At 53.5% G+C, this 69,210-nt stretch overlaps 3 protein-coding genes and 2 long non-coding RNA genes across 11 annotated transcripts in view; all 5 read right to left on the bottom strand.

Moving 5' to 3' along the window:
* Positions 1-1,033: 1,033 nt before the first annotated feature.
* Positions 1,034-2,332, bottom strand: LOC120388955. Its single transcript, XR_005590688.1, has 4 exons — positions 2,289-2,332; positions 1,815-2,109; positions 1,580-1,652; positions 1,034-1,190 (listed from the first exon to the last, which is right to left on the bottom strand). It is a non-coding gene; the product is annotated as an uncharacterized LOC120388955 (long non-coding RNA).
* Positions 2,333-10,653: 8,321 nt separating this feature from the next.
* Positions 10,654-18,309, bottom strand: LOC120388755. 3 transcript variants are annotated; one of them, XM_039510820.1, is made up of 9 exons: positions 18,256-18,309; positions 16,450-16,555; positions 15,858-15,953; positions 15,045-15,149; positions 14,560-14,695; positions 13,690-13,784; positions 13,077-13,229; positions 12,128-12,275; positions 10,654-11,174 (listed from the first exon to the last, which is right to left on the bottom strand). In XM_039510820.1, exons 2-8 carry the CDS (start codon positions 16,489-16,491, stop codon positions 12,174-12,176), a joined length of 729 nt encoding a protein of 242 aa, XP_039366754.1. In that variant the 5' UTR covers positions 16,492-16,555; positions 18,256-18,309; the 3' UTR covers positions 10,654-11,174; positions 12,128-12,173. The 3 variants fall into 3 exon arrangements, with proteins under 3 accessions (XP_039366754.1, XP_039366752.1, XP_039366753.1); XM_039510818.1 differs by lacking the exon at positions 18,256-18,309 and adding an exon at positions 16,828-16,894; XM_039510819.1 differs by lacking the exons at positions 12,128-12,275; positions 18,256-18,309 and adding an exon at positions 16,828-16,894.
* LOC120388839 lies at positions 17,190-24,255 on the bottom strand. Its single transcript, XM_039510932.1, has 3 exons — positions 24,133-24,255; positions 18,299-18,917; positions 17,190-17,396 (listed from the first exon to the last, which is right to left on the bottom strand). Exons 2-3 carry the CDS (start codon positions 18,908-18,910, stop codon positions 17,190-17,192), a joined length of 819 nt encoding a protein of 272 aa, XP_039366866.1. The 5' UTR covers positions 18,911-18,917; positions 24,133-24,255.
* A 17,353-nt stretch (positions 24,256-41,608) lies between these two features.
* LOC120388762 lies at positions 41,609-43,565 on the bottom strand. The gene is made up of 3 exons (XR_005590646.1): positions 43,507-43,565; positions 43,159-43,197; positions 41,609-41,835 (listed from the first exon to the last, which is right to left on the bottom strand). It is a non-coding gene; the product is annotated as an uncharacterized LOC120388762 (long non-coding RNA).
* A 21,904-nt stretch (positions 43,566-65,469) lies between these two features.
* Positions 65,470-69,210, bottom strand: part of LOC120388761 — an 11,935-nt gene continuing 8,194 nt past the window's right edge. For 3 of the 5 annotated variants that reach the window (XR_005590643.1, XM_039510833.1, XM_039510831.1), the window contains 4 exons: positions 69,180-69,210; positions 67,558-67,589; positions 66,648-66,743; positions 65,470-66,082 (listed from right to left, as the gene is read on the bottom strand). The exon at positions 69,180-69,210 is cut by the window's right edge and continues 19 nt beyond it. Coding sequence is in view for 3 of the 5 variants with exons in the window: in XM_039510833.1 (XP_039366767.1) it covers positions 66,654-66,743; positions 67,558-67,589; positions 69,180-69,210 (153 nt within the window). In the remaining 2 variants the exon portion in view is untranslated. The remainder of the gene's footprint in view (positions 66,083-66,647; positions 66,744-67,557; positions 67,590-69,179) is intronic. The other 2 variants (XR_005590644.1, XM_039510832.1) reach the window with 1 other exon arrangement.

Below are 69,210 nucleotides of genomic sequence, written 5' to 3' on the forward strand. Positions count from 1 at the left end.
CGGAAGGCTCCCCGTGAACATTTGTGTCTCTGTATCTCTGGAGAGCTCCTTCCTGCTTAGACAGAAAAGCTTCCTTTGCTTGCTTTCTTTTTCTAAATGCTGCCCCAGAGGGGAGTTTTCTTCTTTCACTCATGACTGCTGTTCTGTGCCAGCTAGAGTGGCTCTCAACACTCAGTTGAAGGGGACAAATCAGCAGGCTGGTAGCAGGGCCTGAGGGAGGGAAGATCTCAGCCTCTTAAGGGCCTAACTGGCTCCTACTACTTCAGTTGACTGTCTGTTCTCCTCAAGCGGGTTCAGGGAAGCAGCAGGAAACAGGAAGCTCCCTGACAAGCTGGTGTTAATCAGTCCAGGCTCCTGGAGGTGCTTGGGAGGTACATAAGAGGCTCCTCCTCTCTCTCTTGGACCATTCAGTAGCCCCATGAAAACATCCCAGCTGTGGACAGAGGCAGCAGAAACCGATTCCCCAAGTTCAAGACCCTTCTGCAATCCAAGGAAACAGCCCGGGTTGTCTGGAGCGCAGGATTTGGCCCATGGTGACTGCAGACCCAGACCCTGCCCCTGCTGCACAGCGACTCCTGGGACCCCTCTAACCCATCAGCACTCGGCTCTCCCGCATTCTGCTGAGCGGCTGAGATCTGGGGGAACAGAAACCCTTTGTTAGAGATGGAAAATCTCCTCCCAGGAACACTCTGTCAATGGCTGCCAGACGCCGTCCCTGTGAAACCCCAAATGTGCAGCCCCTCGGATTCCCACAGGGGAGATCTCAGCTCATTCACTTGTCACCCTTGGCCGCAGTCTCTGACAGGGGGAATGGAGAGGGTTTTTTTGCCAATGGTCCCTTTTACAGCGTGCAAAATGGGAGGAGGTTTGGCCTTGTGATGTGAGGCCTGGGTCTGGAATGGGGTGTGGTCTAGTGAGTGGAGCTGGATTTGTTGACAGTGAGCGAGAGGGGCTTGTGCCAAAGGACCCTGGGTCAATCCTCACCAATTCCTGTGATGTCTACACGTGGCCACAATTTTACTTACCTCTCAATGTAGCTTATTTAGCCCATTCCTGGACACACGTGTTACATCTGCTGCTGGCCACCCCTGAGATGTAGGTCCTTCATCCACACAAGGACATGGCACATCAAGATCAATCCAGCAGCTCCCATCCGGTCTTCACCTCCGCAATGGAGGGCGAGCTGTAACCTGACCAGAGAAAGACAGGGTGGTGTTCTTCAGGGGAATCTGCTGGAGCTCCTGCATCCCCTGCTCCACCTCACACCCCGACACACTAAGGGTTTTCCAAAGATAACACTACTCTTGGATAAACAAAGCAGCTGAGATGAGGTCAGTGTGGGTGGATTTACTGAGCAGACTGGTTCTAATGGAAAAACAGATTTCTCCCCTGCTGTAGGGAGATTCCCACAGGAAAGGTCTCGGATGGTGGGGTTCGAAGCAATGCAAACCCCCAGCCCCTTGAACGGCAGGAAATCAGGACTCAGGGAGTTAAGGGGTGTCTCTGTCCTGCTGGGGGGAGCAGACCTGGAGAGCAGAAAGAGCACTAGTGGCATTGTAGGAAAGCCAGTGACTTCTACCTGTGAATGTGGCTGAAGCTTCTGGCAGACATTAGAGTCCCAGATCCTTACACCTCCTTTGGGGATCCTTTTCCTAGGAATAAAATAAGGACACCACACAGAGAATGACAGCTGAATCCAGGGAAAAGGCATGATCTCAGCCAGGCTACATACTAGGAACCCAATTTTTTCCCCAAGAGCCACAATTACCCAGATGAGGGTTTCTTCCCCATTGGATTTCAGGTTATTTACTCACAGTATTCATTTGTTTGCTTTGCCGGGGCTCCACTATCTGCAACGGTTCATTGGTTTTAGTAACAATCTTTCAGTTTTTGCTTCTGTTTCCTCTTCTTACAGGGTAGCATCTGCTTAGCGCTTTTTTTTTTAAATCAATTCAAACCAAACTCCTGATCCTACATTGAAGCGGAAGGTTTCTGAGAATTTGGCTGCAGAACTTTAGTGTCTGCATATTTCAGTCACTATTATTTATTCAGGTGCAGGTCTGATGCAATCTGCACCCCCAAGAATGCCCATATGACGCACGGGGGGGCCTGTTAAAAGAGAAAAAGAGAGTAGATTAAAAGGTGGGGAAATCAACCAATGCATCAGCCCTTCTCTGCATCATTAAAGCACCAGACATGGGAGCGAAACAGGTTAAAAATCCCCATGGTTCTTTCCCACTAGACAGACGTCCAGAAAGAAAAAGGCCTTGAGCCAATTATTTCCTTACACTTGGAAGGGGTGAAATTCAGCCCTGTGCAGACAGCCAGGGCAAGGTCTGTGCATCACAGCGGGGTTAAGTGGCACTTCACTGCCCAGGTGCTGGGAGACATCAGTGGCAGTTTTCCTCCTGGATTGGAACAGCCGGCTGGAATCCTGTGAGATACAGAGCAGAGAGAGGTTAGGGCCAAAATGTTCACCTCAGAGGCTGAGCTTCTGCAGACTTTTGGCATGTTCCCATCTGAGGAGGAGGATTTTGGCCAGCCCCAGCTCAGAGCTTTCAGTCACTTCAACCAGTGATTCTCTGGCACAGTTGATCTAAAGCAGCTGAACTTTTCAGGCCTTGCCCCCATCTCCGACCCCCCTCGCACATGGCATTGCCCTCTAACAGCCCTGTCCCTTCTCTCGATCCCTGCCAAGCCCAAATACAGAGCCTAGCCCACGCCCCTCCTGTCTTAGACCCTCTCCTCACACGATCCTCCCCTACCTTTGACAGACTGATCCCGGTGCCCTTTACCCAGCTCCTGGAGAAATCATGGCTCCTCAGGACAGCCTGGGAGTGGGTGGTTCCAACCTCTGTGTGGGGTGCGTGGTTTTCCGTCTAAGCATCACTGAGAGCCAGCACGTCTCGATTTCACAGGACGAGTGAAGTCTAGGAAGCACTGCACTTCTTGAGGCCTTCCAACTTCGCCCCATTTATGAATGGCTTCCACCTTATTTGGATCAATCGTAACATTTTCTGGGAAGAGGATGTACCCCAAAACTCTGTGGAGAGTTGGCTGGAGGTTCCGCTTTTCCAATTCTGTGTTGAGACCATGCTGCCGAAACCTCTCCAGGTTCGGATGTGCTGCGTGTGCTGCTCTGGGTTCTCCAAAAAGAGACGTATGTCACCCGAATAGATGACACTGTCCCCAAATACATAACTGATGAAGTGTTGCAAGGTCAGGGGACCATTAGTTAGCTCAAATAGCATATCAGACTGTTAAAATGTCCATTGTGTGTTTTGAAATCTGTCTTCCATTTGTCTCTTGCCCAAACGAGCCTTAGAATCATAGAATCTCAGGGTTGGAAGGGACCTCAGGAGGTCATCTAGTCCAACCCCCTGCTCAAAGCAGGACCAAACCTAACTAAATCAAAAGCTTTGCTAAAGTCCAGAAATAGCACATCCACTGCTTTCCCCTCATCCACAGAGCTGGTTATCTCATCATAGAAGGCAATTAGGTTAGTCAGGCATGATTTGCCCTTGGTGAATCCATGCTGACTGTTCCTGATCACTTTCCCCTCCTTTAAGTGATTCAGAATTGATTCAGGATTCCCTTATGATGAGGTTCAACAAGGACAAGTGCAGAGTCCTGCACTTTGGACGGAAGAATCCCATGCACTGCTACAGACTAGGGACCGAATGGCTGGGCAGCAGTTCTGCGGAAAAGGACCTAGGGGTTACGGTGGATGAAAAGCTGAATATGAGTCAACAGTGTGCCCTTGTTGCCAAGAAGGCTAATGGCATTTTGGGTTGTATAAGTGAAATCCTTGCTTAGATTGGAAATCCTTGCAGATGAAGGTTGATGAAACCCTTTGCAGATTTCCTGTGAGCCAACAATTGTGGGATTCACAGCAGAGGGTAATGGTTTCAAATGATCACTTTGTTCAGGAGCTGATTGTCTAAAGAGAGGCGTAGCAGAGTCCCACATTTCTTCTTCTCCAAAAGAGCCTGCTCTTAGGACTGGTTTTCATGACTGTATGCAGGGTGATCCACTAATTCTGGTCCCAACAATGCATAAATACAGGGAAAAGCAACTTTCAACCAAGGTGGTAGGTCAATAGCACAGTCATAGACCCGGTCCAGAGGTAATGAGTCCACATTTCTTTCCACGTTATCCATGTAATCTTGGTATTTACCATTAATCAAACCCCTTGACCCTCCCAAGCCCTACCCGTTGACCCCTTAGTCCCTCCCACCTGTCACCGAAAGTCCCGCCCCATGGGGGTTTTTAACTCCAGGGTCAAGGTGGCCACATGACTGGAAGCAAGGTGTGTCATGTGACCCCTCTAAGAACTCCTCCCACCACTCTCTACCAATCAGGATGGGTTTCATCCCAGAAGGACCACCCTGAGAGGAGATTTGACCAATCAGGGTGAGTTCGGAGGTGGGGTGACCCATCCAGAAGTGGGTCGAGTGACCCCTCTAAGAACTCCTCCGACCGCCATCTACCAATTAGGATGGGTTTGACCCAATAGGACTGCCCTAAGAGGAGATTTTGACCAATCAGGGAGAATTCCGGGGCAGGGTGACCCGTCCGGAAGTGGGCCGTATGACCCCACTAAGAACTTCTCCCAAGGCCCTCTGCCAATCAGAGTGCAGCACCATTACCCCATAAGTCCCTGCACCGGACAGATGAGGCCATCTCTTACCAAGGACACATGGTTTAGAAATCATGGGAAGGCTGCTGAGAGGCAACCTGGACTCCTTTACCATCCCCGTGAGAACTTCAGACTGTCTTCATCCCGAGGGTGACCATCCGCGGAGAAAGCGCTACATCAGCGACAGTGCCGAGGAGGAGGAGGGAGCGACTGAGGGGAGCCCTTCGGCCCAGCCATTGATGGATAAACCGGAACCAGAACCCCAAACCCAACTGCTTGTGAGACACCCCAATGAGCATGGTGGCCTCTCTTTGTCCACCCCCTTAGAGGTGGAATGCGATTGAGGCTCAGGGGTGTCACCGGTGGAGAAGGTGAACAGAAAAGACATCACACAGGTAAATGAATGTTTAAGAAGCAATCGCTTCTTAACGGGTAAGGAACTGGGGGTTGTGTAAATCTAAAAACAAGCAGTGGGCTGCTTACACTGTTTCTGTTCTGAAAATCTCTCAACAGCTCGACAATGCCTTTCTAGACGGCCTGGAAGCCCTGGACAGCGTTGCATCAAGCAGGGAAGATGAACCGGGCCCACCTTGGTTTTGCTCAACGCCGATACAAATTGTTGAAGAGGACTCTGAGGATGATGGCCATGAGGTGTTTCGGAGGAGGCTTGGCATAGAACTAACTGGGCCAGTGCCACATTGTGAGCGTAAAAAAGTCACGCTGACTATTGTACACGTTGCTGTTTATGCTGCCCTTAAGCACTGCCTGAGGGAAAAGCTTTGTGAAGATTGCGAGGGCTGTGTCATAGATGCGCCAGGTCAACAGCCCCATGACTGAGTGTCTTGGACTTCAGTGGATATAAACCACAAGCTCTGGGGCCTATGTGCTGAGCTGGGTTTGGAAAGCTGATTAAACACCGTTATTGCCAGAGGTTCTGCTGTGCGATGTCTGTGCCTAAGCCAAGAACATTTAGCGCAAGGGGGGACCTTGATCAATGCTGTGCAATTGAGTGGAGCCCCTGACTGTGTTTTAAAGAAAATAACCTGCTGACAGCTCGAGTGGAAAAATTGCAGGCACCTTCTGGTTCATTTTCTTTAAAACACTGTCAGGGTCTCCACTCACTTGCACAGCATTTCTCCAGTTATGGCAATCGTGAACAAGGACGTGTGTATCATGAATTGTGGTTTTTTTGCTATAAAACCTGTGAAAAATCTCTATTCAGGGGTAAGCCAGTTCGCTGGTCCCTACCCCCCCCCCATGCTTGTAATAAAGGGGCCTCGTGTGATTCTGATCCAAACATAACGCGGGGTCATTTTTCCACGACATGGCGTGATATTGACCGTCTAGTCTGCACAAAAAGTTACAGATCCCTGCTTAAGGAAAAGACTATTTGTAAGGAATCTAAAAGGATTCAGCTAGAGAATGGTGAGGGGACAAACATGTGATAGAAAACTTGGCAGCTGTAAATTAAAAAAAAAAACCTATTGAAAAGGGCTTTGTGACTATCTCTGTTTCTGTTCGAAGGCATTTGGCCCTTAAGTGAGCTAAATGTGTTAATGAAGCATCTTGGTTTGGTTTCAAGGAGCTGTATGTCTTTTAAATAAAAAAAACTTCAGTTATTACACAGTTTGTATAGAGATTTGGCGATAATAGTCATTAACATTTTGGCTTGTTCTTTAACCTGAAGGCCCAAACACACATGGGGGGGAACGGGACAAGCATGTGCCTGCAACACATGATCCCTTAGTGAAATGGAACTCTTTTGCAACTAGCTTTTAAAAGCATCGGGGGGAGGGGTGTTATTGAAAAGTATATGGAGGCAAACTTGGTTTGGTGTGTTTCTAAAGCTGCTGACTTGTGTGTGAGAGGGGTCTGGGCAAGGCATAGGTGTAGGGTTTTAAAAGTACTTGGTTTGTTTCAAACCAACAGGGTTTTTTTTCCCGTGCAAAATATGGTTTAAAATGGATTTTAAAAGCAGTTTGGTTTTTATTCTGCAAAATGAGATGTATTTTAAAAAAATGTTTTTGAGGTTTTTGTTGTTGTTTGTTTGTTGTTTTTTGTTTTATGTTTTAAGTGGCAGAAATAAACTCAAAACCCGTGTTTGTCGTACAGCATGAACTGCATAATTTGGTTTAAAGCTGTGACTTTTTAAACAGAACCCCCCCCTAATGAATATTTAATTTTTAAGTTTACAAGATGATTTCCTGTGTTTTATAATAATGCTGTTTGCTCCACAGTACGGTGGAAACATGAGAGATCCTTAGAGCAGAGGGAAAACAAGCTCAGAAGAAAAGGGAACGAGACAGCTGAAAGGGAAAATTCACCAGCATCAGTGACTGATGGATGGATGAAGCCCAGTAAATATATTTTGCTTATTGGTTGGGTTGTTCTGTGAGGTTTTGTATTTGAAGTGAATACATGGGTGTGGGTGAGAAAGATGGTAAAGTTCAGTTTTGTGAAATGGTTCCCCCCACCCCCGATAGGCACGGGCAACTTTTCTGATAATGCTTAGTCAGCGCTACAAGGACACCTCCTCCAGAACCGCCAAAGAGCCAGGAATCTGCTTGGAGACCTTTAACAACGCAAAGCAGCACAAGAGCAGATGACGCATCCGGGCAGTCCAAACCTCATATCTGCCAAACCCAAGGGCAAAACAAGACTCTGGTAAACAACAACCACAACTCCAGTTCCTCAGCGGCCACTGCCACAGCAAACCCTGAATAAACACCCACATTCACAAACCCGGAGCATGCGCTCGAGGGGCTCTGAACATGCGCAGAACCACACACATTCACAAACCTGGAGCATGCGCTCGAGGGGCTCTGAACGTGCGCAGAACCACACACATTCACAACCCCAGAGCATGTGCTCTAGGGGTTGTGAATAAAACACCAAGGACTGACAAACCATTCTCCCCAAACCATAATCTCATCACCGCTCCCCTATATTATAGTATTTGGCAACAGTTTGATGGTTCATTCAGAAAACTGATGGACGCTGTGTCCCCGGAGGGCGGGGTGGGGGGTGGGCTAAAAGAACGGAATTCTAAAGAGAGTTGGGAAAAATCTGACGCTTCGCTCAGAACACTGGCGACCTCTGTATCCTCAGGGTGCCTAACGACTGACCGCAACTCGCTTACTGGATGCTGAAACGAGTCTGTTCTTCAAAGAACCGACTGAGCCGAATACGAAATGGCTAAACCTTACAGTGCCGAGCTTCAAAGGTGCCTAATGTACGTGAAGCCAAGCGATGCGGAGAAAGTGAAAATCAGTCTGTTTCTAGCAGAACAGGGACAGAATGTAACTGCAACCCCCCAGAAACACCAAAGAGCTCAGAGTCTGTTGCTCAGCAGGTGCTGGATAACACGAAGAAGTGTTCTAAGAAACATGCATTCGTATTGCTAAAGAAGCTGGGCCAGGCTACAATTCTCTCTTCATGGAACGATAAAGGGGCTTTTGTGTACAAAGGCTCTGTGGTTAATGGTTCTAACATGCTCGACTTAGTCCGGGCCGTGACCCAGATGCGCTCTGTTCCTAGCAGACATGGACCTTAAAGATGGGATGTCTATGAATGTCATGGCGGAACGGAACGTACCACCTTCCATCATGGGCACTGCGGCCAAGAGATCTCTGTGGAATGTCTCACAACCTCGACCGTCACTTAATCCAGAGGTGAAAGTAAGCCAGTACAGGCCAGTACGGAGTACCAGCCAGAGCCAGTACGCAGTGCCGGACCGCACCGGCTTCCTCGGCAGGGATTGAAAGGGCTCAGAGCTCCGGCAGCTGTAGGGAGCCCAGAGCCCTTTAAATTCCCCTCGCTGCTCCAGCAGCTGGGCTGGGGCCAGGATTTAAAGGGCTCACAGCAGGGGTGAAAGTAACTTCCAGGACTTACCGGTACTGCCGGAATCCTGAAGGGCGTGGCCTCAACAGGAAGAGGCAGGGCCTCAAGATTTAATGATCCTGGAGCATCGGCTGTGGCTGGGAGCCCCAGGGTCTTTAAATCAACCCTGGGCTCAGGGGCAAATTAAAGGGCCCAGGGCTCAGGCCACCACGGAGCCCCGAGCCCTTTAAATTCCCCCCGCAGGTCCTGCAGCCGAATTCGGGTGTGGATTTAAAGGGCCCGGAGCTCCCACGGCTGTGGGGAGCACCGAGCCCTTTAAATCTGGCCCCAGCCCGGCTGCCAGAGCTGCAGGGGAAAATTAAAGGGCTCTGGGCTCCCTGCAGCCACCAGAGCTCTGAGCCATTCAAATCCCTGCTGAGGAAGCCAGTGCGGTCCGGCACGGCATATTGGCTCTTCCTGGTACGCCATACTGGACCATAATGGCTTATTTTCATCTCTGCTTCAGAGATCCCACGGCTGCGGGGAGCCCAGAGCCCTTTAATTTCCCCCCGCAGATCTGGCAGCTGGGCTGGGGCCATCCCACGCCTGCGGGAATCCCAGAGACTTTTAAATACCCCCTGCAGCTCTGGAAGCCAGGCTGGGACTGCGAATTAAAGGGCTCAGAGCTCACGTGGCTACAGGGAGCCCAGAGCCCTTTAAATTCCCCCTCAGCTCTGGCAGCCGGGTTCGGGTGTGGATTTAAAGGGCCCGGAGCTGCCACGGCTGCGGGGAGCCAGAGGATTGCCGGGCTGGGGCCGGTCTTTGAAGGGACTGGAGCTCCTGCCGCTGCAGGGAGCACCGAGCTTTTTAATTCCCAGCCCCAGCCTGGCTGCCGGAGCTGCGGTGGGAGGAGTGGAGGGATTTAAAGGGCTCTGGGCTCCCCGCAGCTGCCGGAGCTCTGAGCCCGTTAAATCCCCGCTGAGGAAGCTGGTGCGGTCTGGCAAAGCGTACTGGCTCTTGCCGCTACGCCATACTGGCCCATACCGGCTTACTTTCATCTCTGGCTCAGAACTCCTACGGCTGCAGGGAGCCCAGAGCCCTTTAAATTACCCCCGCAGCTCCAGAAGCTGGGCTGGGGCCGGGAATTAAAGGACTTAGAGCTCCGGCGGTTGCTGGGATCCCAGAGCCCATTAAATCTCCCCCCTCCTCCCCACACAGCTCCAGCAGCTGGGCTGGGGCAGGGATTTAATGGGCTCAGCATTCCCCGTGGCTGCATAGATCCCAGAGCCCTTTAATTCCCCTCCACGCAGCTCCAGCACCCAGGCTGGGGCAGGGAATTAAAGGGCTGAGAGCTCTCTGCAGCGGCAAAAGCTCCGGGCCCTTTAAATCCTGGCTCCAGCCGGGTAAGGCTCAGGCTCCCCACACCCATGGAAGCTCCGGGCCCTTTAAATCCACACTCGAACCCGGCTGCCAGAGCTGTGGGGGGAATTCAAAGGCCCTGGGGCTCCCAGCCACAGCCGATGCTCCAGGACCTTTCAATCTTGAGAGGCCCGCCTCTTCCAGTTGAGGCCACACCCCCTCAGGACTCCGGCAGTAGCGGGAAGTCCTGGAAGTTACTTTCACCCCTGACTTAATCATTCCTTTACCTGTGTTCACCTTGTGCGGCGGTGACTCCCCCGACCCGCAGTCGCATTCCACCTCTAAGGGGGTGGACAAAGAGAGGCCACCATGCTTATTGGGGTGTCTCACAAGCAGTTGGGTTTTGGGTTCGGGTTCCGGTGTATCCATCAATGGCTGGGCCAAAGGGCTCCCCTCGGTCACTCCCTCCTCCTCCTCGGCACTGTCGTTGATGTAGCGCTTTCTCCGCGGATGGCCAAAGACCCTTTGGGTGAAGACAGAGTCCGAAGTTCTCACGGGGGTGGTGAAGGAGTCCAGGTTTCCTCTCAGCAGCTTTCCCACGATTTCTAAACCATGTGTCTTTGGTGAGAGATGGCCTCGTCCGTCCAACGCTGGGACTTATGAGGTGATGGTGCTGCACCCTGATTGGCAGAGGGCCCTGGAAGGAGTTCTTAGTGGGGTCATACGTCCCACTCCCGGACAGGTCACCCTGCCCCAGAACTCGCCCTGATTGGTCAGAATCCCCTCTGGGGGTGGTCCTGTCAGGACAAAACCGATCCTAATTGGTTGAGGGCAGTGAGAGGAGTTCTTAGAGGGGTCACAAGACGCACGTCGGGATGGGTCATCCTCCCACCCCAGAGCTCGCCCTGATTGGTCAAATCTCCTCTTGGGGTGGTCCTTCCGGGAGGAAACCCATCCTGATTGGTAGAGGGTGGTGGGAGGAGTTCTTAGAGGGGTCACATGACACACCTGGCTTCCAGTCATGTGGCCGCCTTGACCACGAAGTACTACCCCCAAGGGGTGGGACTACCGGTGAGAGGTGGGGGGGACTAAGGGGTCATGGGGCAGGATTAGGGTTTGATTAATGGTGGGGCCTGTCTACTGCTGCCGGGTGTTGAGTATGTGCAGGCAGAACCGGAGCCAGTGTCCATGTCCAGGCCGGAGGTCGAAGCCGGGTGGTCGGAAGTACAAGCCAAAGTCCATATTCACACAAAGGTCGAAGCCATGTAGTGGAAATCGGAGAGGTTGGGGAAGATCAGGAGGAGGAGGAAGAGGCGGCAATGCTGTGGAGCCAGCGGGTGGAGGGCCTGGAGCGAGGCTAGAGAAAGGCAAGGAGAATACTGAGCCGGGGTTCATAACCCAGATCTGGAGCCAAGAAGGGTCACACCAAAGTCAGAGCCAGAGCCCGGAGTCAAGAGCCCAGCCAGAGTCAACAGCGAAGAAACTTGAGGGAAGGACAGGGCAGGGCAGGGCAGGGCAGGTCATGGTGGTACATGCCGGAGGGAATGAGAATGACTTACTGGAGCCCTGGAGACCCCTCATCGGGGGACTCCCTTCCTAGCAATAACAGAAGGACAGCAGGGTGACAAAGATGTCTCTGAGCCTGGGGTCCAAGCCAAGGGGAGCTCCCATCCAGGTTGTGTGCCAGGACCCCGTCACCCTCCCTGTTCATTTCACACTCACAGAGCCCCTAGCCGGAGGGGAGAATAAAGGGCAGAAGCGAAGGTGGCCCTGGGGGAAAGGCTCTAGGCTGGGACCCAGTCCACTTCCCAGATCTATACCCAGGATTGTGTGACTAGGCCCAAAGCCCTTCCTCTGCGTCTCAGTTCCCACCTGCCAGATGGGGAGGATCCTCCCCTGCCTCAGGGTGTTCGGGGGGAGTTTCATTCCTGGCTGGGAAGGGTTCAGATACCAGGTGGGTGGATTGGGCCCCAGGTGGGGGATGGTCAGACATTCGCTGCATCAGGGGTGACAAGGGCCAGGGGAAGGTCTGAGCAGTGATGACGGGGGAGGGGCTCCATGTCAGGCCACCCCTCCCAGACTGCAATGGCTATTGAGCAAAACCCCTGCTTCTGCGGCTGCTCTCACTTCTGGGCCAGCCCCACAGCCTGATTCTTCCGAACCAGTATCTGGCCTGGCCCCAGTTCCAGGGGTCGGGGTGGGGCAGGGTGTCCAAAGCGAGGTGCTCGGCCTTGGTTTCTCTCAGTGCTGCGAGGTCTATGGCCGCTCCCCCCAGCCCTTCCCCCCAGGCAAAGTGAGACAGAGCAGTACCTGCGGCAGGGGGTGGGAGCTGGTCATGCAAAGAGGGGGGGGGTCTTCAAGGCTGCCCCACGGAGCACAGCCCCTGCAGTGCGTCGGGCACCTGGCAGAAGACCCTGATGTTAAATAGTTGCACTAGGATGTTGGCTGTAATCTCCCCCTGTTGATTAATCACAGACTCCGATGCCCATGAGAACGAAGGGTATTAACGGCACCGGGAGCCAGCAACATTTCCTCCCCACGTCTGAGGGACGGATTCCCCCGCCCAACCCCTGAGATGAAATCTTCCCTCTTCTCTAGTGACTTCCATCCCCTCTCCCACCATTGTGGAATGAACTCCTTCCCCCACTCCTCTCAGTCCCCCTGAGAGCTGTTCTACCTCCCAACCCATCTGGGGATTCAGCTCCGCTCCCCAGAGTCCCCTCAGCCACCCTTGCCCCCTCCAGCTGAGGGGCTGGGAGGCTTTGGGCAGTAGTGCCGTGGGGTGAGAGGAAGTGGACACCTTTCCCCAGGGATCCCCATGTCCTTAACGTGACGCCATGGGCAGTGGCTCTGGTGAATGAGGCACTTAAGCAGCCTCTGCTGACTGACTCCTCCAGTTCTCCCAGAGCAGGTGGGGGCTGCGATAACATGATACCAGAGCTCTAGGAACCAGCCTGAGGCCTGGAGGGGGATAAAAGGCTCACACAGGTGGCTAGGGGAGTTGGCAGGTCCTAGCATGAGCAATGGCAGTGTGTCAGGTTGATGTGACTCCTGTTAGGAAATAGCCTTGCTGGAGAGCTGGGTCTGCCCTGCTTTGAGCTGCTCAGGGGACAAGCTGGCACCGACCAATGGCACCTGCCTGGGTTCACCCTCTCCTTGCTCCCTGGTCAGCGCATGGGGATGGGATGGGAGTGATTTTCAATGGCCTGGAGGTGAAAGGCCCTGGGGGTCTCTCTCCAGGTGACCCCTCTTTGGTTACCTCATCGTCTAGAAGCCGGCCAGCTTCCCCCAAGATGGAATAGGTCAGCACCAGGCCAGCCTGGCTGACATGGAGGAGGGGGTGGTGGATGGCCACCAGGCCCGCCTGGAAGAAACTGCTCTTCTGGTCTTCGGTGAATATTTCTCCGAAGACCTAAAACCAAAAGAACCAGAGCACTTGCAATGGCCCAGAACCAGGCTCCAAATCCCTCTAATGTCTCACAAGGTGGAGAAGAGTCCTTGGGCAGCCAACCTTTGGGGTCCCATGGACCAGGAACCCCCTTCAGTAGGAGGCTGCAGGCACTGAGGCCTCAAATAGCTCTTTCTGGAGCAGGATTCACCGCAGGTGCCATGAGATGCTGGGAATGTGTCTGCGCGCTCTGGAACCCAGCTCACACAGACAACACAGGACCCCTGCTGCTCCCAGCAGTGATAGCTCCTGCAGCTCACCCGCTAGAGGTTCGGGGTCTTTTAGATCTGGTTCATTCCCACGCCTCACCCCATGGACGTTCCCAGGAGCCTCACATTCTCTGTGGAAATAAGGAGCAGGCTCACTGCAACGGGAAACAGTGCCACACCTGAGCTGCTGCAATGCACCGGCGGAGAGTCCTTACCTCTCCCACCCTGGCCAGGTTTCTATACCCCAGGCGCTCGGGGTCATGGAGCCCGTCCCGGCACCACAAGTCAGGTGCCTCTCTGGTGTTGAGCCCTGGGGGAGAAAGACACACCCATTGGGGAGGTTTGGCCTTCCGCTTTCAGTGCCTGTTTCCTTCTGGGTGCACACTGGCCAGGCTCCTCGTGGCATCCACAGCCCAATGGAATCGCAGGGTCCATGCCAGGCGGGTTAGTACCAAAAGGGGGATTTGTTTCGGCCATCACAGTAATCATGTGACCCTTACGGTCATTGTGCTCTGGGAGTGGGTGCCTGTTCATGGGGGTGTCTAATACTGAGAACCCCCCACACCCATTGAAGTCAGGATCTGGCCCTGGCTACCCAACTGGTGACACCCTACAAGCTTTGTATCCGTCCCCTGTGGTGCCTGCTCCTGCCCCTGCCCTCAGGATGGGCTCTTTCCCTCCATGTGTCTCAAGAGCTCCGTTCCTGTCCCCTCACGAGCTGGCTTCCCCATATGGGGGTGGGCTGATTTCCCTGGGCTGGGGGACAGAGCCGGGCTCTGAGATAAAGCAGCCAATTTCCCTGGAACTTTCACACTCATCTCCCTACTTCAGAGAGACGGGGAGAGAAAGAGTCACCATCTAAGCTGGGGTTGGCCTCAGAGGAGGGGGCTTCTTTTTGTAGGGTCCCACTGCCCAGCATAGGAAGTGTCCAAGGAGGGGCCTTGTTTCTATTGGGGTTCCTCTTCCCCACTACAGTGGGTCTAAGCAGAGAGGCTTTAGTTCTACATGCATCCCATTGGCCAGCTGGAGCTAGTCTCCCAGAGGCTCGTTTCCATGGGGTCCCATTGCCCAGCTGGGTTTCTTACCCCTCTTCTGAAGCAGGAGCCAGTAAAGCCAATAGATCCCACCCCTGGCTTGCCGACTGATGTCACTGGCTGGGTGGGATATCCAGAGACCCAGCTGTAGCACAAATTCGCCTGCCTTGGAGAAGGTGGAGGAGCTCTGGTGGAAGGAGGAGGAGAGGGGAATCCATCACCATTCTCCCTTCAGCTCCCCAGCGCCCCTGGACCTGAGCTCTGCTCCCACCCCTTGTAGGAGGCGCTGGGGGAGAGGAGCGAGAGCCCTCTTCCTCTCTGCCCCCAAGGGAGCTCGGAGCAAAGGGAGCAGGGCAAGGGCCCTCGCTGAGCACTCGCTGCCTCGCTGCTCCAGAATAACAAGGGCCCTGAGGCCAGGCACGACCCTGCCAGCCAGCGGCCTATGGAACGCAGTCCCTTACGGACTCAGGGCGGATCAATTAGCCAGGGGATGATTCACTTGACTCTGCAGGACACTGGGGTCAGAGGTCACTTACGTCAAATCCAGGCAGGGAGGTGGCGAATTCGAGCAGGGCCGCGCTGGTCTGTACGGCCCTGGCTCTCTCCTGGGTGTTATTTGACAGGAGAGAGCGATGGATGTGCTGCGGGAGAAGGAGGCAGGGGAGGGTCAGCGGGCAGGCGTACATGCTCTACAAACCAGCCTCTCCCCCTCCCCAAGGGGCTGAGACTTTGTGCTCAGGCTGGAGTAGCCGAGCCCTGGCCGCAGAGCTTGAAAAGGGGGTTCGTGACACTGCCCACGTCTTGCTGGGCACAAGCTCCTTGTCTCTCCAGGCTGGGACAATGGTCAGTCGTGGGGCTGGTCTATTTGCACTGAACCCCTGATCCATGAACAGCACGTCAGGATCAAGGCACATGCCATGGGCCCCAGACCCCAGCTGCAAAGGCCTTGGTAGGATGGATGGAACGGCCATGAGGACAGCCCCTCCGGGAACTGCAGTGTCCCTAGGACACAAGAGCTGATTCCCTGACACTCCTCCTGTATCTCAGGGTCTCCCTAGAGAGGAGCCAGTGACTTTTCTCTGAGGTCCATGTCCTGCATCTCACAGAGGTTTCAGTCTCTCAGGCCCCAGCCAGGCCTGGTGCTCACTGTTAGTGCTTAATGCATCCGTGCAGAGCTGTGGCTGACAGTCCCAGCTCCTTCCCCCTGCACTGGCAGCTCTGGGAAAGTGTGACCGGCTGAGTCCAAGCTGGGAGGACACAATGGAAACGTGGCTTTTCTAGTCTCTCCTTTGCTGCCCTTCCACGGGGTTCAGGGGCAATTCCACCCCAGACCGTCCCATTCTACTCACCTCCAGGAGGTGCTGCAGCTTCTCCATGGTGGGGGTCTCCGTCAGCAGGCCCCTGAGCAGGATGTCCAGGCTCTGAGAATAGTTGTTGTACAGAGCCTGCAAGAAAAGGGAGCATCCGTCAGTCATGGGACATGGGGCTACACCAATCAGAGGACAATTAGGAGGATTCTCTGGGAGCCCTGGCAAGACTCAAAAGGCACATCCTGGTTTCTCCCATTCACATCACTCCAGGGACACTTAGCAAGAGTTCATGGCCGGATGCCTGCTGCTTCATCAACCCTTGCTCTTAGCAGTTCTCTGTGCAGGGCCTGGTACCCAGCAGACTATGGACCAGACAAACTGCAATGGGTGGGAGGTAGGATCTCTGGGAGAGTCCAGGCAGGAGATGAGAGAATGAGGAGAGGAGGGAAGGCTGGGATCAGCCATGGAGGGGTAACGCAATCCCCTCTGGAGGGAAGGGCCCCCCTGCCAGTTTGTCCCGGGCCTGTTTCCAGCTCTGCTCACCCCTCCCCTATTCTCAGCAGCTCCATCGAAGTGAGAGAGCAGGGACCAGAGCCTGCTCCTGGGCCAGAGAAATAGGATCAGGACCTACCCGGAAGTGTGTGGTGTCCTGCCCAGTGCCCAGGGTGTACATCCTGTTCAGAAGAGCCCGCAGGAGGCGAGATTCTAGCTCCAGGGCAAGCGGTGGCTTCAGTTTGCTGGCAGGAGAGAGGAGTCCATGTTACGCTTTGCAGCACCAGCGTGGCGCTGGCACTGCCATGGCCATGACCCCCTCCCCCACAGTGATCCCTTCCCTACGGCCGCTGTAATGTTCCTGGAGTGAAATCAACCTCCCAGCTCCCGCCTGCTCTGCTGGGGGATGGGAACAGCCACAGCCCAGGGGAACCTAGACGGGGGAGGAGCTGTGACTCCCGGCTCTGGGCCCGGTCAGCACCAGGGTTAGGGCAGCTGGACGGGAGCGTCCTGGTACCTGAGGCTGTAAACTGCGGCCATGGAGCTGGGCATGATGGAGCTTGGCTCTGACAGACCAGGGAGATTTTCAATCAGCTCCTGGGAGACCCCAAGGAAACAAAACTGCATGTGAGACTCAGGCCCTGCAGACGCACTGGCACTTCCCCGGGAGGAGCCCCAAGTGCTCTTCAGAAACAGCCAGTGTCACCCCACCCCCAACCAGCTGGGCCCCCCCATTCCTCCCATCCATCAAACTTCCTTCCCCCTCTCCCCCCACAACTCCACCCTCCCCTCCCCCACTGCCAGCTCCCCAGCAGTGTCACAATTCTCCCCTTCCCTGCTCCCCAGCGCTCCGCCCCAGGACCCCCCGTCTTCTGCTTCCTACTCCGGCCCCACTAATGCTTCCTCCCATGTCTGGCTCCCTCGCCCCAGGGCCGAGCACGGGGTCCCACTCACCGCAATGCTCTCCACTAAGGCCGCTTTGGAGACCGGGGGCTCCAGGGTGTCCCGCCCCTGCTTCTGTGCCGAGAAGCAGAGACGCGGCACAGCGTGGAGGAAGCGGAGCTGTTCAGCCCTGTCCGCCACCAGCTAGGAGTGGGGTGGGGGGAGAGAGAGAGAAAGCCTGTTACATAGGGACCTCCCCGCCCAACCCACACCAGCTCCAGGGCTCAGGAGCTCCATGGGTTGGACAGGGAAAGCCGCCCCCTTCCCCAAACCAGTGTCGCCCTGCATAGACATGGGGTTGGAACTGGGACAGTGTGTGCGGGGACCTTGGCCTGTGTGGGACAAATGTCCCCACTTTGGGGTGCCAGATAACAGAGGAGATGTGTCCCCCCATTGGGGGTGAGGGATTCTCTGGGACAAGGCCCCCCTGCCTGGGTGGGGATGGAACAAGGAGCAGGACAGACTGGGTGGCAGCGCAGCTGGGGGATTTTTGTACCTCAGCTCCGCCCTGGAGGTGCTGCTGGATCACCATGATGGGGGACAAATCCTCCTCCTCCTCTTCTTCCTCCTCTTCTTCTTCCTCCTCCTCCGCCCACGACACCTGGGCACTGGGGGTGTCTGCACCAGGGTGGGAAGGAGAAAGTTTAATCCCTTCTGCTGCTGGGGGGATGCAGTGGACAGAGAAGGCTCCATGTTTCCCCTTTTTCTGTAAGGAGGCCCATGGCGGCGAGGGCACCACCCTGCCCCTCCCAGAGACGCCCTCAGCCCCATCAGCCTCAGGGCCCCATGGCAGTCAACCCCCCCCCCAACATGATCAGGGGAGGCTGGAGCTCCCCAACTCCGCCCAGCATCCCCTGCCTTGGGGCGTGGCTGTGCCACCCCCACTGGTGTTAGTGGGGCTCACATGGGTCAGTCCCGGCGCCTTGGCGAGCCGATGGGCACAGGGTGTTACTACTCCCCCATCGCCCCAGTCCTCCTCCCTTTCCCCTGGGTCTCCCCTCACCTCCAAAGAGGGAGCCTAGAAGCTCAGGGCTGCCAGACCCCACGGAGGAGCTGCTGGCCCCGCAGGAGTACGCGGAGCTGCTGGTGTTTGTCGCGCCGCAGTCACTCAACTCCTGCTCTGGGCTGGCAGGAGGCTCCTCGATGGCCAGGGTGGGGCTGGCAGGAGGCTCCTTGGTGGCCAGGGTGGGGCTGGCCAGAGGCTCCTTGGTGGTCAGAGAGGCTCCTCGGGGGAGCCTGGCGGGAGGCTCCTCGGGGGCCAGGGTCGGGCTGGCGCAGGGCCCTTCAGTTACCATGGTGGTGGACGGCTCCTGCTGGGCCCTGGGGCGCAGCTCCTGGCTCCTTGGCTTCCTGCGAAGGAAGCCCCAGAGCTGCCTTCTCCGGCTCCTGCCCTCTCCTGGCTCTCTCCTCCATAGCTGAACACTGGGCCACCTCCATTTCGGCCCAGAAGGTGCCTCAGGGTCAGCTAGGGGAGCTGCTGTCTTCCTCCTCCTGCAGCAGGCGATGCAGCTCCTCTCTTCCCCCTGGCCACGAGCCTCTTCCCCACCCGCGGGGACAGAGGGGCCGCTCTCCTCCTGGGAAGGCTGGCTGATGGTTACTGCTGGCTTTGGAGCCACCTGCCTAGCCTTCCTCCTCAGGATCCTCCTTATTCTCTCCATCCTGGAACTGAGTGGGGAGCAGCCATGAGTCTGGCTTCAAAGCAGCCTCTCATTAAGGAGCCTGCCTGCTCCCCTGCCCACCTCCCCTCTGCTGAGGCAATTTCTCCTTCCGACACATCCCACCCCAGGGCACAGGATCCCTCAATCTGGGGAATAAACCCTGATAAGGGACGGGCTGGGAGCCCTAGTGGTGGCATATTCCTGGCTTCCTTCACCCTCCTCCTCCATCTCCTGCACCCAGGTGGCCTGCAAAAGGTGCCGCACAATGCCCTGCCAGCAGGGCAAGGGTTGAAAACAGGAGATCAAAAGTGGCTGTGAAAACAATACAATGCCACTAGCGGAAAACTCCCTTCCAGAGCTGGGAAGTGCCAGCAGGACTCTGTTCCCAGTCTCCCTGGCTCCCAGTGTAACCTGTTGTAGTGACTGACGGATTTGCTCCTTGTCCCCCATCCAAAGCCAATAACACATCTCTGGGTTGGCAAGCATGAGTTAGACCTTCTCAGCACCCCTCTGTTTCCCGCAGCCCTCAGGTGTTCCTTGCATTACGGTGGCTTGGATGGTAACAGGACTGGAATTTGTTACTAGCTCACTGGGTGGTTCTAGCCAATGAGGGTCTCAGTCTAGCCTCAGAGGCCCACACCCCCAGACACTACAGGTCAGGGTGGATTGATTTCATTCCAAATGGTTTGTAGTTGTATTTTTGAGTTATTTTCCTAAGGAGAGATTGATTCTCATGAAATTCTTCGTGGTGGCCGATGACAGAACACAGAGCAATGGTCTCAAGTTGCACTGTGAAAGGCTTAGCTTGGCTATTAGGAAAGACTAGTTCATTAGGAGGGTGGTGAAGCCCTGGAATGGGTTACCTAGGGAGGTGGTGGAATCTCCATCCTTACAAGTTTTTAAAGGTCAGCTTGACAAAGCCCTGGCTGGGATGATGAAGTTGGGGTTGGTTCTGCTTTGAACAGGCTGGTGGACTAGATACCTCCTGAGGTCTGTTTCAGCCCTAGTCTTCTATGATTCTAGGAATAGGGATCCATTCAAACATGTTGACTTGCTGGTTTTGCAAGATACATACAAACAAAAAGGTTGACTGAACCATTTGTTTGCATTTCAAACAAACTGAGGTAAAGAAGTATCTCTAGGTCGTGCACTGAACTGATTGTTCCTGCTCAAAATGTCCTTCCAGATTTTAGAAGTAGTAGCTCACATCTCCTCCTCTCTAGCGTTTATTCTTATATTACAAGGGGAAAAGAAGCCTTCATCCTTTTTCAACTCCCAATCAGTTTCTTACATTTGAATGAAGTAGCTGCCTCAACTGAAATGAAGAAAATATTCTTTCCGCACCTGCAGAAGAGGCTAGTGCTGCCAAAATCTGGCTGAGTGTTTCAATAACTTCTGGACCCCCAGGTGCTTAGGCAATGACTTCCAACAGGTCAGTGGTTTGACTTCCTCTGACACTTGGCAGCAAACATGGACTTCTTCATATATGTATTTATTTAAATTACTTTAATAGGCTGGAGCAACTATAGGCCTTAATATCGCTTGTCATAGTTTCACATTTTATACTTGATAGGTTTAAAAAAAACCCTCTCAATTTAAATTTAAAAAACTCAGATTAAATAAACAAAAATCTCTTTGGGGGGTTTTGGGTTGTGAAAAAGCCATTGATTGGTCTTGTCCTTGATTTTAGAAGAACTACTTCATCTGAGAGAATCAGAAGCTGCTTGTATTCTATTCAAGGAGAGGAGGCAGCAAAATTCATCCTATCAGTAATTTGTTGGGCCTTATTTCCTCAGTCTTGTGGCTCTTCTGTGAAGCCGCTCTGATTTATCAGCATCTGTCTCAAATTGTGGACACCAGAAATGGACACAATATTCCAGGCGTGGTTGCCCCAGTGCCCAGTACAGAGATATCGAACCTCTCTAGCTCTACCTGAGAATCTGCTAGGACAGAGTCCCCTATCTCATACATAGAGCCAGTGGTGAGCTGGAGCCGGTTCGCAGCGGTTCGCAGGAACCGGTTGTTAAATGTAGAAGGCCTTTTAGAACCGGTTGTTCTGGGACATCCAGTTCTATAAGGGCTTTATTTAACAAACGCTCCCGCACTCCGCCCCGGTCCCAGCTCACTTCCCCCTCCTTTCCTGAATGCTCCGCCCCCCTTCTCCTTCTCCTCCCTCTCCCCTGCTTCCCGCGAATCAGATGTTCACGTGAAGCCTGAAACAAGCAGCAGGCAGGAAGCTAAGCTGGGGCGCGGGGGGAGGGGAGGTGCGGCCAGCTCAGCGGCTCCCTCCAGCCCAACTCCTGGTGCGGCCGAGCAGCCCCAGCCTGGTCCGGCCAAGCACCCCTAGCCCTATCCTGTCCCAGCCCAAGCCGAGGGTCCCCAGCTTCGGCCCCATGGCTCCAGCCCGGCCCCCACGGCTCCGGTGCTGGGCCTGGCCCCCACGGCTCCGGCACTGGTCCTGCCCCCATGGCTCCGGCACCGGTCCCAGCCCCCGTGGCGCCGCAGCCAGTCCCTGCTCGGCCCCGCGGTGCCAGCTCTGGCCCCGCGGCACTGGTGCCGGTCCCGGCCCGGGTGTGCAGTTGTGGTTCCGGCTCCGGTGCTGTGGCTCCAGCTCCGGCATCATGGCGCTGGTGCCGGTCCTGGCCCATCCAGGTCCCGTGGCTGTGGCTCTGGCCCTGCAGCGCCGGTGCTGGTCCCCGCCCAGGCCCGCGGTTGCGCCTCCGGATCAGGCCTGCGGATCTGGGTCTGGCACCGGTCCAGGTCCCGGCTGGGGCCCCGTGGATCCAGCGCCAGTGCTGGTCCTGGCCCAGTCCCGCGGATACGGCGCCGGCCCAGCGGTTGCAGCTGCGGCCCCGCGACACCGCTGCCGGTCCCGGCCCAGGCCCGCAGTTGCGGCTCCAGTGACGGTCCGGCCCTGTGGTTGCGGCTCCGGCCCCGCGGCGCTGGTTCCGGTCCCGACCCGGGCCTTGGTTGCGCCTCCGTCTTGGGCCCCGCAGATCCAGATCCAGCACTGGTGCTGGTCCCGGCGGGGACCCCGCAGATCCGGCGCCGGTGCTGGTCCTGGCCCGGTCCCACGGCTGCGGCACTGGCACCAGTGCTGGTCAGAGCCCGGCCCTGTGGTTGTGGCTCCAACACCACGGTTGCAGCTCTGGTCCCGCGGCGCTGGCGCCGGTCCCGGTCCCGGTCCTGGCCTTGCCCAAACCCGCGGTTGTGGCTCCAGCCCCGTGGCACCGCTGCTGGTCCCAGCCCGGGCCTGCGGTTCTGGCTCCAGTTCCGGGCCCGCGGTTGCGGCTCTGGTGCTGGTCCCGGCCCGTGTCTGCGGTTGTGGCACTGGCACCAGTGCGATCACAGCCCGGCCCCACGGTTGCGGGTCCGGTCCCGTGGCGCTGGTGCCGGTCCCAGCTGGGGCCCCGTGGATCCGGCGCCGGTCCTGGTCCCGGCCCGGTCCCATGGTTGCAGCACTGGTGCCAGTGCCGATCACAGCCTGTCCCCACGATTGGGGCTCCGGCCCCGTGGATGCGGGTCCGGTCCCGTAGCGCTGGTGCCGGTCCCGGCCCCGGCCCGGCCCAACCCCGCGGTTGTGGCTCTGGCCCCGTGGCACCGCTGCCAGTCCCGGCCCGGGCCCGCGGTTGCGACTCTGGTGCCGGTCCCAGCCCAGCCCCACCCGGCCCTGCAGTTGCAGCTCCGGCCCCGCAGTGCTGGTCCCAGCCCGGCCTGACACCGCAGTTGTGGCTCTGGCCCCACGGCACCGGTTTCGGTCCCGGTTGCGGCCCGGCCTGACCCCCGCGGTTGTGGCTCCGGCCTCACCCCACACTGAGCTTTTCACAGAGGCATCGGTTGTGAAACAATTCAGTCTCCTAATGTGCCCTCTATTTCACCGGCTATGAAATTTCACACACTTTGCACCATATGAAGCCCAATTGCTTGTAAGTCCCTAAAAGGCACCTTCCAGAATGACAGGCAGTTGTGACGTGAGGACACCAGGAAACAGAGACTCCACCTCTCCCCTGGGTCATTTCTTCCAGTGGCTAGTCTCCCTCACTGTCATCATTACATTGGAAATTGACAACCTCTGATAAGGGCCAAATGTATGACAATCTTTTAAATAATTTAAATAGAAGAGAAAAAATAACATCAAGTAGAACATGTTCACTGCCAAGTTTTTCAGACAGTCACACCACTCATGTGATAGCTAAGGCCCTGGAAGCCAAGTTAGCTGAAATGCTAACCCAGCTTTGGACAGCAGTAGCTTCCTTGAAAGGTGCAGAAAATATTGTCTTCTTTTCAGTTAATTCAAATAGTTCAGTTCCATCGACTAGTTGGTTGAAATTCAAGAAAGCCACTGGGAATTCACAAAACAGGCAAACTTGTTTTCCTCCTTCAATCTATGCATAAAAACTAGGGGATAGATCTACTGTATCATCAATCTCGAAACACATGGAGACAAGAATGTATCATTTCACTTCACTAACCACGCATCAAATTGCCTTTGTTTAAGAAATCAGTTCGTTTGAAATGCAAAACATTTTTATACAACTTCTTTCTTATGCTTCTCTTTCTAGCTCTGACATGAGCTTGCTGCGTGACCAAAGAGAGGTCACTTCTTTTCTCTTTCCCTCGGTATCATGGGAGATGGAGAAAATTCTCTCAGTCCTAGCAGGAGAGAGATTTGAGCAAGTCAGGCATGTTAGGGCCCTTGTGCTCTAAAGGACAATGGGCGATTGTTGTTTGGGGCAAGAATCCCGATGGATTTGTTACTTGTCCCCCAACCAAAGCCAATAACACATCTCTGTATTTTCAGTCATGAGTTAGACATTCTCAGCACCCCTCTGTCTCCCGCAGCCCTCAGGTGTTCCTTGGATTAGGGAGGCTTGGATGCCAAGAGACCTGGAATTATTTTACTGGCTTCCTGGGTGTTACTAGCCCATGAGGGTCTCAGTCTGGCCTGCAAGGCCTACACTCCCAGACACTAAAGATCAGGATGGGTTGATTTCACTCAAAGTTTTTTGTAGTTGCATTTTGGAATTATTTTCCTAATGAAAGATTGAGTCTCATGAAATCTTCGAGCTGGCAGATGACAGAACAAGGAGAAATGCTCTCAAGTTGCAGTGTGGAAGGCTTGGATAGTAGGAAAACCTTTTTCACTAGGAGGGTGGTGATGCCTTTGAATCTGCTAGGATAAAGTCCCCTATCTTGTATTTAGAGACTATATTTTTTCTTACCTTCTACACAGATGACAATGTCTTTGAAAAAAATCCACACGGGAATGACAAACGCACGCACAGAATGTCCTCTACAGCAACTGTCTCTTGGTCCTCAGTGAGAGACCGCGAGCTGGAGGCTTGCTGCAGCAAGGCTACAGGGCTCTCCGAGGTTCCCCCTGCCCCGCATCCCTGTCCTGCCTGGCTGTTGCCAAGGGAGCTCTGTGAGGTCACAGACGCCTCATCATCTTTGCCCAATAGGCTGAGTTCCTGCCAAAGGCCTTTGTGAAGTCACTGCAGCACCCACCTTTCCCTGGCAGGCCTGATGTCTGCCCCTGGCCAGCCCAGCTGGATGTTTGAGCTGCAGCCCGGATCACCCCACTTGCTCATTATTGATTCTGGGGACCAGCCAGGCCACCCAGTAAAACAGCAGAGTCTGTTCCGCACCCCACACTGAGTTTTTCATTGAGGTTATGAAACAATTCGGTCTCCTAATCTGGCCTCTATTTCACAGGCTATGAAAATTCACACACTTTGCACGATATGAAGCCCAATTGCTTGTAAGTCACTAAAAGGCACCTTCCAGAATGACAGGCAGTTGTGACGTGAGGACACCAGGAAACAGAGACTCCACCTCTCCCCTGGGTCAGTTCTTCCAGTGGCTAGTCTCCCTCACTGTCAAAAATGTGTGCCTACCTCTCATTTGAATTTCTCTGGCTTCAGCTGGCAGCTGTTGCTTCTTGTGCCTTTTTTGGCTAGATCAAATTAGCCCTGCCCCGTGAAATCCCATCTCCCTGTCCTGCCGGGAGCCCCCCAGCCAGGAGAACCCAGTAGGGGCCTCCTAGCTGTTTGTCTGCCTGGATGGAGACAGGACTTCCTCTCCGTGGGGATATCAGACGCACCTGCAGAGGCAATGCAGAAGTGAGTGCGCTGCATCAGCCCAGCGTTGGGCTCAGGGTTTTGGCCTTGGCAGCTTCTGCTCCAGGCACGTCTCTGGGTGCCCGGAGTCAGAGCTTCTGGCCCCCTGTGGGGTCAGCCAGTGCTGGGGCATTGGGCTCAGGACTTTCATGCCCCTCCCCACTCCTGCCAGAGCTCTGGGTGCCTGGGCTCGGGGCTTCTGCCCGGCCTCTGCAGCGAGAGCTCGGGGCTTCCCTTGCAGTTCCTTCTGAGGCTTAAGGGTCCATTTTTCTGGATGCCCCGAAAATGGTAGGAGCCGAGGTGCTGCCAACAGCAGGGACCCACCTGCACATCTGGGAACCTCCTCTAGCTTCAGAAAGGTTTCTGGCTGCTGCCCTTGGAGCCCAGGTCTGAAGGCAGCACACAAGTGAGGGTGGCAATGCTGTGACCCCCCCACACACACAACAACCTCTGAACTCCCCCATTCTCCCAGTTTGGTCAGGACCCCCATGGTTACAATACCATGAAATATCAGGTGGAAACATCTGAAATGGTGACATTGGTCAATTTCAGGGCCAGACGGTTTGTAAATTAGTCAAAGTGAGCCCTGAATTTGGTAGGGACCCGGCTATTATGGAGGCCCGAGCAGGTTTGCACTCCCAGTTCTCCTGAAAGGCCATGGAGAATTCCTGCTGCCTGAGAAACTTCCCAGAATAAGCTACCAGGACTGGGGGTAAATGAAGGAAACCAAACGAAGCCTGAGCTAGGATGGAGAGCATTGATCCAAGCCGTGTTTGAACCCCTCCACCCCTACCTGCCTCCCTGTGGTGAAATGGACAGAGGGGCACTGATTTCTAGTTGTGAACTTGCTACAGACCGTGGGCTTCAGCACAAGCCGTACAGCCCATACTCTGAACTCTTGGATAAACAGCAAAGCTGGTTTTTCGAAACCTTTCCCCCCAGTGCCATGCATCCACTTTGGATTGTGCCCAGTAGAGGCTGTTGGAGGGGAGGGGAAGGTAGATGAGGCCATGCAAATGTTGTGGCATCCGCATTACCCCCCAGACACACACGCAGCAATGCAGGTCATAATATCCAGGACAGTAAATGATTTGGCCATAACCTGCAAAATCCTCAGTGTTGAAAGTACAATTTCTCTAGAAAACCATGGGAGGGAGGGGTTAGAGAGTTGCAGTAACCACCTGGACTTCCAGTCTCTGGCCAGGCACATCCCCCTCTCCAGAGTTTTCACTGCTATCGTCTCCAAACTGGTCCTCCTGATCTAATGTGAGTCACATCCTGGCCTTTAGGGACATTGGCAGGATCTTCCCTGTTCCCAGCTGCAGTATCACTCTCATTATCCTGCCTGATAAGGATCCCGTCAGGGCTCAGCTAAATGGCATGTGGCAAGACAGGCTCTTTGCTGAGGGCCCTTGATAGCGCACAATCAAGGTCAGAATTGGACAGGCAAGTGTAGGTGCATTTCCTGACTTTGTACTGGACTTCTGGACCCTCTCATGCTGCTGCTTACAATGTTTCTTCTTGCTCAGCACTGAGCAGCAAAATGCTCCTTGCCCTTTGGCTATGCGACATTCAGATGTCCAGTCCTGCTGCTCTGAAGGAAACCATCTTCACAGCTCTAATCCTGGCAGTTATTGATTAAAATCTTGCCGTACTCCTCTAAGTGGATTTGTGGACTGGAAGGGACCTCAAAAGGTCATCTAGCCCACCCCCCTGCTCAAAGCAGGAACACTCTCCAGACAGAATTTTACCCCATGCCTTAGATGCCCTTTTGAAGGATTGAACTCACAATCCTGTATTTAGCAAGCCAATACTCAAACCACTGAGCTATCCCTTCTTGGGCTGCTGAAGTGCACCTCAGGCACAGGTTAATATACAGGGAACCATTGTGAACATAATCTTACTGATTTCAACAAGAATGCTGGTTATTGAACTTAATCAGAATTTATTCCTAGTTCATGGTTTTAATGGACTTTTTATACACAGCATAGCTCCTGGTTTAATTATGAAAAGGTGATAGACAGGAAGACACTAGACAGATGGATGCTTTTCTAGGGACTAGATAGACAGAGACATGGTTATGTCTGAGATTAGATAGACAGAAACTCGGCATTAGACACACACAGGAGAAAGGAAGGATGGTCCAGAGATTATCGCACTCGTCTGAGACTTGAGGGGTCTGAGTTTAAATTCTGCCTCCACTGCAGACTTCCTTTGCCAACTTGAGCAAATCACTTAGGGGCAGATTTTTTAAGGGGATTTCTGTTCCTAATTCCCATTGAAATCAATGGGATTTATGTGGCCTAAATACCCTTAAAAACCTGGGTTTAGTCTCCCTCTGCCTCTGTTTGCCACTTGTAATATGGAGGTAAGAGAAGGAGCGTTGTAAGTAAGAGACAAGAAGTGATTCTTCTGCCCTACTCCGCACTGATTAGGCCTCAACTGGAGTATTGTGTCCAGTTCTGGGCACCACTTTTCAGGAAAGATGTGGCCCAATTGCAGAGGGTCCAGATAAGAGCGACAAAAACATGAGGACCATGTCTCCGTGTGGCTCGCAGAAGCAGCAGCACATCCCCAATCTGGCTTCCATGCATAGGGAAATCCAGGAGGCTCCACATGCTGCCTGTGCCCCAAGCACCGCCCCTGCAGCTCCCATTGGCTGGGAACCACAGCCAGCAGCAGATCCCCTGCATCAAATGATCGCTCTCAAGGAGAGCAGAACCCCCTTTATCCCATCGAGTTGGGACCAGGGCCAGATTGGTTAACCAAAACGTTGGATAATTGGATGAATGGGAAAGTGCCAGGCTGCATCGCCATCTAGGGACCATACGAGAGATTGCCCACTTCTGGACCTGTGTGCGCTGGTTGTGGGTTAATACGGAGAACCGGATACTGGAGGGTCAGATAAACAAGTTCTACTGTATTGTGATCATCCCATTCTTTCCGAGCTGCTTGGCTTCTAGTGAGGCTTTGGTTCACTATTCCAATCATGGCTGTAGGGAAACTTAATTTAGGTTCCTCCCTGTGAAAGGGGAAGGAAAAGTGAAGTGCTTCAGTAAGATCAACCTGACCAGAATAAAATGGTTCCATTTTTTTGTTTCAAAAAGACATTTGGCTTCATAAGTTTATTTTATTTTGGATGAGATTGTGCCTTTCATGTTTTGTGGCACACAAGCAGACAAGTTAGAGAAAATATAAAATTCTCTTGCTGGACATTCGCAAAGTCTCGCTAATTTGTTTCTTAGGAGCCAGAACAACAACACGTAAGAACCCAAAACTCAGAGGGAGAGAATGCAGGCTACTGCCTATAACAGAGAGGCACAACTCACTGGTACCTGCTGACTGGCTGCTCCTATGCCCCGATTGTGGGCTGCCCTACTGAGCTCCCTAGTATGCAAGCACGCCCAGGAACCCTGCCCAAAATTTAAAGTCACAGTATTCAATTTTAACACAACCACAAATGCACCAGAGCATCAACATTTCCTGTTTTACAAGGCCTCTCCTTTTTTGGAACCCTTGTTTCTAAACATGCCATGAAGGATTTGAATCAAATTTTAGCGACTACTTATCATGTGGGTGGAATCATCATTAATGTGTATTCTGGGTAGTTATGTTGTTGGCTTCTGTAGGAAATTTGGGGAAACAGGAGCAGTGGGAAAGCCTCCCCCCCAATCACACATACACACCACACATTTGCTGCCCACTGGTGCTGCTTGAGCAGTAGCATTGTGACATCAGAGATAACCCACCATTCAGCACTCCCTCCCTCTGGTTCATTTTCATACTTGGGGAGAATGACTAGCACCCTGGCTGCCATGGCAACAGCTACCTTTGACAGCTGATTGCCCCCTTGTTACCAGATCATCATCACAGACAGGAAGGTTGTAATGAAACAGGGACAGACCTGGATAACTAGGACAGCCCTGCTGTGCTCAGTGGGGTTTGTGCTGCAGTATGGTGCTGTGTTCCTTTGGAAAGGGCAGGTGCTTGCTACTTTCCTCAGTAAGGCCTAGGTGAAAACAAAATGAAAAAATCCAGCTCTTTTTCTTGGATATTGTTTCTCTGGTTCTTGCACATTCAGGGTTACAGCTGAGAACTTTTACTGACCCTGAAGTTGCATAAAATGAGTTTTGTTTTAATGCAGTTTAATTTAATGACTTTCAATACTCTGATCAGCACAGCACTGAGTGGTGAAACGGGGATTTTCCCCAAGAGAACAATGGCAATAAAATATAGACTGAACCAACACATGAGTAAGAGCTTTGTTATTTAAACTGCTTGTAGAGGTGCAGACTCACCCCCACAGCGCCTCCTGCTGGTGACTTCTGGGAATTAGCTCATTCCAGCTCCGGAGAGCCCGCTGCAGGCCAATGATCCACCTGTCCCCTGACCCCCGTGCTGCTCCCTGGACCCAGTGCCCCTTTAGCTGGGGTGCTGCCCCCTGGCAGTAACCCCTCAGTCTCAGGGTCTCTCCTCCTTGGGGAATGCCCTACCCACTATTCCCACCTCCCCTCAGTATCAGGCTTCTGCCAGTCATTGTCTAGTCCCACACCCTAGGGCAGACTGCAGGATCAGCCACTCAGCACTGGCAAGGAGGGTCTGGACCTGCTGCCTTGGCCTACCCCTGGGCTGCCCTCTGCATCCCCCAGGACCTCTTGGCCTTGTGCTAGGCTGCAGCCTGGGGCTTTCCAGGCTGGAGCTCCCCAGCTCCTCTGCCTTTCCCCAGCCCTGCTCCACTCAGGTACCCTGTCTCTAGCTCCATGCAGCCAGGCCCTTCTCCTTCTACAAACAAAGAGAAACTGATCCTTCTGGATTCCCTGGCCTTCTTATAAGGCCCCGTTGCTCAGGTTGGGGCATAGCCCCAGCTGCAGCCACTTCCCCCAATCAGCCAGGGTTTTACCTTGCCCAGCCCCAGCCCTCTGCAGGGCTTTTCCAACAACTTCCAGGCTGGAGCGGGTGCTCACCCCGTTACACAGCACAGAGATAAAAGATTTTCTTTCTATTAAGAAAAAAACCCAAAGGAAATTAACAAACAAAAACCCCTTCATTTAACGTTACTTATGTTTGCTTTCATCAATAAAATCATTAGGAAATACAAAGTCAAAGTTTTTAAACAGGATGGAAAGGTTACAAAGTGAAGCATTCTCAGGTAAGCAAATGTCCAAAGAAGTCTTGCTCTGGCACCCTCAGTTCAGTCCTCTTGTGCATTTGCAGGATGATGCAGACTTTAATGACATGATTATCATGATATGATGAGATAACCGGCTCTGTGGATGAGGGGAAAGCAGTGGATGTGCTATTTCTGGACTTTAGCAAAGCTTTTGATACAGTCTTCCACAGTATTCTTGCCAGCAAGTTAAAGAAGTATGGGCTGGATGAATGGACGGTAAGGTGGATAGAAAACTGGCTAGATGGTCGGGCTCAACGGGTAGTGATCAATGGTTCCATGTCTAGTTGGCAGCCGGTATCAAGTGGAGTGCCCCAAGGGTCGGTGCTGGGGCCGGTTTTGTTCAATATCTTCATTAACGATCTGGAGGATGGTGTGGACTGCACCCTCAGCAAGATTGCAGATGACACTAAACTGGGAGGAGTGGTTGATACGCTGGAGGGTAGGGATAGGATACAGAGGGACCTAGACAAATTAGAGGATTGGGCCAAAAGAAATATGATGAGGTTCAACAAGGACAAATGCAGAGCCCTGCACTTAGGATGGAAGAATCCCATGCACTGCTACAGACTACGGACCGAATGGCTGGGCAGCAGTTCTGCAGAAAAGGATCTAGGGGTTATGGTGGACGAAAAGCTGAATATGAGTCAACAGTGTGCCCTTGTTGCCAAGAAGGCTAATGGCATTTTGGGTTGTATAAGTAGGGGCATTTCCAGCAGATCGAGGGATGTGATCATTCCCCTCTATTCAGCACTGGTGAGGCCTCATTTGGAGTACTGTGTCCAGTTTTGGGCCCCACACTACAAGAAGGATGTAGATAAATTGGAGAGAGTCCAGCGGAGGGCAACAAAAATGATTAGGGGGCTGGAGCACATGACTTATGAGGAGAGGCTGAGGGAACTGGGATTGTTTAGCCTGCAAAAGAGAAGAATGAGGGGGGATTTGATAGCTGCTTTCAACTACCTGAAAGGGGGTTCCAAAGAGGACGGATCTAGACTGTTCTCAGTGGTAGAAGATGACAGAACAAGGAGTAATGGTCTCAAGTTGCAGTGCAGGAGGTTTAGGTTGGACATTAGGAAAAGCTTTTTCACTAGTAGGGTGGTGAAGCACTGGAATGGGTTACCTAGGGAGGTAGTGGAATCTCCTTCCTTAGAGGTTTTTAAGGTCAGACTTGACAAAGCCCTGGCTGGGATGATTTAGTTGGGTTTGGTCCTGCTTTGAGCAGGGGGTTGGACTAGATGACCTCCTGAGGTCCCTTCCAACCCTGAGATTCTATGATTCTATGATCCCATCAGGGCCGTCCTTAGGATTTATGGTGCCCTAGGCAGGCTTATTAAACTGGTGCCCCTGTTTGGGTGACCAGACAGCAAGTGTGAAAAATCAGGACGGGGGTGGGGGACTGTCTCTGTAAAATCGGGATATCTGGTCACCCTAACCCCTGTGCCTGTCTTGCTCCTAGCGACACAAACATAAGCTTACAGTATTGTAAAACTTGCCACATGCATGTTATTAAAGCCAATTTAACTTAATGAAGCACACTGTAATGCTGATGGACTAGGACTAAAGAAGAAGCCCTATAGAAAAAACTCTGATTTGACAGAATGATGCAAATAATATTTTTTTTTAATTTGTCAACATTTTATTGGGAATTTCTATGAAGAGGTATTGAAACAAGGATTTGTTTTTAATTAAAAGCAATCTTTCTGGCTTTTTTGGCTGCAAAATCAGTAATAATGTCATCGTATGAGAAAGACAAAGTGATGGCTTGTTCAATTGCAAGAACAGCAAGACCAGTCAAGTGTTCCTGACTCATTGTAGAGCGGAGACAGTTTTGAATGAGCTTTAGTTTTGAGAAACTCTGTTCTCCTGATGCTACTGTTACAGGAATTGTCAGTAGAATATGAGTGGCAATGTACACATTAGGATAGATATCAACAAGTTTGCTGGTATGAATAAACTGCACAATGTCCATCATCGATTTTGCATGTGGCAACAATTCAATTCTTTGTACAGTTCTAGTACATTTAAATCAAAATGATCACCCTGCTTCAGAAGGCTCTCTAGGTCAGGGGGTCCCCAACGCGGTGCCCGCGGGCGCCATGGCGTCCGGAGGTGCCTCTCAGTGCACCTGCATATTGGCCAGAGGACGAGCATCTGCCAAAATGCCGCCAAAATTTGGCAGCATTTCGGCACCAATGCCTCTGGGTGACACCGCTTGCTGCCGACAAGCAGCGTCATCCAGAGACATCGTCGCCGAAATGACACCAAATTTCGGCAGCGTTTCGGTGGATGTTCGTCCACCACCATGGTCCTTCACCTGGCGGGTGCCAGACGAAAAAGGTTGGGGACCACTGCTCTAGGTTCCTGCACTTTGTCATGAGTTGCTCTTGTTTTTCTATTTTGTTAAATTTAGTCCCACTCAGCCTGCTGTCAGCTGAGTGAATGGAACCCCAAGCCAACAGCAGGTTGAGTGGCTCAGCCGGGGTCTCAGCCGCCTGTCTGCTCAGCCCGCTGCCAGCCTGGGATTTCTTGGGGGTCCCCAGGCCAGCAGGGAGTGCTGAGTGGGGCCAGCGGCCAGGACCCTGGGTGGCAGCCAGAACCCCAGAGCAGTGGTGAGCTGAGTGCCGCTGTGTGCCATTAAAAATCAACTCACGTGCCACCTTTGGCACATGTGCCGTAGGTTGCCGATCCCTGCTCCATAAACTAGTAAAGAGATGAGCATATTATAGTTGTTGGAGGGCTCTATTTAGCAATAACAGGGCTATAGGAAAGTCAGTCGACATTTTTTGTTTCTCTGATGAAAACTGGCCCACACCCTTCCCCATACCAAACTTGTCACAAATAATTGTCAACAACTTAATTTTCTGTTTTTGGCTAAGATATTGATTTAAAAAAAATTGAAATTGAATTCAGGATTGTTAGCAAGCATTTTTGGCAAACAAATTTGTTAAATGTCAATCTAATCTACTGCTTTCATGCTTAGTTCACCCCCCAGCCTGCTGATCCAACAGCTGCAGTAGAGGAGGAGATAGGTGGAAAACTGCAGGACCCTAAAATCCACCTCTTGTGGTGCAGGGTGGCAACAGCAGCAGCAGCAAACTCTCAGGTCCGATCACACATCAATGGGCACCACCGCCAGCCCAACGGACCCTGGTGAAGTTAGCACAGCATCTGATCTCAGGGACGGGGCACCCATGGAACCACTGCAGCTCATCCTGCCCTGAGCAGCTCCCTCTGGATGAGATGGATCACTGCCAGCCTGGGAGGGAGAGGCGCTCCCCAGCTAGGGTGACCAGATCCAGATGTCCTGATTTTATAGGGCCAGTCCCAATATTTGGGGCTTTGTCTTATATAGGCACCAATTACCCCCATCTAGGGTGAACGGAGAGCAAGTGTGAAAAATCAGGACAGGGGTGAGGGGGAATAGGAGCCTATATACGAAAAAGACCCAAAAATTAGGACTGGCCCTATAAAAGTGGGACATCTGCTCACCCTACCCCAACCCGCGTCCTGATTTTTCGCACATGCCATCTGGCTATTCCCAGCCCAGCCTGGTGCGACCATTCCAATCCTGGCTGCCTACCGAGGAAGTGAGTTACTTTCACTGTCATTCCTCAGCAGGCAGCCATCCAGCCTCCCCCCACCCCCAGCACATCACCCAACCCAGCCCTGGGAGAGAGAAAGGGTGGGGGATCCATGGGGCAGGGGGGGAGAAGAATGGACATTATGGGGGACAGCAAAGGACACTGCCAGAGCTGCGGAGCCTGCCTCACCTCATGCCAAGGGAGAGAGTCACACTCACAGGTGAGTTCCTTCCCCACCTTTCCTCCCTGCCCTTCCCAGAGACTTCCCAGCAGCCAATTCCCTCCCTCAGACTGCGCTGCATTCGGCTCTCTCTAGGACCCAGCAGCCTGCTCTTAAATGCTCCACTGCTTCCCATCTGTCCGGGCTCCCAGAGAGCGGTGCCCCCAGACCTAGTGCTGCCCTAGGCGGCTGCCTGTTCTGCCTATGGCTAAGGACGGCCCTGCCCAGGAGTGGGATACTCGCTGATAAATATAGTAGGTGCTCTTCAAAGTGCGGGCAGGAACAGACAGTCACCACAGTGCTACTCTGGGCTTGTTTAACAAACTCTAACTTTATTACTTCCACGTAAAGCCAGGAATGAGCTCAGTGATTGTCCATCTAGAAGTGCCCTCTTTACCCTCTTGGACATGGGAAAGTCTCACTGCAGATCGTCCTTCTCAGAAACTCCTGGATCTTACGTCCTCAGAACTTGGTCTCAGTGCAGCCTTCTCAGTTGCCTGGACCATACAGCCCCTAATGGACTAGTCTCTGGTGTCTTGAGCATCCATTCCTGGTGCCTTCACCCAGGCACCAGAAAAAAACCCACCTCTAGCCATCAACCCTCAACTCTCTCTTAGCACATTCCTTGCCCACCCTCTGGAACTCACATAAACGTGGCATGGGAGCTCCTAGCAACACAATGGGCCTTTCCAGAGTCCTCACATGTTAAATCCCTGCCTTGTATCCAAACCAGGTTTTACTCCCCACAGCTCCAGCCCCAGTAACATGAATTCACCATATTATTTGTCCACAGGGCTTGTTATTTCTATGGCTGAGCTGCAGCAGGCCCTGGATTTTATGTGCAGGCCTCCAGGGTGGGAACTTCAGCCAGGAAGGTTCTGCTGTAACTAGAACAATGAGCTGTGATGTGAAGCCCAGCCTCAGCCACATCCAAGAAGAGTCTGAGTGTCCCCTGTATCATCAATTGACCCAAACGTTGGTTCTTGCTGGCTGGTAAACAGGCTCCATCACCGTCTCCTTCCTGGGGCTCTGCTTAGGCTAGCAGTGAGTGTGGGGCTCATGCAGGCTTGTGGGGCACTGGGAATCCTGTGGGGAAGTGAGAGGGAATCCCACTGACCAGCTCAAATGCAGCTGCCCCCCACCCGTTCCCGATATCTCCCTGAGCACTGGGCAGGGGAGCATTTCCCAGCAATGGGCTGGTGACAGCCCTGGACATCCTGGGTTATTCACCTGTTCCCATATCTGCATGGAGAGCTGGGGTAGTTCCCTGCCTTTGAGCCCCTGGCTCAGATGCTGCTCACTCCCCAGTCTGAACCGCTGGCTCTTGGGGTTATAAAATGCTGGGGAAGGGCAGGGGATCAGGCTCCAGGTGAGTGAGATCTGTGGCCTGGGATGGGCAGCCAGTGAGGGGTCCCAGCACACACCTTGGTAGCAGGTGGAGGAGATGGAGGCTCTGAGTTGGCAGGGAGGCTGGGTTAGATCCTGCACCTCCGGCCAGTCCCTTCACTGGCTTTGAGGGGAGAACAACTAGGGTGACCAGATGCTCCGATTTTATCGGGACAGTCCCGATATTTAAGGCTTTGTCTTATATAGACCCCACTACCGTCTCGATTTTTCATATTTGCTATCTGGTCACCCAACACAACCCCTGTCCCACGTGGGACTATTCACAGAGTGTCACCCTTACCCAGTGCCACGGAGCCAGCCGGGTGTCCCGCCCTCGAGAGGTGCCTTTTCCTACCACCGCATATGTCACAGCCACGTCCCCGTCCAGTCTGGGCTGCTGGGACGTCAGCACATTTACACGATTCAACATTTACAGCCTGTTTCCAGTCTGAATTTGTCTACAAGGAAGCCCCAGGGCAGGAGCCCTGAGCAGGGCCCCAGGGTGCGGCAAAGGGAAGGAGAGGAATGGCCCCTCCTTAGAGCCGGGGGAGGGGATTGCCATGCTCAGGAGGATGCTGGAGCCTGGGTCTTAATTTTAACCGTGTGCCTCAGTCTTATTGGAATCAATGGGATGGACGCAGGCACTTGGAGTCCCCCATACGATCAAGCGCTCCCCTCAGCTGGGGCTTCCGGGGATGGGACAAGCCGTGGGTCAGTCAGGGAAACTCCCCCAGCTGAGCTGGGATGTCATCAGGGACCCACAGACAAACCCTTCTCTTTTCTTCTATTGCATGTCCGGGGCCAGATCCCCAGCTGGTGTAAATCAGCATCACTCCATTGCTGTCACAGGTGTGAGGCTGATTTACACTCACTGGGGATTTTGTTCATTGACATCAATGGAGCTACAGGTGATTTACACCAGTGGCGGATCTGATCCCATTGACTCCAGTGGAGCTACAGTGAAATGAAACTGACTGCAGGATGAAACTCAGATTCTTCAATTCTTTCCTCCTTCATGCCAAGATGGTCACTATTTATCTCCTGGGGCTGGGATCACTCCGCGGTGTCCCTCACTACTGGCCAGGCCTGAGGTGCTGACACTGGGATCAGCCCAGGGGATTCCCAGATTAAGCTGTAACTCCTGGTGCCTGTTTCCATGGGAACGTTCTGCCCAAACCCGGCAAACTGTGAGCACTGGCCCGGCGACTCACCTGGTCAGCGCGGGCTCCGGTGACCACGGTGTCTGGGGGAGAGAACCGAGGTCAGTGCATCCTCACAAGCCGCCCCACACCCCAGAGAGACACTGCCCCATGTCCCCCAGGGAAACAGATCCATCCCTGACCCCAGCTGGGCCCACTGAGGAGAGACAGCACCGGACACCACAGTGTGAGCCCTAATGGGCTGGCTTGCCCAATGGACACTGGGTACCCAGCCTGCTGCCCATGTTGGATAGAGCGGCCATGTGTCTGGTTTTCGACTGGAACACCCAGTCGAAAAGGGACCCTGGTGGCTCCAGTCAGCACCATTGACCAGGATATTAAAAGTCCTGTCAGTGGCACAGCAGGGTTAAGTCAGGCTCCCTACCTGCCCTGGCTCCGCGCAGCTCCTGGAAGCAGTGACATGTCCCCCCTCTGACTCCTACAGGTAGGGGCAGCCAGGGGGCTCCTCACACTGCCCCTGCCCCAAGTGCTAGCTCTGCAGCTCCCATTGGCTGGGAACTGCAGCCAATGGGATTTGCAGAGAAGGCACCTGCAGACTGGGCAGCACACTGACCCGCCTGGAAGTGCTTCTACATAGGAGCTGGGGGGAGGACATGACACTGCTTCCAGGATCTGCTTGAGATAAGCACCACCCAGAACCTCCATTCCTGCCCCCCACCTTGTCACAACCCACTGCCCCAGCCCTGATCCCCCTGCTATCCTCTGAACCCCTTGGCCATAGTGTGGAGCACCCTCCTGCACCCCAAACCCCTCATCCTCAGCCCCACTCCAGAGCCCACACCCTCAGCTGGAGCCTTCACACATCCCTGAACCCCAAACCCCTGCCCCAGCCTGAAGCCCCCTCCCACACCCTGAACTCCTCATTTCTGGCCCCACCCCGGAACCCGCACTCCCAGCCCAGAGAATGTTCCCCCTCTCACACACCAACCCCCTGCCTCAGCCCGGAGCCCCCTCCCATACTCTGAACCCCTCAGCTCCACCACCCAGCCTGGACCCCCCTCCTGCAACCCCAAACGCTCATTGCCGGCCCCACCCCAGAGCCCATATGCTCAGCCAGAGCCTTCATCTCCTCTCACATCCCAATCCACTGCCTCAGCCTGGAGACCCCCCTCAACTCTGAACTCCTCATTTCAGGCCTCCTTCCACACCCCAACCCCCTGAGCCAGCCCAGTGAAAATGAGCTAGTGAGTGAGGGCTGGGAGAGCGACAGAGGGAGGGGGGGGATGGACTGCGCAGGGGCGGAGCCTCAGAGAAGGGGTGGGGCCCAGATAATGGGGTGATGCTGTTTGTTCCTGTCATGTGTCTCCTTTCTCCCCATGCAGGGAGGTGTCTGCCCAGGCCCCTGCAGCCACCCTGCAGTTTGTGGCAGACGCTGCCAGGGCTCCAGCCAGTCCCGTTCCTTCCCATGACCGGGGGCTCCCGTCACCTCACTGCTGGGCTGGGAGGCTGAAGCAACAGGGAGAACAGTCCCCCCAGGGCAAGATTCTCTGCCTGGGGCTGGCCCTTCCCTTCCCCCCCCAACCCCCCGACTCTCTGATGCCCCCAACAGACGGACAAAAAGGCGGGAGCCGAACTCCCACCAGTGCCAGAACAACAGGCTCTTACACTGGATCTGATCTTCAGAGTCTGGGCTGGGATCCCTGTGTGGAATGAGAGCTGTGTCAGTCCTGAGGCTGGGGCCGGGGGAGGGGTGGGGTGAGGCCATTAGTGATGGGGGAAGAAGGGCAGCAGCACCATCACCCTCAGGGGGCGGGGGGAGGGGTGAGGCTTCCAGACTAGGGTCAGGCCCCCGCAGAACCCCAGGAGAATTTGCATTGTGGGTAGCCTGGGGCTACAGGCCAGGTCAGCTCCCCAGGATAGAGTCCCAGTCAGGGCAGCAATGATCCCCCCCAGTCCTTGCCATCCCCTGTGGAACAACCCCAGAAAGGAGCTGGGAGTCAGGGCGAGGCTCCCTCCTACCTGTGAGTCCTGCAGCGCGACACAACTACCGTGAGAAAGAAAATAGTGTTAGGGGAGCTCAGTACACGTCACAGCCTGGGGCAACTGTCAGGCCAGAGCCAGCCTGGCGGTGTGCACCTCGGCCCCCGATGTGCTGCACCTCCCTGCTGGTCTGTGGGGTCTAGCTACCCACAGTGCCCTGCAGCCGCAGATCCACAGAGGCTGCACTGGTCAGTGGTTAGTGCAGGGGACAGCTGCCCAGAGACCTCAGTGCTGGGTGATCTCAGACCAGTCAGTTCAGCTCCCCTGCCTCAGCCGGGTTACAGCTGCAGACGTGCCCTTCACTGCCATTGGCGTGGGATTTAACATGTCAGAGCGATGCTCTGGAACAGCCGCCCGCCCCAGCTCATGCTCCATCCCACCGGCACCTACCTGTCCTCATGAGAAAACAGCCCAGCAGCGCCAGAGCCAGGCTGGTCGTGAGGGCGAGTCCCACAATGGCTCCCTGTCCTAGAAAACCATTGGAGCAGCCAGGAAGAGAGAGAAAAGCAGTGGATTAGGCTGGCACAGAGGAGCCCAGGGATTGATGTGGGTGGGGCTGGGAGCATACAGAACACAAAAGGGATCCAGGATGAAGGGTGAGCGCCAGGGGTTGGGATAGGGATCCGGGGTGGGGGGAAGCCCCTGGGCCAGGGATACAGGATCAGAGGGGTGAGCGCCAGGGGACAAGCACACTTCAATCAAGACCCCTCCTCCCTTTATGGGGTCTCATTGATTAGATCTCTTCTAGGGCATCAAATTACTCCATCTCTGGTTCTGCTTCGATTCAAGAGTCCTCAGGCCTCCTGTGCTAACTTCCCCCTTTAGGAGAGGAATATCACAGCCCTCTTTCTGGGCTCTGAGCTGACATCCTGGGGGAAGGGGGAGGGAGGGTTCCTCTCCTGGGGGTCAGGAGTCCTGAATCACAGCCAAACTGACAAGGATCACACCTGCCACTAGCACCTGGGCAGCAGCCACACTACTGGCTCAATGGTTCTTCTATTTTCCTGCTACGCCCCCAAAAACCATTCACCCTGGGACAGAGGCGAGCATGGAAAAAGTCAGCACAAAAGATGGAAGTTTCCCAGAGTGAGGAGTGACTGACGACAGGGGGTTATAACAGAAATTGATTTCCCAGATTCACCCTTGTGTGATGCCAGCTTGACACCAGTGCATCACCACTGATTGCAATAGATGACTGCGATGGAGTGACACCGATGGCAATCCGTGGGGACGCAGAGGTGAGCTGGGCCCCTCGACTATAGCTGGGGCCGCGTTAACAACCACTATCTGAATCCTCATCACTTGGGCTGAGATTCTGTGCCGGGGCCGGCACAGGGCACCAGCTCAGTTCCTCTTTGCCTCTCTGCCCAGCAGGGTCTTCACCCCTTGTTGTTCCTTGTTAACACTAGCTGAGAGCATTACCGGCCACGTGCAGATACCAGGGCTCACGAGGGAGCAGATAGTGGCATGTGGGGCTGCCTGGACATTTTACATTCCTCAGACAGAGGTGAGCCCCGGCAGCCACCTGCCCACCCAGGCACCTGTGGCAGGGTAAAGTCTCCCCATGGAGACCGGCATGTGCTCCCCCCTCATCTCAGCCCAGGCCAACCTTCCCGCTTTCCTACAGGGAAATCCCACAGCATGGAGCAAAACCATTTACCTTGGGGTGATATGCCACCTCCAGAGCCATCGCCACCTGTGGGGCAGATACACAGCGATCACACATCACTTCAAACAGCCAAAAGCCTCACACAAAGGAGGGGTAGAAGAACAACCTCAAGCAGGTTTTTCTTTTTGATTCACTTTTGATTCACTCAACGTTTTTATTTGAAATATTCGGGGAAAAAAGTTGTTTTCAAGTCAATCTGAAACACGTTTCCCCACCCCCGGATTTTTTGAAATAGCTAGTGAACAAAAAAAAAAATCAGCTAGACTTGCTGCTCTGTTCTGTTCTTGTATTCCATGAAGGTTTTAGTACAGTAAAGTAGACCCTGAAATAGGAGAACTGGTTAGTTCGTTTATCTCCTGTCTCTGCTGCCTGCGGAATCCGAACCCTGTCTCTGCCCCCGCCAGGCTCTGCACAGCCATGACCTCCATTGCCATTGGGTAAGAAACCAGCTCCCTCCAAACCACAGCCACAGCACGGGGACATAGCAGCCTCCTGGAGAGCTTCCTGGACATGTTACATTCCCCAGATGGTGATGAGCTTCTGCAGCCTCCTGCCCACCAGCCACCTGTGGTGGAGTTAAGTCTCCCCATTGAGATTGGCAGGTGCGCCCCATTTAATCCCAGCCCAGCCCTCCTGCTTTCCTACAGGGAAATCCCACAGCAGGGAGCAAAACCATTTACCTTGGAGCAATGCCTCCCCTCCAGAGCCCTCACCATCTGTGGGGAACATACACAGCGATTACACATCACTTCAAATGCCAAAAGCCTCATACCCGTGAGGTGTAGAATGGCAGCCTCACGCAGGGGTTTTTTCAACTTTTTGATTCACTGAAAATTTTGAAAAAAATTGTTTTCAAGTCAATCTGAAACAATTCCCCCCTCCCAATTTTTGAAATATCTAGTGAGCCAAAAAACCAGTTAGTCTTGCTGCTCTGTTCCATACTTGTATTTCATGAAGGTTTTAATAAAGTAGACCATGATGATGATAAACCTGCTGAATATCTGTGTGACGGTTTGTCCATTTTCACACTCTGCCCCTCAGAGACGATCACAATATTATGTCTTTTAATTAGTGAGAAAACCTGCTCTTCCTCACCATGATGACATGATGGTTTTTCCTCACTAAAACCATGTAACCATTGCCCCAGGGACAGAGTTCTCGCCTGCGAAATGTCAGGGAAGGAGAGGGAAGTTTTACATCTTAACTCTAGATATCATGGTGTGACCCCATCCCATCCCAGCTCCCTGACCTTCCGCACCAAGCCCACCATTAGTGCAGTGCATTACCGGCCACATGCAGGTACCGGGGGTTGCTGGGGAGAGAATTGTTCTCCTGGTTATTGTCATCCTTGAATTGTTAGCGGCAGGAAAAGGCCCCTGCACTCTCCCTGGACACTGTGTAGGGTGAGTCATAGACGAGTGTGTTTCCTCCCTTGGGCTGGACAGAAATTTCCTTCCCATCTTTGCAGAAGACAATGCGGGTCACTGGGATGCCACAAGGGACTAAACATGACAGCAAGGCCGTGTCCCCTTGATGAGCTGACAGCCTGTCCAGAAACAGCCGCGGGGCGGGGAGAGTGCCTGGGGAGTAAACACACCAGTGTTAAACACCTGGGGCCAGATCCTGGGGCATTGGGGTCAATCAGCAAAGCTCCATTCACTCCTTTGGAGTGGGGCCGATTGACACCAGCTGGGGATCTGGCTCCATTGACTCTAATGAAGCAATGCTGATTTACACCAGCTGGGGATCTGGCTCCATTGACACTAATGAAGCAATGCTGATTTACACCAGCTGGGATCTGGCCCCTGGGTGGTGTCATTCCCTGAGGCTGTGGTGTCTGGAGGGAGGGACAGGGTGCACTGGGAGTGTGCAGAGATTTTAGCCTTTACTTGCCCCACTTTGGGGCCTGATGTCCCAGTGTATGCTCCCCTTCTATGCCAGTGCAGTGCCATAGATTGGAAGCATTCGGCCAGGAGACAGGCAGAGGGTGTAGATTGCAATTTGCCCTCATTTGGGATTGGAATTGGATGCCTCTGTGTGTATCAGCAGCTTTGTGCTGCCATGTGAACCCACGTCAGTGGGCCATTTCTGGTGGGATGGCAGATGCTGGGGTTCACCAGAGTAGCGCACAATGGCTAGAGCATCCCAGGTAGCTTGTCCCATTGGGGTGTAATGGGATGGGAGGTGTGAGTGTTACAGGAAAAGCGTCTCCCGGCTGTGTGCAAGGAAAAGCAGCCACCTCCATCCCAAATAGCCTGTTTCTCCACCCACACTGGTGTAAATCAGGAGTAACTCCCCTCAAGTAAATGGAGTCCCACCCGACAGAGGGGAGTCAGGCCCCAAGACACTTACACTGATGCTGCACTGACCCCAATACTCTGAGTCCTCAGGGTCAGGGTCCAGCTCTGGTCTAAGCAGGACATGCACTCACTTACGCCAGTGGTTGAATTCAGTCCCCACTGAATACCAAATGGGTGCGATTTCCACTGCTCAGCAAGGTTTGATCTATCACCGCTAACTGGACACCTCACGTGTCACAGTGCTGGCTACATGGTCACTGGATTTGGCCCTCAGTGGTTTACATTAGGTGCTGAAACTTGATGGGACAAATTCTCAGTTGGTGTAAATGGATGCAGCTCCTCTGACTTCCATGGAGATTAACCGGTTTACACCAACGGAGGATTTGGTCTGATCTTATTCCCAATGAAGTTACAAGGAATTTTACCACAGGAAGCAGGTTTGGGCTTTGTGTGTCAGAGTTAAAAATGGAACCCAGGAGTCCTGACCTCCCAGGGATCTGCTCTAACCCACTGGACCCCACTCCCCTTGCCGAGTCCTGACTCCTAGCCCCACTGCACTCATTATTAGGCACCTTCTCTTCTTCTAATATAGCCGACACTCACCTGGAGAGCTACACATTTCCTGGCTTGCAGCAAGCGAACCTTTTAAATAAAATACAAATTCCTGTTAGTAGTGCAGCCAGATGTGCGAAAGAACACTTAATTCAGTTTAAAATCAATGGACAGTCTCCCAGCAAGGCAGCATACTGAGGCAGGCTGGTGACAGCTGTGAAATCCCCTCCTTTAAATCTCTCCTGTGCAATAAACTGCATTTGTTAATCAGACTCTTCCAACTAATCCCTCTTCCTTGCAATGGCTTCTCACCCACCGAGCTGCACTGCTGAGCAAAGGGGTCCCTAGACCCATGGATTCTCAGGCCAGAAGAAACTATTGTGATCATCTGGCTCTAACCTCCTGCAAAGGACTGTCCAGAGAACCTGACAAGGTGATTCATGCATCTAGCCAAGAACCTATGTTTGAGTTAGACAGCATCTCTTACAGAGGCATCCACTCCTCATTTAATAACTCCAGGTGACAGAGAATCAAACTGCATCCCTTGTTAACCTCCTTCAGTGGTAAATGAGCCACCCTCCCTACGTGGGCCTTATTCCAGTTGGAATTAGTCTGTCTTCACTTTCCAGCAGTTGGCTCTCATTCAGCCTTTGTCTGCTCCATTAAAGAAATCTACCTCTGCTGTCAGAAATCTCCCTGCAGAGGGGATTATATGCTGTGATCGAGTCACCTTTTAACCTTCTCTCCCATCAGCTAACCAGACTGAGCTCTGCCAGCCTCTCACTGTCAGGCAGCTGTTCCAGACCTTGCATCATTCCTATAGCTCTTCCCCGAACTCTCGCCTTTCCCCCACGTGTGGATCAGATAAATGAGTGATTTAAAATGGCCCTGGCAACACTCATTGCTGGGTCTGTCCTAGGGCAAGGGCCTGCGATTGCACAGACATTGCAGCTGTTAAAATATGTGGATTTTGCCTGAAGGGTTGAAAGTGCTTTAAATCCCCTGATATAGAAAACTATAAGCAGGGAAAAGTAAGAGTGTGTGGCAGTGCTAGGGAGGTACTGGTGACCAGGGGTGTGTGTGTGTGTGGCGGGGGGGGGGGAAGGGGGACTGGCACAGGCCTCTGTGGGGTCTAGTACAGCGATGCCAGTCTAACAGCACACCTGGAACTTGCCTATCAGGGCTAATTAAGCAAACAATTCTCTGCCTGTCTCATCTCAGCCTTCTCCTAAAGCCCGACCCGGCCCCTTGGACCCATACTCACAGAGAAGCCATAGGCCCAGCAGCAGGATCATGGGGACAAGTCGTGATAACCGCACAGTCTGGCAATGCCAAGGCAGCATCTGCCTCTCAGGGATCCAGGCGCCGTCTCTCAGGCTCTTCTCCTTAGTTTCTCAGTGAGAGAAATGCCGTGGCTCTCTGATCTGGCCTCTCCGCTGCTGATCTGCAGGGAGGAGAGAGCAGAGAAGCCACAGGCGCTCTCTGATCTGCCATGTGCTCCCCAAGGTTCAGAGAGAAGAAAAGCCACAGCCCCTGTGGCTGAGATGGGGCCGTGTCTGCTACCGGCCTCACAATGGCTGGGGACCTCGCTCCCTGGTGAGAGGGGGAGGTTGCTTGCACAGCTTCTTGCTCACGAGTTGGGCAGATTCTATGTTGTTCCCAAATGCTGAGGATTGAGGGGCTGATCCTCTGAGTCCGACTTCCCACCTTTGGGGTTTGATAATGGATCAGACCAGCCCATCTGAACCCAAATCTCCACCTTTGGGCTTGATACTGGACTAGGCCAGCCCCTCTGAGCCCAACCTCCAGGCTAGGCCAGAGTGAGAATTACAGAGCAATAGTGGCTTCTCCATAGTTATTGCAGCAACAAAGATTCTGTTTAAAGCAGAATTTTAAACTTTGCCTAAAATCCACAGAACAAGTCAAATCCACCTGAAAAGTGGAAGCCTGGGTGAGTGGCTGAGGCAGAGCGTGTGAAGGAAATCTGAGGCCCCTTGAGGAAGAGGTTCTCCAGATAGAGCCCCTAAAAATGGAGCTGTTTCCAAAATAACAACATTAATTTAGGGTTAGGTGTTGAAAAGTCCCCAAAGGAGTCAGACACCGCTTACTCCTGGGCTTTCATGGCAGTCAGCCCCTCAGACACTCAAGCGCCTTTGGAAATTCCTCCCCTCGTGTCCTGCTGTCAGAAATGGCAGCCATTTTTGTCAAGGGAAACTTCCCTTTCAAATCCCGAGGGTATAGCAACATGGCGGTTATCACTCTAAGGCCTTGTCTACACTACAAGACTATTTCGAATCAACTTAGTTCGAATTTGTGGATTCGACCTTATGAAGTCGAATTTGTGTATCCATACTAAATACATTAATTCGAATTTCTGAGTCCACATTAACGGGGCCAGCGTCGACTTTGGAAGCGGTGCACTGTAGGAAGCTATCCCACAGTTCCCGCAGTCCCCGCTGCCCATTGGAATGCTGGGTAGAGCCCCCAATGCCTGCTGGGGGAAAAAATGTGTCGAGGGTGGTTTTGGGTAACTGTCATCATTGAACCGTCAATCACGCCCTCACTCCCTCCCTCCCTGAAAGCGCCTGCGGGCAATCTGTTCGTGCACTTTTCTGGTCAGTGACAGCGTGGACGCCACAGCACTGCAAGCATGGAGCCCGCTGCGATCCTCGCCGTTTTCTCCTCCTCGCACTTTATCGTCCACCTCTTCCACATTCAGCTGCTGAGAAATTGGGCTACTTTTCAATGGTTCTGCAAGCACTGGGGGACCATAGGGGACGTTTTACCAACATGAACGTCGGATGGCCGGGCAAGGTTCCTGATGCGTGTGTTCTCAGGAACTGTGGGCTGCTCAGACGCCTGCTGGGAGGTAGTTTCTTCCCGTACCACGAAATAACTGTTGTGGATGTGCATTTGCCTATAGTGATCCTCGGTGACCCAGCCTGCCCGCTAATGCACTTGCTCATGAAGCCCTATACAGGCGCCTGGGACAGCGACAAGGAACTCTTTAAATACCAGCGAGCAGCGAGCAGCGTGACCTGTGACTGTTCCGTTTCTTTACAGAGAAGCTGAACCTGCCCCTGTTTCTTTACCCAGTTACTGTTGACTCTCCTCTTCGGTTAAATACCCCGTTCTCCCCGTTTCCCCCACTTCCAAGACACGTGTAAAAATAAAATACATGTCACACTGTTACTGAGGAGAGGTTTCTTTATTCATGACTTTTCGTTAAAGGGTTGAAACTGGAACGCAGACTGTGGTGGGTAGGGTGTGCGCTGATGTAAAGACCGCCTCTAAACTCAAGGAATGACAGGCTCCTGCTCCTATAGCGGTCCGCATTGCCGGACTGCTTGTTTCAACGGAGCCTGCCATCCCTCCTTTTTGGGATTCTGTGTGCGGGGGGCTATGTGGCCTTGTGGCGGAGGAGGACGGATACAGATTCCTCTGCTGCGTGACTCAGCGGTCCAGGACAAGGACCGCTGTATAAGATCTGTAACCGCCCTCCCCCGCTAAAAAGTCACATCCCCACCGCCCACACAGAACCTGGAAACCACCTCCCATACCGACCACGGTGCCTACTGACTGCACTGTGTGTGTGACCCGCTGCTGATCCGGCCCCCGTGTCTGTACCCTGGGAAAGGTGCCTGTCCTATGCAATTAGCAACGCACTTCCCCACGCACCCCATTCAAACACAGTCTTCAGTGAAAAAACATGACGGAAACAGTACTTAACAGCAAAGTATTTTTATTACTTAAGTACACAGTTATGGGATGGGACTGGGATTGGGACTTGTTTGAGTCCGGAAGGGAAGGACTTATGCAAACGTAGGGTATGAGAGCTTTTGGTTACTTGAGCACTCTGCTGGGGTGCAGTGACAGTATTCACGGCCCAGGGCGGGCATCCTCCTGGTTATTTAGGGTGAGGGGGGTATGTGACTTTGTGGCGGGGGAGGGTGGTTGCAGAGATACTGCCGGGGGCTCTGTCCTGCAGCGGTCCTGCAGAACATACACAAGTCGCCGGAGCATGTCCGTTTGCTCCCTCACTAGTACAAGCATTGCTTGAGTCGCCTGCTTGTGTTCCTCACGCCACCTCTCCTCCCATTCGCTGTGTGAGCGCTGGTACAGAGAGACTTTCTCCCTCCACTGCCTCTGCTGGTCCGCCTCGGCTAGGTAGCAGCCCACACATTCATCGAAAATCGTGTCCCTTGTCTTTTTCTTTTGCAGCCTAATCTTCGCCAGCCTCTGCTAGGGGGATGCTGTGGAAGGTCTGGAGACAGTGGAAGCTGTGAGATGGGAAACAGTTAGTGAATTCCTTGCAAAGATACTTTTTTGCGAACAATTAACTGAGTCTAGGCTGTCTCTGTGAATTTTTTGTTGAGACCCCTGTGCCTGCTGTTGCACAAATCATTTGCGCGGTGGATTCTGGGTAAATGTCGCCAGTCATTCCTTCCTCCGGGAAAGCAACGGCAGACAATCATTTCGAGCACGTTTTCCATGAAATGCCCTGGCACACGCCATAGCGTGGCAACAATGGACCCTATTTTGCCTTTTGTGTATGTCACCGTATGTGTACTAGATGCCGCTGACAGAGGCGGACCAGCAGCGCTACACAGCAGCATGCTTTTGCTTTTGCATGACAGCAGCGATGGTTACCAGGCATACTGTACTGTCTACCATACCATGAACTGGTAAGAAGACGGTAATAAGATGGTCATGGTTACCTGTCCTTTTGCACTGCGCCATTTGGTGCTGTCATAAGTGCCCCTGGCCGATCAGCCAGGGGCGCAAAAGCAAAATTTGGGAATGACTCCCCGAGTCAATCCCTCCTTTTTGGGTATCTAAAAATAGAATCAGTCCTGCCTAGAATATGGGCAACTGTACTAGAGAACCACTGTATCATAGAACCAGAGAGCACAGCTGCTCTCTGTCCAATCATGCATACATTTTGAGCTGAATGCTATTCACAGGGTGTGCTCCTGAAACAACCCCAGCTGTTCATTCCATTCTTCCCCCAGCCTTCCTGGGTTCCAATACCATTGTCCCCCCACTTGTGTGATGAAGTAATATAGAATGCATGAATAAGACACAGGTAGTCGTTTGTGAGAAATGAGTGGAAGGAAGCCTCCAGCTGCAATGATAGTCCAGAGATGACATTAAGGGGTGTGGAGGAGGGAGCCAATCATCCCTCTGCTAGTCCAGGGGCAATTGAATCTTTTCTTTACAATGAAGGGTGGGGGCTGATGGAGCTCAGCCCCCTGTTGCAATGATGAGGACGGTTACCACCCATACTGCACCATCTACCATGAAAAATTAGGACCAGGCGACTTTGATCGACCTGTCCCAAGCAAGTTGGTATGGTTACCAGTCCTTTTGCACTGCCCCATATGCCAATAGGCTGATGATGAGGACGGGTAGCAGTCCTATTGTACCATCAGCCACCCATGGCGGGGTGGGAGGAAGGATGTTGTTGTTGAGTGCTGCAGCAGCGCGTCTATCTGCAGCATTCAGTACAGATACGGTGACATGTAAAAGAGTCAACAGAGGATTGTTTTCCCTTTAACTTCTGGGGGTCGGGGGGGGGGTGCGTAAATTGCCGAGCTATGCCCCGACCCACCGCAGACACTGTGTTTGACCCTAGAAGCATTTGGAGATCACCCAAGAATGCAAATGCTGTTTGGAGACAGCAGGAACTGTGGGATACCTTGTGTCCTCGTTCCCCCCTCCCTCCATGAGCGTCCATTTGATTCTTTGGCTTTCCGTTACGCTCGTCACGCAGCTGCATGCTGAGTCTGTGCTATGCCATCTGTCCGTTTATTTATTAAAAATACTTTGGACCAGGCATAACGTAACAGTTCTTCCCCTACTTAGATGCAGGAGTCTCCGAGCGAGATAACCATGAGGACGGGCACTGAAGGAGATAGAGAGCGCATGCTGCGTGAAATCTAGCACGAACCACGGACCTATGCAGCCGTGCTCTGGGAGGCAGTGCTCCCTGAATACCGCATGAAAGCCTCGCGCGGAAAAGTGTGCTATCACGGAGCACCCAATAAGGCAGCTCTCCCCAGGAACATCCTGCTGATGCTTATCGATTAACGGCAGGAGAGCTTCGTGGAGATCTCCCAGGAGGATTTCTGTTCTATCACCATATATACAGAGACCTCCTTTTCACACACTTCAGATTCCTGTTATATTAAGAATAAAAGTTAACATGGTTAAAGCACTTACCGACTGCTCCTACCCCTGATTCAGGATCCGGGTTCCTGGCCGGGGAGGGTTGGTAGGGGATCTCCGTGACGGTGATGAAGAGATCCTGGCTGTCGGGGAAAGCAGTATTGTAAGCGCTGTCGCCTGCCTCGTCCTCCACAAACCCTTCCTCATCTTCCCCGTCCGTGAACATCGTCGAGGAACTGTCCGTCGACACTGTCCCATCATCAGAGTCCATGGTCACTGGTGGGGCAGTGGTGGCAGGCTCCGTAGCATCCGTTGGCCGCTTTGATTTTTTGGTAGGCTTGTCTGGGGTCCTTGATTTTCACGCGGCACTGCGTTGCATGACGGCTGTATCCTCTGTCTGTATCATGGCTTTGGAGACCTTCTCGTAGGTCTTTGCATTCCGTTTGTTGGAGCGCAGCTCCGAAAGCACAGACTACTCGCCCCCCACACCGATCAGATCGAAGAGTTCCCGGTCAGTCTATGCCGGGTCCCTCTTTCTATTCAGAGATTACATGAACTCCTCTGCTGGAGAGCTCTGCATTGCTGCCGGTGCTACTGAGCTCGCCCCGATGTCCAACCACAAAGTGAGATTCTAACTGTCCAGAAAGGAAAAGGAATTCAAATTTTCCCGAGTCGTTTCCTGTGTGGGGCTGGTCAGAGCATCGAAGCTCGGACTGCTGTCCAGAGCGTCAACAGAGTGGTGCACTGTGGGATAGCTCCCGGAGCTACTAAGTTCAATTTCCATCCACACCTAGCCTAATTCGAACTAGCCATGTCGAATTTAGCGTTACTCCACCTGTCAGGGTGGAGTACCAAATTCGAACTAAAGAGCCCTCTAGTTCAAATTAAATGGCTTCCTGGTGTGGACGGTTGAGCGGTTAGTTCGAATTAACGCTGCTAAATTCGATTTAAAGTCCTAGTGTAGACCAGGCCTATGGGGAAGCCTGTGACTTTAATGCCATTATAAAGAAAGCCTGTAGCTGTCCAGGGGGAAGATGGTTGCCATGACACTACAGCCTCAAAATGTGAAATTGAAGTTGCCCCTAGTAAAGATGGCTCCCATTTTCCATTGTTTCCGCTAGGATTGAAGACGTAGGCTGCCCTCTGGGTAATGGTTATCATTTTTCTAAAGCCTTGGCAGGGTGCTCATGGCACAGATGTCCAGTTTCCTCGTCGTTTTCAAATGGAAGTGAAGCCATAGGCTGACCTCAGAGAAGATGGCCCCCGATATCCCCAATGTGGCAGAGCGTTTGCCCCAAGTAAAAGTGGCAACTCTTTCTTATTGTGGATGGCAGGATTGAAGACTGTGGCTTCAATACCCTTAAAAACAATGGGAAATGGTGACCATCTTTACTTGAGGCACCCCCACTTTCATACCCCAAGGCGTCACTGACATGGCAGTGTCAGACCCATTGGAAACAATGGGAAGTGGTGGCCATCCTCATAACAATGGCCTCCATTTCCCCTCATGCATGAGCACCATCTGCTTCTGTGCTCTCAACCTGCTAATTCATCCCATTCTCCAGTTTGTTCCATTTCCCCAGCAGGGCTCTCTGGGGCTCTTTATAAAGAAGCAACCAGTCCCCTCCCCCCACCAGACAATCCCCTTGTCCCTTTTCTAGCCATGTGCATCGCTGCACCCTCTCCCCACACTGCCCTCATGCCCTGGGAGAGGCCCCTGTTGAACGTTGTGCTTCCATCTAATTGCCAGGATGCTTGAACCCGAGCATCCCACGTCCCATCCCTCTCTGTGTGTGGACAACACTATGCCCAGCTGCTCATGGGCAGATCACAATGGGGGTGCTGGGACATCACTTGAGGTGTGTGGCAGAGTCACATGACTGACCCCATAACATGTGCTGTGTCTGTTTCTGTATGATGTCCCCAGGTGGCTTCCGCAGGTCCTAGCCCAAGGTTATAAATAGGATTCTCAGAATTCAATTTTTATTATAATTTTGTCAGATAATGTCAATATTGATTTTAAAGGTTTTTTTTAACATTTATCAATTTAAATGTTGACTATTGGTTAAAATCATGGGGTTTCGGCAATTTTTTTGTGTTTATTGATTTGTATTTCACAGTAGAGAAAATTATTTAATGACAGTAGACATTGAGATTCAAAAGGTTAAAGCTTTATAACCATTAAAACACTAATTGTCATAATCCCATGTCAAAATATACACAGTAAATATCCTTAAATCAGCCTCTAATAATGTCTCACGCAGCATGTCTCTTACTTTGCTTAACTGCAAGTTTCTATTATTATCAATGGAAATATTTTCTCATGAGTTTGGGTGCATGCTGGGATATTGATGTTTGCTGACATTTACCAATAACAATCAAATCCGCCCAAGCCTAGTTCTATACAGAGCCCCGCACTGCCTGTGAGGTGAGCAGAGAGACAGGGCCGTGGTCACTGGCTGTGGTCGCTGTTCCCAGCGTAGGAGTCTCTCCCCCTGGACCCTGTCCCCACAACCTGGCAGTATTTATAGACACACAGCCCCAGAGCGATGCTGCTCTTGTGATGCAATGATATCCCTGTCACTCGTCTGCCATGCTCATTTCTGTCTTGGGAATGGTCACTGTGCTGCATTCTCAGCATGGCTGAGGGGCTGGAAGAATAACCCCCAGTCCAGCCCCTGGTAGAGCAGGTGACAGTACGTATTGTTCCAGGCCTGGCCTGACACAGAGTAAAACACCAAACTGCGGCTTATTTTCTGTAACCACTTTGAAACATTTCATATTTGGCAACAAATATTTCAGACTCTTTACAGCTTAAACTTGTAGAACATGCCTGTAATGCAGAGCAGAGGGGGGTTCAGGGGTCTGTATGGAACAGGGCTCATATTTAAATGTCTGCCCCATGCTACAACAACCAAAGATAGAAATCACAGCCTCTGGGGAACAGTGTGTGAGGGCTGGGGGGCTGGGGGGTGGAGGGGTCCAAAGAGTTCAACTGCTGTGACAATTCTGGTTATCACTGTGAGCTCACAGCGCTCCCTTTTGTCTGTGAGGTACCGGAGCAGGGCCCACAGCTGTGGCCTGCTGGATCTGGCTCCCTCACCCCAAGCCGGGCTCAGCAGGTGTGAATATTAAACCCTTATTAAGCAAATATGTCTCTGCTCAAACACAGGGGCTGGATCCTGGCCTGGTGACACATGCGTGACCCCAGGGGAAAGCTGCTGCAGGCCATGGGGTTCTTCTGGATTTACACACACACACACACACACTGGTGTAACTGAAGAGCAGGGCAGTGTGAGGAGATGGGCCGTGCTCACCAGATCCGCCCCAGGACACAGACACAGAGAACAGGAGCTGGCCCAGCCACTGGCCTGGGAAGAGGGGGAAATGGGTGGGTCTGGAGTTAAGCTAACGCTCATAGCCCATGGCAGGGGACTGCTTGGTGTCCCACATTTTCAGGGAACGCCCCCCACCCCAAAGTCTGATCAATGAGTTACTCCCCCTGAGTCTCCTGGACATGTTTCTGCACAATGGCATAACCCACAGACCTCTCTGTAATCCCAGCCAACCCTCCAACCTGCCCAGGACAGGGGGGACACCCAGAGCCATCGGTCACCTCTCCTTCCTCTTCCTCCCTGCCATTCCACACAGAGCCTTCTGGATCATACAGAGTGATGGGTCTTTTCCTCAGGATGGAGGTGATGATTGGGGCAGATGCCAGCAGGAGCAGGACCAGCGCAGAGCGGAGGATCCAGACCCAGATCAGGATAGCAGGCCCTGGGACAGGGGATGGAGCAGGGTTAGCACTCTGAAGGTGGAGGTGAACTAGCAACATGAGTCCTGCTGACAGCCTGTCTGGAGGGGCCTCTGCCGAGCGCTGGCCCTTCTGCACAGGGGACATCGCACCTGGCCATGATACGTCAGGGAGCATGTGAATGTCCCACAAGCCCAGCTGTTTAGAAAACCCATGCCTGGCTCCTAGCCCCGCAGGGATCTCACTCAGCACTGGTTCTTTGCCACCCTGTACCCAGCACCAAGGCAGGTGCAGCTGGGGTCGGCCCCTCACCTGTGTCATGGAGCCATTTCCAAGAGGCAGCACTGACACAATGGTCTAGGGTTACCACGATTCAAGTTCCCAAATACAGGACACTACTGGGGGAAGGGGGAGCTGAAAGGGGAGGGAAGGGACAAAGTTTCTTTCTGCTTTGAATGGGGAGGGGGCAGGGCCCCGCAGCGGGCATAGCATCGCCTTCAGAGCAGGGCAGAAATTTTCCAAAAGAGAGGAAAATTCGGATGTATGGTAACCCTGCCATGGCCTGCTGCTGACCAGCGTGGGGCAGGATCACAGCCTGGCAGCCACTGACTCCCTGGCCAGATGTTTGTGCCTGATGCTGCGTCACAAAGCCAGAGCCCACATGAACCCTGACATTGCTGGGCTCCTCCCCAGACCCCTGCCACAGGGACACACATGGAGGCAATCGCTGGGGGCTCTGAAATAGGAGAACTGGCTAGTTCGTTTATCTCCTGTCTCTGCTGCCTGTGGAATCCGAACTCTGTCTCTGCCCCCGCCAGGCTCTGCACAGCCATGACCTCCATTGCCATTGGGTAAGAAACCAGCTCCCTCCAAACCACAGCCACAGCACGGGGACATAGCAGCCTCCTGGAGAGACGATAGTGGCATGTGGTGCTGCCTAGACATGTTACATTCCCCAGATGGTGATGAGCTCCTGCAGCCTCCTGCCCACCAGCCACCTGTGGTGGAGTTAAGTCTCCCCATTGAGATTGGCAGGTGCTCCCCCTGTAATCCCAGCCCAGCCCTCCTGCTTTCCTACAGGGAAATCCCACAGCAGGGAGCAAAACCATTTACCTTGGAGCAATGCCTCCCCCCAGAGCCCTCACCATCTGTGGGGAACATACACAGCGATTACACATCACTTCAAATGCCAAAAGCCTCATACCCGTGAGGTGTAGAATGGCAGCCTCACGCAGGGGTTTTTTCAACTTTTTGATTCACTGAAAATTTTGAAAAAAATTGTTTTCGAGTCAGTCTGAAACAATTCCCCCCTCCCAATTTTTTGAAATAGCCAGTGAGCCAAAAAACCAGTTAGTCTTGCTGCTCTGTTCCGTACTTGTATTTCATGAAGGTTTTAGTAAAGTAGACCATGATGACACTTAACCTGTTGAATATCTGTGTGACGGTTTGTCCATTTTCACTCTGCCCCTCAGAGACAATCACAATATTTTGTCTTTTATTTAGTAGGGAAAACCTGCTCTTCCTCAACAGGATGACAGGATGGTTTTTCCTCACTAAAACCATGTAACCATTGCCCCAGGGACAGAGTTCTCACTGCAAAATGTCGGGGAAGGAGAGGGAAGTTTTACATCTTAACTCTAGATATCATGGTGTGACCCCAGCCCGTCCCAGCTCCCTGACCCTCCGCACCAAGCCCACCATTAGTGCAGTGCATTACCTGCCATGTAAAGATACCGGGGGTCGCTGGGGAGAGAATTGTTCTCCTGGTTATTGTCATCCTTGAGTTGGTAGATGCAGGAAAAGGCCCCTGCACTCTCCCTGGACACTGTGTAGGGTGAGTCGTAGACGAGTGTCTTTCCTCCCTTGGGCTGGACAAAAATTTCCTTCCCATCTTTGCAGAAGGCAATGCGGGTCACTGGGATGCCACAAGGGACTAAACACGACAGCAAGGCCGTGTCCCCTTGACGAGCTGACAGTCTGTCCAGAAACAGCCGCGGGGCCGGGAGACTGCCTGGGGAGCAAGCACACCAGTGTTAAACACCTGGGGCCAGATCCCCCGCTGGTGTCAATCAGCAAAGCTGCATTCTCGGCAATGGTTGCAGAGCCAATTTACATCAGCTGGGGATCTGACCTGCGCTTACAGGGAACTCACCGGGAGAGCTGCAGATTTCCTGGCTCATGACAAGGGAGCCTGTGAAATAAACACAAAGAGGAGGTGGAACGGGGAATTAAAGTAACTGGAGCTGGAAGTAGAGGTGCGTCCTCTAAAGGAAAGTGAGAGTCTCTGGCCTTTGCGTGCCCAGGCAAATCTAGCCCCAGCCAGTAGAGAGAAATTCAGTCCCAGAATAACAATGGGCCACATTCCGCCCCTGGGTTTATCCCCTCACCAGAGTTGGACATGCATCCGATGAAGTGGGTATTCACCCACGAAAGCTCAAGCTCCAAAATGTCTGTTAGTCTGTAAGGTGCCACAAGACTCTTTGCTGCTTTTACAGATCCAGACTAACATGGCTACCCCTCTGATACCAGAGTTGGAATGAATTTGCTGGTAAGTTCCCTGGAGCCAATTTCCTCTCACCACGGGGGATTTTCACAAGCACAAAGTGCAGCTCGGTGAGTGCTCGGTGTCCAGCTTCCAGTGTGAACTGTCCCAAGGATCCCAGCTAGGAATCTGCCCCTGTTGGAGCAATGAAGCCAGGTGCATGTACACCAGCTGGGGATCTGGCCCACAGTCTATAACTTATTTGCCTGGGGAGAAGTCCCGGGTTAGCTGGTGTGTTTCACTCTGAGTGTGGATAAGGAACGGCTCCCTGTACCAGCATGTAGAGCTCGCTGGACCCCAGACCCCTGGCTGAAGGCTGGTGTGAGCGTGCCAGAGACCCACTGGAGATGGGTTAGGACAATAGCCAACCCTGACCCCATGCCGTGTTATCGGCCAGATCCTGCACTATTGGGGTCCCATTCATTGCAGTGGGAGCAGGGTTAGGGCTGACATGTCCATGGCCCTGATCCTGCAGGTCAATGATCCGTCCCTTGCACTCAAATGGGCATCCCTTGACTTGAATGGGCTCTGGGCAGGCGTCAGGGCCTATACCAACAAAGCAATGTGCAGTATCGGGCCCATGAGCACATACACGCTGGGGAAATGCAGCTAGGAGAGTCAGTGGGAGGCTGAACGCAGGTTTGTCTCCTGATCCTCAGCTCTTTAGCTCGGCCTATTTTGCATTCACCATAAATATCAGCAAAGAGGAATTCACAGAACACCCTGTGCAGCAGGCAGAGCTGGTATCCCCATTGTATGGAGAGGCTAAGTGCCTGGCCCAAGGTCACCGAGAAAGTTTGTGGCAGAGAAGGGAATTCATCCCTCGTCTCTAAAGTGCCAACCATGGACCAGCCTTCTGGTACTGTTAATGATCACAGTAATTAATGATTTACTGCAATTTTAATGAATGTAAACTGAGCTTTTCAAATCCCAGGGAAATTCCATCGTTATCCCATAAAATCTAATCACATTTGGCTGTGTATGTGGCAGTTCTGCTCTTTGCACCCATGTGTGAGGTGAACATGTAGCATTTTCCCTCCCTGGATGTCATCTCCAGTTTAGGTTTCATCAAACAAAACGTCTATAATCTCGAACCAGTGATTCTGTGCATGCCAATATTTATACCTGAATTTGAGTGTGCAAAACAGCATCCCACTGTGCAAATGGGGATCCACTTCTGTGTCCAGCCCAGCCAGCTTGCACGGGCTTGTGCCTTTTGTGTGTGCAGTGAGTGGGATGGTGCAAATCTGGAGGGTTCGTTGGCGTGGATGGGAGCCCCAATGTTGTGTCCACAGACATCTGCACCCCCATGTGACATGCTGTGCGTGTGAAGGTGGCAAACACACTCACACACTGGCAGCCTTGGGGTGTGAGTGCAGTGTGGTGTGTGTGGGCTCAGGACCAGGGTTCAGATCTTGGAAAACGACAAAGCATTTTGGGGTGACGCAATGACCTCATTGCTGAGTTTCAGCACTGGAATCTAACCAGTGATTTCCATAGTCCTTAATCCTGAGTCAGGTGGTGCTAATTAAACATGCAATTACTGTTATTAAATCTCTTGCAAGCTTTGGTGCGAGGTGGCAAGCTCTGATCCCATCCTGTGCAGTGTTGGCACTTTCAGATCCACACAGCACATCACCAGAGGGCTTGGCACATCACAGGATCGGACCCTAATTAAGCAAAGGATTCTCTGCCCGGTGATCTCACCCTTCCAGCTAAACCCGGCCAGTGCTGGCCATACTCACAGAGAAGCCAGAGGCCCGGCGTCAGGATGCTCAGGGGACGCGGTGATAACGGCATGGTCTGGCGATGCTGCAGGGAAGGCCAGTCTCTGTCTGTGTCTCAGAGTCTCAGTGAGAGACGTCTCCGTGGCTCTCTGATCTGACCTCTCCCCTTCTGATCTGCAGGAAGAAGGGACCAGAGAAGCAGCAGGCGCTCGCTAGTCTGTATCTTGACCATAAGATTAAGGTGTGAAAAGTCACAGTCTCTCTGCTACGGTGTGGCTGTGTCTGCTATGGGCCTGGCTGCGGCCAGGGGGACACTCACTCCCTTGTGCGGTTGGAAGCTGCTCTCTGAGCTCCTCTCTCACGAGTGCTGGGCAGGCTCTCGGCTGTTCCCAAGCTCTGAGCGTTGGGGTTTGGGTACTGGGTCAGACCAGCCCTTCTGAGCTGAACTTCCAGCATTTCAATTTTCATACAGGCTGATTTTTCCTGTATCAGATCCCACAGCCTCAGAGAACCCCAAAGACTGGGAACTGCATTGAGAAGGTCTGATCCAGGATCAGGTCCAGTGCTGGCTCCAGGCACCAGCAAAGGAAGCAGGTGCTTGTGGCAGCCAACAGAAAGGGGAGACATGTACGGCTCTTCGGCGGCGTTTCAGAGGCAGGTCCCTCAGTAACTCTCAGAGGGAAGGACCTGCCACGAAATTGCCACCAGGGAATGAAACGGCGGCGGTAGAGCTGCTGCCGAAGTGCCGCCGATCGCGGCTTTTTTTTTCCCCGCTGCTTGGGGCGGCAAAAACGCTGGAGCTGGCCCTCATCAGATCCCTGCAGTAATAACTGGGCCTACCAATTTATCCTAATATGGGCCCAACTTCGGGAAAGAGGATAAACGTTTATGTAGTGCCACAAGACAGGCTGATGGGGAAAGCTGAAAGGGGGAGACAGGAAGACTGAATTAGACCCAATAATAAGGCCTAGTGATATAATTCAAGGACTATATTAAGATCATGCTTGATAAGCGGGAGACGTGTGGGATGGGAAATTAATTAATCAAAATTGGTGTGTCGGAAATCAGGCCTGATGGATAAGAATATGAGAATGGCCATACTGGGTGAGAGGAGTGGTCCATCTAGCCCAGTATCTTGTCTTCCCACAATGGCCAATGCCTGGTCCTTCAAAGGGAATGAACAGAACAGGCAATCAACGAGCGATCTGTCCCCTGTCGTCCACTCCCAGCTTCTGGCAAGAAGAGGCTAGGGACACCCAGTGCATGGGATTGCATCCCAAACTATCTTGGCCAATAGCCATTGATAGACCTATCCTCCAGAAATGTATCTGTTTTTTTGTTTGTTTCTTTGTTTGTTTGTTGTTTGAACCTCGTTATAGTTTTGGCCTTCACAACATCCCCTGGCAACAAGTTCCAAAGGTTGACTGTGCATTGTGTGAAGAAATACTTCCTTTTGTTTGTTTTAAACCTGCTGCCTATTAATTTCATTGGATGATTCTTGGTTCTTGTGTTATGTAAAGGAATACATAACACTTCCTTATTCACTTTCTCCACATCATTCACAATTTCATAGACCTCTATCGTATCCCATTTTACTTGTATCTTTTCCAAGATGAAAAGTCCCACTCTTTTTAATCTCCAAGATATGGAAACTGTTCCATACCCTTATTCAATTTTGTTGCCCTTCTCTGCACCTTTTCCAATTCTAATAGATCTTTTTGAGATGGAGCAACCAGAACTGCACACAGTTTTCAAGGTGTGGGCGTACCATGGATTTATACAGTGGCATTATGATATTTTCTGTCTTGCTATCTATCCCTTTCCTAATGGTTCCTAACATCCCATTAGCTTGTTTGACTGCCGCTTCACATTGAGCAGATGTTTTAGAGACCTACCCACAATGACTCCAAGATCTCTTTCTTGAGTGATCTCAGCTAATATAGACCTCGTCATTTTGCATGTAAAGTTGTGATTGCGTTTTCCAATGTGCATTACCTACAGAGGTGACATGTAACTGTGGCTCGTGGGGGAGCACAAATGAAATGTTCTGGGAGGGGGTCACATGCCCCAACCCCTATTTCTCAGCAGTGATGGGGATGCCTAGCAACGAGGAGGGAGCACTCCCCCTGACAGCGGCGCTCTCCCTGTGTCCATGCAGAGCGGGGAGGGAGAAGGAGCAGGGCGGCTGGCTGCTGACTGAGCCCCTCCCCTCCACATGGGGCAGCTTCATCTTCCCTGCTGCTGGAGTCCCACACCCTGCCACTGCCTCGACCCCCTGACTCAGCACACGGTTCGAAAGCAGGCAGCATCCCTGGGACTCCAGCAGCAGGGAAGGAGAAGCAGCAGCTGTGAAGGGGGGAGGAACAAGGCCTATGGTGAACAAAACAATGAGGGGGTGGTGTATGCTGCCCATCACACACTTTTCGGAACTTTTAAAGAAAGGGGTGGCAGGGGAGAATCAAGCTGTCTGTCAGCCACAACGCTGTCTGACGGAAGAACTGGAAGGCGAAAGCTTCACTGCTACGGCTCCTCACACAGGGGTGCCCAAAGCCGTGTATTAATTTCGATGGAATTTATGGGCCCAAAGACTGAACATGTTGATGTGACCCTGTCACTATTTAACACTGGAGAGTGACCAAGCCATGTTAACTCCTTGGGCCCCTTTGCTGGAGCAAACCAGCCCCTGTGAGGCCAACTCCCAGGCCATAGGCTGTGATATTGGCTCACGTTAGCTCCTCTAGGCTGAGCTATGAGGCTGTGGGATTTGACACTGGAGAGGTGACTATTTCCAGACCCAGCTGCAGCTCAAGCGCCAGCCATTTGGGGCCAGTCCCCGCAATGAGCTCCACTCAGGTGCCTTCCTGGGAGCAGCGCACTGTGGAAGCCCCGACCCTGTGTCTATGGGGCAGCTCAAATAATGGCAGCGAGAATGGTTTGATCACTGGGGAATGTGCATTTTTTCCATTTTCCGCCCATTCCAAAGCAGATCAGCTGGTTTTGCTCAAACTTTTATCTCTAGTCAGCGGACAAGTCTGGTAATTTTCAGCTCCACAGGCAAACTCTAAGTGAAGCTACAACCACCTGAAAACAAGATTAACAACAAAGCTGCTTTGGAAGCTACTCCTGCCGCGGGTTCTGACTGCACCACGTCGCACCTGATTGTGCTGTGTGGGAAAGTCCCTGCCACTTCGTCCGTAACCAGGATAGCTGGGGTTATAATACACTGGCAGGGCTGCATGCAGATGTGCCCCTAGATTGCAGCAAAGCAAGTCTAATGGGGATTCATCTCTGGAGAGGCAGCACCTGACCCAGATGGATGTCTATGAGGAGAGTGAAGGGAGAGAATGGAGAGAGAGCAGGACATTTTGATACCTTTAATAGAACATACATATGCAGCAGATGCTACTTCTTATAAATGGCAGATGGTGCGACTGAGCTGGCATTGTCTCAAAGACAGGGACTCTCAGAGGTATGGCACCTGCTTTAGCTGGGAGGTGGGTTCTTTGCTTTGATTTTGGGCGCCGAGTTTCAGGATTGAGAAGAGAAAATATAACATGAGAAGAAATTGCAGGAAGAAAGAGCAAAGCCACAAGCCACCTATAAATAATCCCAGTCTGAGCTGTGGTCAGGAAGTGAGCTCGTGTGACTCTAGAGACACATGCTGCTGGTGCAATGCACAAACACAGAGACCTGGCCGCAGGCCGCCCCTGGGCTGTGGTCACTGTATTACCAGAGGTATCTCCACTGCAGAAGCTGCTCCGCCCGTGCCTAAGGGCCCGGTTTCGCTAGCAGCTCGTAGCCCTTTGCACCACGGTGCTGAGGAGTATTTTTAACAAACCAGACTCGGAGCAAAGCTGCTCCCGAGACACAGAGACCTTCCCATCACCCATCTGCTGTGGCCTCCTCTACCTCAGGGACTCAGAAAGGTCGGGCGCCTGGGAGAGCAGCAACTCCATCCCCTGCACTGCATCCCAGCCAGTGCTGATGGCACAGAGTCACTAGGCCAGACTGCCCCCTTACGAGGTGATTTGCCCTGCACCTGCCAGCCCCAGAGTGACCCTAAAGCGGGTGCAACTGGTCCCAGCAGGGTCATCCCAGTGCAGGGATTCTGTGCAAAGAGCTGCTCTGCCTGCTCCTTCACCTGCCACATCCCAGCTGCTGACATAGGGGGCGTGGCCTGATGCAAGGGGGTGTAGCCAGGACTTTCCTGAGCCCAGCCAATCCCTCGCTGCTTGTCAGCCCCAGCCCTGGGATGGCTGGTGTGAGTCAGTGCTCTGCTGGGTCTGTGGGGTGGGGGCACAGTCTGTAGGGAGCAGATCAGCCTTTGGCTAACCAGGCACAGAAAGAAACTCCAGCCCCCAGCTGCTCTGCAGGACTATGAGACTTGGACCTCAGCATGGGGTGTTGCTGCTGTTGCCTGATCTATTGGTTAGCTATTGATCAGGTTATTAACATGGATTCCCCCGCTAGCACTCTGTGATTTGGTAGGTTCCTGTCCCAGGACATAATGAGAGTCATTGCTTTGGGAGCCCCATGGGGCACGACAACGATGCTCGCACTCAGGGAAGATCCTCTGTTACTGGAAAAGTTTTATCACTAGAATAATTGGTCCAATACATAAAACAACCCAAATGTATCAAGGGATGTAATACAGCCCCGTAACGACCACCCACCCCACTGCAGGTGCGTACTCGCTCTGTCCTTGGGGAAAGCTCTGAGAGTGGAGACAGATCCTGGTCCGACACTGGCGTGTCCATGAGGAACTCCAAGGGCTGTACATGAGACCAGATGTTTCATAGGCCACGATGGTCCTCATGCATCTGTGTGCGTAACTCTTCCCTCATTTGCCACAACTTCACTTCCTCACTCTCATCATATCATGGTGCCCTTATCCTATAGGTTAAGCAGTTTATACTCATTAACATATGCGTCAGTTGGATTACTGTGGGTACCTCCAAAAATACTCTAAACTGGCACAAACTACCTTCTTGCAGTTATCAGTCAGCAGTTTGCAACACTTGTGATGATTACAAAACAATAAACACAACTTCATGCCATCTTGTGACTTAAGGTCACTGTTATTTACTTACACTAATTTATTGACCAACTCCACCTGCACTGGGTACAAGGCCTTATACTTATGCTAACTGGTTGAGCTGTTCTTATAGCACTAGCCCTATAGGTCTCTTGTGTTCCTGCGGTCAGTTTCTTACCCATTTATCTTCTAATTTCTATGTATTGTACGGTACACCGCTCTCCCCTGGGGTAGCCCTTACACGCACAGTCATGGGCCTGCTCAGTGCCCAGCAGATCGAGTGGGGCCCCCACAATCAACCCTGCCCAGTACAAACGTCTCATGTCAAGTGCTGGTGCAAAGAGTAGCCAGAGCTGTAGCAGGCCCTGGCTTGACTGGGTTGCTCGATTGACGCTGCTTTTCTCTCTGGGATGAGGAGACGGCCGTGTCTAGCTAGGTACCTTCAACGCTGTAGCATCTTATCTCCTGCCAATAATACCTGGATATCACCCTCCACACAGCTCTGGCAGGCAGGGGAGAATTATTCCCATTTTTCCAGGCCCAAGGAGATGAAGCCACTTGCCCCAGTTCGCCCACTCGGTAGCTGACTGTAGCAGGAATTCTTCCCCATGACAGGGGAACACAACACCTGCTCTGGGGGTGTCTGCAGAGAAGGTGTTTTATCAGCACAGAACAGGGGAGGACACACTTGTGAGAGCTGCTTCTGGATTAGTCACTGACAAAACATGCTGGAAATGCAGAGTTCAGGTGCCCAGCGATAGCTCCTGCCCTGCTGGGGCATTGAGTCCAGCAAAGCTCAGACTGTGAACCCCAGGAAAGGCAGAGTTAAGGTTAATGCCCACACACCTCACCTCTGCTCCCCGGAGATGGTGACAGCCACTGGGAGTTATTGACCTGCATTCCGGCTGCATTCCCTGAGCGAGGGGCGGCTGTGTGAATGGTGGAGTGGTTTTTCTGAGAAGCGTGGCAGGGCTGTGATGGGCTCTGGGAATGGGGTGGTGAGCGAAGGCCCAAGAAGTGTTTGTACTTGAGAGACCCAGTTTGCCCTGTGCTTAGGGGAGTTCTCAGCATGGGGACTGTCAGCAGGGAGGTGGGGGTCGGGCTGTGTGGGTTTGCTGACAGACGAGGGAAGGTCGAGCATTAAATGGTCTCATGCATGTAGAAGCAAGGCATATAGGCGTGCACATGGGGTGTGCTGGGTGTGCCCAGGCACACCCTAATGCAGGGGTGGGAAAATGGCCCCACTCTTCCGGCACGGCAAGCCGTGGATCCGGGCTCCGAGGCTCCAAGGCCGGAGCGCCCGGCCGAGGACAGAAAGTCGCTGGCCCCTCCCCTAGAGCCATGCCGCCGCGCGTGCAGCACTCTGGGGGCCGGGGCTGCAAGCTCCCGTGGGGCAGTGTTTGGCTCCGCGGGGAGGCAGACACGCGCCCCACTCATGTGGAGCCTTGCCACCATGCGCGCAGCACTCTGAGGGGTGGGGCTGCCTGCTCCCGCGAGGCAGCATGTCTGGCTCTGCGTGGAGTCAAACATTTATGCTGGGAGCCTCATGGTAAGTGGTTGGGTCCTGGGGGATTGGGTAATGGATGGGGGCAGTCAGGGGACAGGGAGTAGGGTGGGTTGGATAGGGGTGGGATCCTGAGGTGGTGGTTAGACGTGGAGGATTTCTGGAGGGGAGTCAGGAAGCAGGGGGTTGGGGTCTGTCATGGAGTGTGAAGTGGATAGGGGTCAGGGCAGTCAGGGGACAGAGAACAACGAGGGTTCTGGGAGGGCAGTTAGGGTGGGGAGTCTCTGGAGGTGGTGGTCAGGGGACAAGTAGCTGGAGGGGTGTTGGATGAGTCGGGAGTTCTCGGGGGGGCTGTCAGGAGGCAGGGGTGAAGAGAGGGGTTGGGGCAGGCAGGGAGCAGGGTGGTTTGTATGGGTCGGGAGTCCCGGGGGTCTGTTTGGTGGTGGGGGGGGTGGATAAGGCTCAGGGCACTCAGGGGACGGGTAGGGGGATGGGCCCTAGGGGGGCAGTCAGGGGACAAGGAGCAGGGAGGCCGAGAGAGGGGCAGGGGGACCAGGAGGGGGTAGTCGGGGAACAAGGAGCAGGGGGCGTTGGGGGTTCAGAAGGGGGCAGTCAGGGGGTGGGAAGTAGGAGGGAGTGGATGGGGGCGGGGGGGCCGGGGCTAAGGCAGGGCTCCCTGGGTGCAGACCCTATGAAATATGCTGTGCATGCCTATGGCGAGGAGCTGAGGGAAGGGGTGTTAATGTAGCAGAGGCAGAGTTCTTGGGGTGGAGCAGGATCAGTCTGTGAGTGGAGGGCAGGTGCGCGTAGCTCCTGTTTGCTACAGTGCGAAGGCAGAGCCTCAGCATACGGGGCAGTGCTCAGCGAGGGCAGAGGAAGGGTTGTGCGGGCCTGCCCTTTCCCTGGGTTTCCTGGTTTTAGGAAGCCTGAGTGTGAAATACCTGAACTCGGAATTTTCTGGTTTTCAGACATGTGAGTTTGGCTGGTCTCAGCGTTCTGGGTGGGCGCGAGATACCCTGGGGCAGCCTCGACTCTGTGCTAATGAAATTGTTTGTCAGAGTGTGTGGAGCGGGGTGAAGAGGGATGGGGAGAGAGATAGAGAGATCAGGCCCTAGCCAACTCAATCTGTGATATTGATGACTCTCTACATCTGGGAGTCTCTGCGGCATCCGTGGGGATGAGAAAACGCTTCTTGAACCAATTCTGTGTAACCATAAAGTTTCCCCAGGGCCAAGGCCGGCTCCAGACACCAGCAGAGCAAGCACGTGCCTGGGGCAGCACCGGCTATGGGGCAGCATTCCGGCCATTCTTGGGGCAGCACAGTACAAGTGTTTTTTGGTTTTTTTTCCCACTTGGGGCGGCAAAAATGGTAGAGCCGGCCCTGCCCAGGACCCCAGCACACTCAGGGAGGCAATGGCCGTGTGTGTGTCTCACCATAACGCCTGGCACCAGGTGACGCTGTACTACTCTCCCAGGAGGCAGGTTGGGCAGAGAGAAGGCAAATCACTTTATTCACTGCACAGGAGCCAGCCGAGACCCAGCCTGCCAAAGACCTCTTGGGACCGGGTCTTTAAAGGGACTCAGGCACCTAAGTCTCATTGGCATCCATGGGACTTAGGCACTTCAATACTGTCCAAAATCTGCCGCCTTGTTTATCTTGCATGTGCTCAGAGGCTCAACACAGACCCTGGAACATCCTCCTCCAATAGCAGCATCACAGAGTGTTGCTGGCACAGCTCCACCCACACACGCATCCCCGCGCTGCCCCACCCCTACCGTGAGGCTGGCACCAGAGAGATCTGGTTCAACATCTACTTCCTGGACATTCAGTAAATGCAGGAGTCTTTTGGGTCCACATGTTGAACTCATTTGGGACCCTTCATTTGCATTTCCCACAACCAGGTGTGCACATCAGGGAGCTGCCTGTGCAAATGACTTGTCACTGCCTGTCGCTCTGCATGCACAGTCCCTGAGCGGATTTGATGTGCAGGCCTCTGGGGTGGGAACTTCGGCCAGGAAGGTTCTGCCGTAACTAGAATAACGAGGTGTGACACGAAACCTGTCCTTGGCCACACCCGGCTTCCACTGCCCAAGAAGAGTCTGAGCTTCCCCTGTGTCATCGATTGACCCAAACGTTGTTTCTTGCTGGCTGGTAAACAGGCTCCATCACCGTCTCCTTCCTGGGGCTCTGCTTAGGCTGGCAGTGCGTGTGGGGCTCATGCAGGCTTGTGGGGCATTGGGAATCCTGTGGGGAAGTGAGAGGGAATCCCACTGACCAGCTCAAATGCAGCTGCCCCCCACCCGTTCCCGATATCTCCCTGAGCGCAGGGCAGGGGAGCATTCCCCAGCAATGGGCTGGTGACAGCCCGGGACATCCTGGGTTATTCACCTGTTCCCATAGCTGCATGGAGAGCTGGGGTAGTTCCCTGCCTTTGAGCCCCCGGCTCAGATGCTGCTCACTCCCCAGTCTGAACCGCTGGCTCTTGGGGTTATAAAATGCTGGGGAAGGGCAGGGGATCAGGCTCCAGGTGAGTGAGATCTGGGCCTGGGAGGGGCAGCCAGTGAGGGGTCCCAGCACACATCTTGGTAGCAGGTGGAGGAGATGGAGGCTCTGAGTTGGCAGGGAGGCTGGGTTAGATCCTGCACCTCCGGCCAGTCCCATCACTGGCTTTGTGGGGAGAACAACTAGGGTGACCAGATGTCCCGATTTTATCGGGACAGTCCCGATATTTATGGCTTTGTCTTATATAGACCCCACTCCCGTCTCGATTTTTCATATTTGCTATCTGGTCACCCTACACAACCCTTACCCAGTGCTACGGAGCCGTCCTGGTGTCCCGCCCTCGAGAGCTGCCTTTTCCTACCACCGCGTACGTCACAGCCACGTCCCCGTCCAGTCTGGGCTGCTGGGACGGCAACACATTTACACGATTAACATTTACAGCCTGTTTCCAGTCTGAATTTGTCTACAAGGGAGCCCCAGGGCAGGAGCCCTGAGCAGGGCCCCAGGATGCGGCAAAGGGGAAGGAGAGGAATGGCCCCTCCTTAGAGCCGGAGCAGGGGAGCGCCATGCTCAGGAGGGGGCTGGAGCCTGGGTCTTAATTTTAACCGTGTGCCTCAGTCTTATTGGAATCAATGGGATGGACGCAGGCACTTGGAGTCCCCCATACGATCAAGCGCTCCCCTCAGCTGGGGCTTCAGGAGATGGGACAAGCCATGGGTCAGTCAGGGAAACTCCCCCAGCTGAGCTGGGATGTCATCAGGGACCCACAGACAAACCCTTCTCTTTTCTTCTATTGCATGTCTGGGGCCAGATCCCCAGCTGGTGTAAATCAGCGTCACTCCATTGCTGTCACAGGCGTGAGGCTGATTTATACTCACTGGGGATTTGGTTCATTGACATCAATGGAGCTACAGCTGATTTACACCAGTGGTGGATCTGATCCCATTGACTCCAGTGGAGCTACAGTGAAATGAAACTGACTGGAGGATGAAACTCAGATTCTTCAATTCTTTCCTCCTTCATGCCAAGATGGTCACTATTTATCTCCTGGGGCTGGGATCACTGCGCGGTGACCATCACTACTGGCCAGACCTGAGGTGCTGACACTGGGATCAGCCCAGGGAATTCCCAGATTTAGCTGTAAAACCTGGTGTCTGTTTCCATGGGAACATTCTGCACAAACCCGGCAAACTGTGAGCACCGGCACGGCGACTCACCTGGTCAGCGCGGGCTCCGGTGACCACGGTGTCTGGGGGAGAGAACCGAGGTCAGTGCATCCTCATAAGCCACCCCACACCCCGGAGAGAGACTGCCCCACGTCCCCCAGGGACACAGATCCATCCCTGACCCCAGCTGGGCCCACTGAGGAGAGACAGCACCGGACACAGCAGTGTGAGCCCTAATGCGCTGGCTGGCCCAATGGACACTGGGTACCCAGCCTGCTGCCCATGTTGGATAGGGCGGCCACCTGTCTGGTTTTCGACTGGAACACCCAGTCGAAAAGGGACCCTGGTGGCTCCAGTCAGCACCATTGACCAGGATATTAAAAGTCCTGTCAGTGGCACAGCAGGGTTAAGTCAGGCTCCCTACCTGCCCTGGCTCCGCGCAGCTCCTGGAAGCAGTGGCATGTCCCCCCTCCAACTCCTAGAGGTAGGGGCAGCCACGGGGCTCCTCACGCTGCCCCTGCCCCAAGTGCTAGCTCTGCAGCTCCCATTGGCTGGGAACTGCAGCCAATGGGATTTGCAGGGAAGGCACCTGCAGACTGGGCAGCACACTGACCCGCCTGGCAGTGCCTCTACATAGGAGCTGGGGGGAGGACATGACACTGCTTCCAGGATCTGCTTGAGATAAGCGCCACCTGGAACCTGCATTCCTGCCCCCCACCACGTCGCAACCCCCTGCCCCAGCCCTGATCCCCCTGCTATCCTCTGAACCCCTTGGCCACAGTGTGGAGCACCCTCCTGCACCCCAAACCCCTCATCCTCAGCCCCACTCCAGAGCCCACACCCTCAGCCAGAGCCTTCACACACCACTGCACCCCAAACCCCTGCCCCAGCGTGAAGCCCCCTCCCGCACCCTGAACTCCTCATTTCTGGCCCCACCCCAGAACCCGCATTCCCAGCCCAGAGCCTGTTCCCCCTCTCACACACCAACCCCCTGCCTCTGCCTGGAGCCCCCTCCCATACTCTGAACCCCTCAGCTCCACCACCCAGCCTGGACCCCCCTCCTGCAACCCCAAACCCACATTGCCGGCCCCACCCCAGAGCCCACATGCCCAGGCAGAGCCTTCATCTCCTCTCACATCCCAATCCACTGCCTCTGCCCGGAGACCCCCCCTCCACCCTGAACTCCTCATTTCTTGCACCCTCCCACAACCCAACCCCCTGAGCCAGCCCGGTGAAAATGAGCTAGTGAGTGAGGGCAGGGAGAACGACAGATGGAAGGGGGATGGACTGTGCAGGGGCGGAGCCTCAGAAAAGGGGTGGGGCCCAGATAATGGGGTGATGCTGTTTGTTCCTGTCATGTGTCTCCTTTCTCCCCATGCAGGGAGGAGTCTGCCCAGGCCCCTGCAGCCACCCTACAGTTTGTGGCAGACGCTGCCAGAGCTCTAGCCAATCCCGTCCCTGCCCATGGCCGGGGGCTCCCGTCACGTTGTCAGTGGGCTGGGCAGAGGCTGAGGCAACAGGGACATCAGTCCCCATCAGGGCAGGATTCTCTGGCCTGGCTACCCAGGGCCCCTTCTGGCCCCAACACCCCGGACTCTGATGCCGGCCAACAGACGGACAAAAGTTGGGAGCCGAACTCCCACCAGGGCAGTGCCAGAACAATAGGCTCTTACACTGGATCTGATCTCCAGAGTCTGGGCTGCT

The sequence above is a fragment of the Mauremys reevesii genome, linkage group 22 (genome assembly GCF_016161935.1).
Source record: "Mauremys reevesii isolate NIE-2019 linkage group 22, ASM1616193v1, whole genome shotgun sequence".
NCBI lineage: Eukaryota > Metazoa > Chordata > Testudines > Geoemydidae > Mauremys > Mauremys reevesii.

Excerpts from the sequence above, each read along its gene's own strand:
- LOC120388839 (XM_039510932.1), bottom strand. The coding sequence starts at position 18,910 with ATGGAGAGAATAAGGAGGATCCTGAGGAGGAAGGCTAGGCAGGTGGCT. Across the intron at positions 17,397-18,298 it reads GCGGGGCCAGCAGCTCCTCC|CTGGTGGCGGACAGGGCTGA; the intron begins GTGGGGTCTGGC and ends CCCCACTCCTAG.
- LOC120388755 (XM_039510818.1), bottom strand. The coding sequence starts at position 16,862 with ATGCCCAGCTCCATGGCCGCAGTTTACAGCCTCAG. Across the intron at positions 14,696-15,044 it reads CCTCCCTGCCTGGATTTGAC|AGCTCCTCCACCTTCTCCAA; the intron begins GTAAGTGACCTC and ends TCCTTCCACCAG. Across the intron at positions 13,230-13,689 it reads ACCTGGCCAGGGTGGGAGAG|GTCTTCGGAGAAATATTCAC; the intron begins GTAAGGACTCTC and ends TTTTGGTTTTAG.